Below are 72,089 nucleotides of genomic sequence, written 5' to 3'. Positions count from 1 at the left end.
CCTATAACAGTGCTAAGATCTCTGGTTGAATTTCTTTTTGATTTAAGATATTCATCACAAATTGAAACAACTTTTAATGCCTTTCTTTCTGTAATTGCAATTGTCATTTCTACTGAGTTCAGTAGGAAACCTAGATATTCTATTTCTTGGTGGCTGAAAAACAGATTTTTCAGGGTTAATGACAAATCCGCAATTAACAATCATGTCCGCTGTAGCAATTGCATTTTCTTGACATGCTTGAACATTGTCCCCTTGCAAATAAATGTCATCAATGTAAATTACAGATTGATGACCATTTTGTCTAAGCCTTGAAAAAACTGGTTTCAGCACCTTTGTAAATACTGTATACATGGTAATTTTCGCCCCGTGTTATTTTCGCACTTACTTTGGCACTTGCAAACAATTTTGCCCAGTTTTAAATTCGCCCTTTGATAGTTCTGTTTAAGAAGTTATGCTGTGTAATTTGAATTCGCCCCGTTTTAAATTCGCCCAAGCAAGAAGAGAGCGAAAGGGGCGAAAATAAAACGGGGGCGAAAATTTCCCTGTATACAGTAACCGAGGGCTCATACATAAGCCCATTGGACATGCTCTATACATGTAAAGCTTAGAATTCCAATAAAATTTAAGATATTTCTGATAAACATCTGCAACAGGTATGCAGTAATATGCATCTTTTAGATCAATGGAAGCCATATAACAATTTGGTGTAATCATCCTCAAAACTGACACCAGTGAATCCATTTTAAAATGACGATACTGAATAAATTTATTCAAATGTTTCAAGTTGCATATCAACCTGAATTTTCCTTCTTTTTTGGGTCTTAAAAATATAGGAGACACAAACTGGTCTTTTTCCGTTTCACTTTCTACGATTACTTTTTTATCAAGTAATTTTTGTATTTCTTCATCAATTGCTTTTCTCTCTATCATATTAAATTTGCATTGGTGCATTGCATTAATGTTTTGAACTGGTTTACTAATAAATTCAAGTTCAATACCCTTCACAATGCCCAATATTTCTGGATCTGAAGTTAATTCAGTCCATTGATCTATAAAATGCATGATTCTGCCACCTTCAAATTGTAATATGTCTCTTTTAGCATTCAAAATCGTTTTTTCTATAAAACTTGCATATTCGTCAGATGTAGTAGATTGAAGTTTTACCTCAGTCAGGGTCTCTGTTACTGATCTTTCTTGAATCTCTTCTGCTGACTTTGATTCTCCTTTTTCCAAGAAAAATCGCTCTTGTGTCTCTGACTGAACCCGAATCTTTTCCCGTTTTTTGAAAAATCCCTTCCAACATTGCCTACTTGACGAGCCTCCTTCAGAGACTTAGGAAGGTCATCTCCAAAAAGCAAAGATGTAACCGGGACATTGCTGTCTCATAATGCAGCATAATCACTTTTAAGCACTGGTCTTAATAAATCTCTCCGCTGCATGGACATTGTGGTGTTTGCATGGCCCAATAAATATATTGCATCAAGACAGTTTCTTATTTCTGCGTCATGCTTCTGGCCATCTAAATTCAACAACCTGTTTGCTACACCAACTATTGCACAAGTTGACTTTGTGATCAAACTCTGAACATTCATCAATCTTAGGTCACGCTTCTTTGTAAAAGCTTGTTTGTGCATTTGACGCCAAATTTCTTTGTTGACTTTAGGCACAATAACTTTTTCACAATTCTTTGGCCTCTTTTGTGACTCTTTCTTTTTCTTTACAGCATCAATAGAATGCTGTTTAGAAAATGCTTTATTAGTTATGTTGGCCAATTTTTCAGAAATTGCTGAACCAACATCATCATCATCCTCTAAAAGAGCATCCATCTCTTCTAAGACTGAACCAGTCTGTTGATCATCTTTGGCTCCGGAATTTCCGGATTCCAAGACTCTTTATATCATCAGTATCATCATACTCTGAGTCATCTGTCTCCCCCTCCTCCATTAAATCAGCAGAACGCTTGTTGGAAGTGGAGGGCTGGTCAGTAACCATAGGTTTGGGGCCTGCTGCAGCTAATGCAGAAAAAGCATCCCCCATTTTATTGATGCCAGTAGCAACTGTGTCCATAGTACTTTGAATTTTATTCAAAGCATTAAAAATTTGCTTTGAATCTGATGTTAGTTCATCATCAAATGACCCCAGTAGGGTATCCCCTTCATGACCAGTAGCCATGATGAGTAATAAAACAATTAAATCAAAAAATAACAAAAATCCTTTGTTCACTAATAAACCGCGGGAAAACCACTGCTGCTTAAAATAAACACGTCTGCACTGAAGCCCAGATAAAAGCGCACTGAGGCCAGATAGGCTAGCGCTATCTCATGTGGTTCTGTAATGAACTGGACAGTGATGAAGTAGAATTACCCATTTTGGAAGTGGCACCTTTCGTTATCATTAATATGTACAAAGATCATTGGCACAGGAGCTGTGGAAAAGATCTTCAAAGAATTCATGTATTTTCACTATATAATAAATAGAGTCCCGCCCTAACCACAGACCCATGGGCATGAAATTCACAATTTTGAAAGGGGCAGTATAATTCAACATAACTATTTACATAATTTACTTGTGAAATACCCAGGAGAAAAGGAAAAGATTTTCAAAGAATTAATGTATTTTTACTACAAAATTAACAGAGCCCCACACCTGAGAACCACTGACCCTGCGGCCATGAAATTTTGGAAGTGGCAGCCTCATTCAACATAAAGATGTACTTGGTTAGTTTATTTAATGCCTGCAATGTAGGAGCGGCCGATTTATTTGTGGTTTTGTTAGAAAAAGCACATGTGGAAAGTGAGTCTTTTTTTTTTTATTAGTCCAGTAAAATAATTCTTTAATCATCGGGAATTAAATATTTTAAGAACTTGCTTTACATTAAGTATTAAATGAAGAAGCTGTAATTATGTTTCAATTTCATTACCATTTCTCGTGTTTTTCAGGAAATTGTTTTTGCAGCAGCATTTGTTCATGGTTCATTATGTCTGAGCATAAAGGTTGCTAAATTAAGATTTAATCTTTGTGTTCTTCGGTCAAGTTGCCGACCCATGACCTCTTGCTCTTCTGCTTCAAGTTAAACATACGGAGAGCTACGATGTGGTTGCATCAAGAAGAGGGACACTGATAGGCCTCCGGAGAAGAGTAACGCAGTATTTTGCTTCATTGTGGCCCCTGACAACATATGCTTATCATTCAGGAACAAGCCTAACACGTTTGTTGTCAATCATGCTATCAGACCAAGTTTACACTAGCAATTAAAATGTTTTGGTTGTTCTTTTGAGATTTAAATTTTGATTAATCTTCGTAATGATCAACTTCATTATCCTTACATTTTAAACTCATCTGAGCTGACAGCTGAAGTAAGCTTTTGTGATCAAGCAATGTCCATCCTTCCTTCCGATTCTCTGTCTGTCCGTCCGTTTGTAAACTTTTCACACTTTCAACGTCTCAAAAATGGGCCAATTTTAACAGAGCTTGGTACAAAGCATCCATGGGTGAAGGAGGGTGTAATTGTTTTAAAGAAGGGCCAATCCTCTTTCCAAGGGGAGATAATGAAGAAAAGACGATTATATGGAGGGGTCATTAAAAATATTCTTCTCAATTTAAAAGCATCCTGGGATAGTGTTGATTCTCATATCATGTCCCACGGGAGTTGGGCGGGGTCAGAATAAAGAATCTTAGATTTTTTCATCGAAATATACAGAAAAAACAAACCATCTTCCTCTCTACAACCTCTTGGCCATAAAAGCTGAAACTTGTGGAAGCTTCCTTGGGTAGAATAGATTCCAAATTATTCCAATCATGTCTAGCGATAGGTAGGGCGATGCCATAATACATGTAGGAATCCAAGTTTAATTATATCAAAATAGATGGGAAGACCTTAAAAACATTTTTCTGGTGTAAGGGCGAGTCTTTCATGATAACCTAGTGAAAATATATGCACTATTAGAAAATCTTCTCTGCTCATGGGTATTTTGCTGAAGATTTAAGTACATATATCTTGTAAGCTCCTCGGGAATGGCCAAGCGAGGACGGGGACGCTACAAAATAAATACTGGTAGTACTCCTATACAAAAATCTTTGCTCCTCTGATTGTAAGGAAACACCTTGGTCTCAACAGTATTTATTAATCATAAAGCAGTTGTAATTTCAATAGGTACAATAATAGATTTTGGTGGCGTCTACCGTACAAGCTTCTTATTCTATTACTAAATTGGGTGTATAATTGCTAAACTAGGACGATCCCCACAGTAAATTACAATATAATAGATGTCCATTGTGTTGAGATATAGTTGTCAATTATTTTCTCACCTGGAATCACAATGGTAAGGCTATATAAAGCTATGGTGGAAAAAATTGACGGATCTTGGATTTATCTCTCTTTAAATTCCCGCGCCTGACAACTCGGCTAATTATCTGCTAACAAACTGCGGTCGGTCCCTTTATATAACCTTCGTGAAAGGGTCACATGACAAGATTCAACCAATAAAAATGCTGTGCGGCGACGTTCCACCAATCACAACGATGTACGACGTCGTACAAAATGAAAATCGTCGTACTGCCAAACAAAGTTGTACAACATGGATTATAAACAAACCCAGGAACTAACATGCGAAAAGACAAAATAACCAATAAATATGGATCACAAAAGATGTGTCTAAAATAAGTAAGTAAAAAAAATATATGTAAAACTTGAAAAATTACATTAGTAAACTTGCTGAGTATGCAGACGATATCGCGGACGGATAAAAATATAGTGCAAGTTGTAGACATATACACAGGAAATCGGGGAAAATAATGGCTGAAATGAATAGCAGAACCAACAATAATAACTGACATAAAAAAACCGAGTAATTATGCTTGTGATATAGCATAAGTAACAAGTTAGATAAAATACGAAACTAATGTATACATGTATAAAGATGGCAAAATGTAAACAAGTGGCATGGCAGCGGATGACTTAAAGTATTACAGCTAATCCACACATGTAGAACTGCTAAAATAACGACAGGTAACTCAAGAAATTTATGCAGATCTAAGATGAAGGGCAATTACTTCATGGTATGTAAAAATAAATATAAATTCTTACATTCCGCGGGCATATATTGTTAGGCTTCATCCATTTTTTCTACTCACTTATACAATATGGTGTCATAGTAAGCCACATGACGGGAACTTTAGAGAAAACTATTTCTTAAAATCAATATAATTATTTCAAGATTGATTTGAGTTTATTAAAGGAATGAAAGCATGCAAACGATTACTATTAAAATAATTACATGTACGACATTTTTTAAGGGTGGGGGTGGGTTAAAAATAGCTATGTATTTATCACTAGCGTAAAATACCAAACCCATGAAGTCATAACTGTTGATCAATATTTGCAGAGTGAAAATGAAGACAGGAATCCATGTTAACAAGGCAGATGAAATCAGAGTTTAAAAACATTTAACATAAATATCATGTTTGATTCGATCATGTGGAATTAACGCTTATGAATAAGATACGCTTCTTGATATTTACAACTTCTTCATAAAATGATGACAGAGCTTTTACTTCCCAATCAGCTTTTCCCTCTGCTGTTTGTTTCAAAAAAGATGCAAAAGTACAACACTAAGCCGCATATTATGAAACATGTTTTTCTTTCTATCAAAAGCTCTTATTCCATACTTTTTGGAAAGTACTGCTAGAATCGCAAGTTAACATGAAGTGATGATTTCTTTTTTTACGATTTCATGTTCAGATTGTTAAGATTTTTGCAAGGTTACACTGTAAGTGTGGGATAAATATTTCTGCCATAGGAGCGTGCAATTCTAGCTGCACTTAAATCCGTGTGTTTCATCTCTCAAAATTTAACTTTTAACATGACATATTGGTTACATCATTTCACTGACTTCTGCATATTGATGAAGATGTTCGTAATTATTCGGGCTTTCAAGAATTCCGAGTTCAGTATATCCCGTATCGTTCCTACGAAGATGTTCGTAACTGTTTGGTCTTTCGATAGCTCCTAGTTCTGTATAAGCCGATTGAACCCTGTCAAAGAAAATATGAGTTCGCAATTTGTTACTTAAAAAAATCACTTAAGTATCGGAGCCCATTGTGAAAGAGAGAAAATAAATCTACGTACGAATCTGCTCCTCTTGACGCATCTGAAAAATAAATATTAGCCATTTAAAGCCATATATGGCGTATGTTCAATGAATATTATTAGACTAAAATTATAAGAACTTATTATTTGTATCATTACTTTATATAAAAATAGAACTTTTCCGTAAATTACAAAATCTAAGTCAATTGCGTTTTAAAGATATCACAATTTAATTTGGATTCTCGGAATTTTCTCCGACTCGGAAGAAAATACAAAAGATTTAAATAACACATTACAGAGAATATAAAATTGTATTATTAGATGAAACGAAGTGTTCTCCGTGTTCAGAATTGTATGAAAAGCTTTAACTTAAATGTATTAAATATATTTCTTTACTTAATTTTGTATTTTTCAAAAATATATTCTTTTGATCAGTTACGCCATATATGGCTTTAAACTTTAGTTAATTTTAATTGATTAAAAGAAGAAGAAAAAAAGACATTTTTGAAGATGTTCCGAAAAAAAAACTGCAAACAAATCATGATTTCTTAAATGATGTTCTACGTTCCATTCGAATTTTTTTTCTAATGACCAAACACAAACTAATCAACCCACACTAAAACTTCAGTCACTGAAAACAGAATAAATACTTGCAAAATATCTTGTTGATATTTTCTTACGAAAAAATTATATCATTCATATGTATATTTATATATTGTAAATGTATTACATTTGGCTGTGTATTTTTTTAGCGCCTTTTGCGTTAAGCAGCCTCCGCTAAATAAAGTACATCTCTAAATGCCTTGTGTATAAATATTTATGTAACGCACATTGAAAAAGCGCTAAATGAAATCAACGCCAACTTGTTGAAAATTCAATTTCCGCCAAATATCGTACACGCCAAATATAATACATTTACAGTACATGCCATGAATCATCCGCGGGTATGTAAACTTTTATTCAAATCATGATCCCTCGAGGGAAGCGTCGGGTCACATTGGACGAAAAAAGTCTCACGAAGGGATATATACTGAAAGGAAAAAGAAACGCAGGGTAAACTTTTGAGGTGAATTAAAATTATTTTTCTTTCAATTTTTTTCAATATTCCTATCTAAATTTTAAAATCATCTTTCGAAAAGATATTTCAAAAATTTCATTTGATTTTGTCTAATAATTCTTGAGCTATTGAAGCTCATATGACGATACCCCCCAAAAGTGACTCTCGAAAACACTCTTTATCTTCAATGTCTCCCCTGCACGTCTGTCATGAGCGTAATTTCTCCTTTGCATGGAATTCATCAGTCTGAGTGATTATCTTTAAAACCCTGGCTATATAGGACATCGGTAACCACGCCAAAAGCTTAGTCATGCAACGCGCGCATGCGCGAGTGAGTGGAACAAACAGTAAGTTGACTTGTTCAAAAAAACAAATTGCATAATTGTTTTCTTTTATTTTTTGTGTGAATGTAATGACTAGAATAATCTACTGTATAAAAGTCGGTTTTTGTGGTAGTAGGATTGCGATTTAAGAGGTGGCAGGACGAATAACCCACTCGTAACATGGCTCTGTTTCGCGTTAACGTCATCGTTACGGTTGATTGAAAACCATTCCAGGCCCTCTCGGACAACGGGTAACAAGTTTTATGGGGGAAAATTTACAAGAAACTGCTTTGTTACCCATTATTGCCTTTTTCAATAATTGGGAAAATCGAAAATCACACCCCACTGAACTTCCGTAAATTCTACCAAGATTGCAAGGAATTCATATCGTCTCTAAATATTGAAAAACAATGTGTATACCTCAGGTGCATCAAATGGTGCGACAAGATTTGTTGACAAACTCGTCGTTATCAAATGGCACGTGTTTTGGGCTTTTTATCGTTTTCCCTTCATGACGTCATACCTTTTACGGTTGAGTAATTCTGAACACTGATTTTGGTGCATTGTAACTAAATTTCTCATCTGACCAATTTTCGTAATTTTCGGTCACGCGGTCAAAAAGTTTTCGAATATTATGCTACCCTGCGTTTCTTTTTCCTTTCAGTATATAAGAAAAATCTTTATAGAGGTTTTCTCAAGAATATGATTGGTGAAATCTACATGAAAGGTGTACATTAAAATTTGTTAAAGTTATGACCCCTTGGAGTAAGATTGGAATTAAATGAAGCTTAATCTTATAGAGAAAAGCCACAGAAAGCGAAAGAAATACACAGTATGTAAGCTTCCCTCGTAGGGCTAGATTTAAGTTTTATTAAAATCACTGCCCATTTCATATTATCTTAAATATATAAGATTAGATCTTTCCGAGTAAAAAGGTGTAAGTGAAATAGGAAAGCAAACTGCAAAAACTGAGAATTGGAACTCTTTTATTAAGAATTCTTGAACTGAAGCTGTTCATTGTTGTTGTTCTTATCTCCATTTAAATTCAGTGAAAATTTCTTTAAAGAAAAATATGGAAATAACGAACAGTATTCAATCTCAACGTCCATTAAACAATATACAAAATAAGAGCAGAGCAAACACGGACCTCCGAAACATCAGAGGTGGGATCCGGTGCCATGGAGGAGTAAAATAATTATTTGCAACAGTTAAAAGTTTATTTCGTATTTTTCCCTATTTCCCATATCTCCTGTCTAACAATATGGCAGAATTGTAAGTATAGGAACAATTTCGTATGTTAGTTTATGATAGGCCCATTTATCCGACAGTCTCGCATCTATAGCAGGAAAAAGATTTTGGTTGTTCACAACCCAATGGTTGTCGAGTACTTAATCTGCGGAGATCCTACAGCAATTATGAGAGTGTATTCTTGAGTGAAAAAATCTCCCTGAGTTTTAATAATTTTAATTTACCCCTTCCATTCACATCAGAAGGCAGTCTCTGTCTGAAAAGAAATTTATGATGTCAAAGTAAAGTTTTTGAACAAAATGTTATAAAAAGCAAATGTCTAAGAGTGTTATTCATTTACTTGAATAAGAAAACATACCTTCCATTCACAATGTTTTCACACACTACAATATGAAAGAAAAAAAAATTAGTTGTTTTGAAGGGCAACATTCAGAATGTGCCTTATAGTAATGTCTATCACATATGGAATTTCATTCTGATAGGCCTAATCAGTTTTAAACTTGGCAATAAAATAGCAATATCATAATTAGTAATAAAGGTTTGTAGTGTCTTGAACAAAACAGCTTTGGAACAGGGCAAAGACAAACATCGAAATACATAAATCGTGAGATCAGTCGCTAGAGATGAACAAGTAGACCTCGCAGTACAGTTAAGGCAACATTTTCTATAAAAAGTCACCGAAAACGATACAATTAATATTTAACTATTTTATTTTTCAGCAAGACACTCTAGTAAAAAAAGCTTTATGTTATCTTGAAGAGTATGTCCATCGCTATTCACCTAGGAATTTTTGTGATCATGTGACCCTCTAAAGTCACGTGGGCTCCGATTTTAGGTCAACAAATGAAATGTTAAATTTAACCTAAAAGTTCAAGGGCAAGGCAAGCAAACAAATAAGTGCACAGTGGTTTAAATTGTCCCTATGTATCTATACTTTCGCAAAAGTGATGCTTATTCAGTTGGTTTTCCGATACATTTAAGTTATTCACCTGAAACAGTCAGTAGTATATGAAAAATAGGGTATTTTACTAATATCATCAGAAATTATAAATTACCTAAAGGATAACATTGAAATGAGCATCACTTTTTGAAAACTATACAGTAAAATGAATAATTTAAAATAAAAGCCTACCTATTAGATTTTCGCCTTGCCCTTGAACTTTTTGATTAAAAATTGACATCTTGGTACAGTCAGTCTAAATATAGTTTTCAAACGCATCGTTAACCCAGCATGGGAGATAACTCTTTAATACTTGATAAAGTTTGTTTACCTCGTAGATTTTAAATAACTAGGCCTATTCTTGCAGAATGCACTGGGATCTTTTTACTTAATCGAACAGTATGCATAAAACACTGGGTATATTACTTTCTATTGTACGACTTCGTTTTCTATACAATGTGTGAATTATGTATGTTATAAGACGTCTTTCAGACCTTCCGCATTTCCTCGAATCTGTGTAAACACACATGCAGCTAAATGTAGGTGTAAAGTTTGCCGCAGCATGTAATCTAAAACGCCGATTGTTAATAAAAATAGAAATATTCAATTATTATAGTCAATTGATAGCTTCCAGCAATAATTAATTCGATAATCATACCCCCTCTGTCACTAATGTACATACACTTGTATATTTTTTTTCGCATGCAAGATTATATCATGGCTTTCTTTAAAACCTTCAACTCCTATGGGATTTAAGTCATGCGTTTTAAGAACTAAGACTTAATGGAAAACATACAAATTCCTGTATTTGTTAAAGGGACTACCATTTTATTCCAAAAGAGGGGGGGGGTAGATCTAAAAATGTTGAAAATAAATATGTCCCAGACAGGATAAAAAAAATTAATCTCCCCACGACCAGTGTCCCCCCTCCTATAATTTTTTTAGCTTGTCATACATTTTTCAGTAGGGGGGAAAATAAATAATCTGTCATTCATCTTATTGGAAATAAATATTAGTAGACCTGTCCTTCATTGACATGAAAAGAAATAAAAAAAATATTGACTTGGGAAAACTTGCCACCCCCCCCCCCTTCCCTTCAGAATAAAATGGTGGTCCCCTTTCTTGTTTTGAATCAATAAGGGGGGCCTTTAATCTCCTTTTTAGTTACTATTATTAAGAAAAACAAATTGACACAATGTACATGCTGGAAAAAAATCTTTATGGACATTGACACCACACAAATATATGCAACAGTACATGTATATGAAAAAGTCAAATAATTTTTTATGAAGGAATTTTATTTCATAAACAGCTTTTCAAATTAAGATAAACTGTACAAGGAATACTGGGCAGCTGCAAATTTTTCCATCACTTCATGTTCTTGTGGATAAAATCAATTCTGAGAAAATCAGGACATATATGTAGTAACATACCATTATTGAGAGTAAATTGGTGTTTAAAATTGAATTAAATTCAGATCAATGCATGGAAACATGCATTGTAGGCATAATTAAATGTTTGCACTTCTACTGTTATATATTATTGTTTGCCAGGAATATTGCATGGTAATTTGGTTTATAGCTAATATGGAGCATACCATTTTCCTTACATCATGGATTAACTTGCTGCCTGATCATGAATGATTCCATTGGTCTAATATTCTTTAGGAACATCTGCAACACATTATATATGCTATTGCTATGAGATTACAAAATAAAATACATTGTAAAATAAAATCACTTTACATTTGACAAAACAATTCATGATATATTGTATACTGTAGTGAATGTATTAAATTCATATTAAAGTTTAATGGAAACAAAGTTGTATTACAAAACTCTTCTGGGAAATTAAAACCTCTGACATTTATAAGAACAAATGATTAGAGTATGAATAAACATTCTTTCATCTTTACCAAAATGAAAAATAAATATAGGCCTAATCATGCACACAAGCATGGTTAAGAAAAATGTGAAATGCTTCATAAGTGTACATACCCTGTGGAGAAATGGATGCATTTTGTGTTTATTTTTACTTCAAACCTGGCTCTCTTGACTGCTACAATAATAAAAGTATTATATGTCATATGATTAAAAAATGATTATGTATAATTTACAGAAATTGACTTAAAAATTGACATGAAATCAAACCAAAAAAATTATTCCCCATTAATTTAGAAATTCTAAAAATTTAAAACCATAGATCTAAAGTGGAGGTTCTTTGTTTTCATCATAATGATACAACTAATATTTTTTTTGTACATTATGTAGCATGTTTGTATGCCAAAAAGACAACAACATTACATGTTCAGTAAATCATTGTCAACACATTGACTGCAGCAATGAAATTTCAAATTTAATTTAGTCTAAGTTTGTATTACTGTTGAACCCCCTTATTACACATGTTGTCTCAAAGAAAATAAGCTAATAGACTCTATATTTACTATTTAGTACAATTACATTTTCAAATTTCTAGTAAAACAAAGTGATCAACTTTATGTGGGCTGTTGGGAGAGAGGGGGGACACACACACTGCACTGCATTAGTTTTTCACTGACTGTGATAATACATCTAAATAAACACCTACACACTCGCGATCGTTTATTCATCGATTTTAACAGAAGCATATCTACATAATGTACATACATGTGCATACATACCTGGGCTGAATGCACTGCAGCTGGTGCAGATCGTCTCACTCTTATTTTCTGTAAAAATGTCCTCATATTCTCGTAACAGGGATAAACAATGCCTTGTCTCTTATCGTATCCCTAATTCTTTAAAGAATGTCTGATTATTGCATCTAAATCCACTGCATATCTCAGCTGGTGTCGCCACGTTTTAGATGTAAACAACATTCCGTGTCATCAAGTGCAAGCGCTTGACTGAAGCCGAATGCAGCCAAACGGCACTTAAGAAAGAGAATTATTTTAAAAACATGCCATTCTATATAGGAGAAAATCACTAATAATTATTTATTTAGACATGGAAATATTGCGGTTTGTTACAAATTCTTGCAAATATCGGTAAATAGTTATTTTGAGCTCTATTTCCTTATAAGGATCAACCAGGGCGGAGCAACTGTCATGACGTCAAACCTCATTATGACCTCATTACCATATTTTTTTTTCATGGGTTGCCTTAACCGTACTGCGCTGTCAAACGTACCCACCGAATACTCCTTGTTCTGAACTGTCAAACAGCGTAAGTTGTAGACATTAGTGTTTAAATGGTTGTACAGTGAAAACTGTCTAATCCGACACCTGAATAATCAGACACACTGTGAATTCCAACGTCAAATTTCTTTCCCATTTTAGTATTTTCCTTGTGTTTAACACTGTGTAATCCGACACCCTGTCTATTCCGACATAAAATTCCTCTCCCAGTGTATGTCAGATTAGACAAGTTTCACTGTATAACATTAGTATTTAAATGATGGAATAACAATGAGTCTAAAAACTCGGTTAGCATTCGACTTACCGATAAATTGAAACTCCTGACAAAGTCAGTGTATCAATCACAAAATTATGATTTTAAGGACAGATGATACAAACAATTTTTTTCTTTTAAAAATATTTAATATCATGTCACAAGTTTAGAAAAGTGGATGGTTCTTAGAATTTTTCCTCCTAAGAACTGGAAAATGAAATAAACTTGGAAAATATTAGTAATATTTCATTAAAAAAAAACAAATATAGACAAATCACATTCAGGGCTCGACATTAACTTTTTAGGTCACCTGAGTCACTCAGGTGACCTATTGCTATCTGTTTTTGTCCGTCGTCGTCCGTCGTTCGTCGTCAATCGGTCGTAAACTTTTGAACATTTTCAGCTTCTACTCTGCAACCACTGAACCAATTTCAAACAAATTTGGCACAAAGCATCTATGGGTGAAGGGAAACAAAAATTGTGAATTTCATGATCCCTACCCCCCTGGGGCCCGGGGGGTGGGGCCAAAACCACTAAAATTAATGCAATCTTCAAAAATCTTCTTCTTTACTCCTGGACGTCAAGCAGTCAAACTGTTTGCATGATTGTAATCAGCATTGAGTCCTTTATCAAAATTGTGAATTTTATGGCCCTGGGGTCAGGGGTTCTTGTACTAGGGCGGGGCTAAATAAGTATATAGTGAAAATGCATTATTTCTTTGAAAATCTTCTTCTCTGCTCCTTGGTATTAAATAAACTAACTAAGTACATAGTTATGATGAGCAAGAGTGCCTCTACCAAAATTGTGAATTTTATGGCCCCAGGGTCAGGGGTTCTGGTGTGAGGGCGGGGCTCTATTGATTATGTAGTGAAAATACATGAATTCTTTGAAAATCTTCTTCTCTGCTCCTAAGTTTTATATAAACTACATGTAACTAAGTACATAGTTATGATGAGCAAGAGTGCCTCTACCAAAATTGTGAATTTTATGGCCCAAGGGTCAGGGGTTCTGGTGTCAGGGTGGTGCTTTGTTGATTATATTGAGGAATTACATGAATTCTTTGAAAATCTTCTTCTTTACTCCTGGGTATTAAATAAACTAACTAAGTACATAGTTATGATAAGCAAAAGTGCCTCTGTCAAAATTGTGAATTTTATGGCCCCAGGGTCAGGGGTTCTGGTGTTAGGGTGGGGCTCTATTGATTGTACATGTATAGTGAAAAAACATTAAATCTTTGAATATTTTCTTCTTTTCTCTTAGGTTTTAAGCAGATTAATTACCTATTATTATAGTTATGAGCAATCCCTAATCTTCAAAAATTGTAAATTTCAAGGCCCCAGGGTCAGTTGTACCATAGTGGGGGGGGGGGGGGCTGTACTTATGTACTGAAAATGAATGAATTGTTTGAAATGTGCTCCTTGGTATTAATCAAATATTTTTGAAAATCAAGTATGCCTTTCCAAAAATAGTGCAATGTGTGGATCTAGGCCTAAGAGTCAAGGGTCCATGTGTGGTAGCAGCACTACTGATTGTTGCTGAATATTACTGATTAGTTGAAATGCATTTTTTGTTCCCTTCCCCTACCCTGCCTATGGGTATAAAGTAACCAAACTAAGGAACTGCTAAGTGTATAGTTATGATGACCAAATTATAAATGCTATAGCATCTGGCTTAAAACATGGATCAAATTCAGTCACTGGGAAGTTGTTGAATAATGCTCAGGTGACCTATAAGGCCCAGGGGCCTCTTGTTTCCCTACTTGTCCATTCGGACAAGTGATCAAGATATTTACTTGTCCGAACTTCAACTTTACTTGTCCGAAAAAAATTTCATTGAATATCTTATTCTGTAAACTAAAAAACTATTACATAAATGAAAAAAAATTAAACGTGCTTGATTTATTAGTCTTGTTATTGATAAAAACGACTAAACACATATAAAACAAAAATTTATCTACACACCCTGACATGACAACAACATAAATGTTTGCAAGTGAATCTGTAATTCAATCAGATTTATTCCAAATCGGCAAACATCGGAAGAACCAGGCCATGCAATGGCATGGATGCAATTAGTGAATATCGATCCCGATCAAGTGTAAACTTCAACATACATAGCGATTGATATCGGGATCGAAATTCGGGTTTATGTACTGCTTCCGTTTGTATTCGATAAACTTATCAATTAAATCAATAGTTGTTTTTTTTATTAATATTCAAAGACTTCTTTACATGAAAAATCACTTGTCCAATCGGACAAGTGCCCAGCAATATTCACTTGTCCGTAATTGTTTTTCATTGGTACCGAACATGCGTTAATTTCGAGCCCTGACATTCAGTAAAAGTTTACAGGTGAAAACAAAATTCAGAATACGTTGCCTTTGTGCTAAAAGTATAATATAAACTTGAGAAAAATATACCAAGCCAGGTGAATTTTGTGAGGAAAAACAAAATGACAAAAAATTAGCAATATCAAATAGGCTGATTTTTACCATTTAGCTTTTCCTTATAAAATTCACCTGGCTTGGTGTATTTTTTTTTAGTTTATATTACAGTTTTAGCACGATGGTAACATATTCTGAAATTAGTTAACACCTGTAAACTTTACTGAATGTGATTTGTCTATATTTGTTTTATGAAATATTACTAATATTTTCCAAGTTTATTTCATTTTCCAGTTCTAAGGAGAAAAAAATTCTAAGAACCATCCACTTTTCTAAACTTTTGACATGAAATTAAATCTTTTTCAAAGAAAAAATTGTTTGTATCATCTGTCCTTAAAGGTAATAAGGTGCAAAGGTAGATACATGTACATGTAGTATGTGTTGACCATAAGCGTTTTCGTGAATCTAAGGCGAATGAAAATGTACTACAACAAGAGGCCCAAGGGCCTTGAATCGCTCTTCTGATAAATTGTACAACCTATCACTTGTATTTGAAGCCTCTAACCCTAAGTATCCTATTAAAAACCCAAGTTGCATCACCTGACAAAGTTTTATGATTCTTAGCCAATTAGAACTCCTTTTTCGTCTACATTCTTGGAAATCACAAAATGCATCAAGTGACAAAGTTTGATAATTCTAAGCCAATAAATACCTGAGATATTCAAAACTAGGTCACTGTGACTTACTCTTTGGTCAACATTCTCAGAAAACCCAAGATGCATCAACTGACAAAGTTTGATGATTCTTAAGTAATAAGTACCAAAGATACTTAAATTTAGCCATAAAATGTCGAAAAAAAGTAGGTCATTGTGACCTACATTTTGGTTGACATTTTTTAGATGCATCTGCTGAACAAGTTGGATAATTCTAAGCCAATAAATACCAGAGATATTCAAAAGTAGGTCACCATGACCTACTTTTAGGTCGACATTCTCCGAAAATCCATGATGCATCAACTGACAAAGTATGATGATTCTAAATTGATAAGTACTAGAGATACATAAATATAGCGATAAAATGTCAAAAAGTATGTCACTGTGACCTAATTTTTGGTCGTCACTATCCGAAAACCTAAGATGCATCAACTCACAAAGTTTGATGATTCTAAGCCAATAAATACCTAAGATACTTAAATATAGCCATAAAATTTCGAAAGTAGGTCACTGTGACCTACATTTTGGTCGACATTTTTCAGATTCCCAAGATGCATCTCCTGACCAAGTTTGATGATCATAGGTTTAAAGGTAATCAAAATATACTTTTTAAACAATTTGAAAACAAATGCCTGCAAAATTCTAAAAGTAGGTCACAGTGACCTACTCTTTCTTAAATATGTTTTAAGGTCCCATGATGCCGCAACTTACAAGATTTGATGATTCTAACCCTTTCAGGGCCTGAAATAATGGGATTAAATGTTTTGAAAAGGATGTCATAAAGTTCAAAAAGTAGGTCATGGTGACCTACTTTTAAGTTAACGTTGTTCAAGGACCCAAGATGCATCAACTGACTAGTTTGATGATCATAGGCCTTAAAGTATCCAAAATATGCCTTTAAATCAATTTGAAAACAAATGCCCGCAAAATTTAAAAAGTAGGTCACCGTGACCTACTTTTGAGTTAACATGATGTGAAGTCCTAAGATGCATCAACTCACAAGATTTGATGATCCTAGTCCTTATAGTAAGCAAAATATGAACATTTTTATTGATTGTAAATTTAGGTCAACTTTAAAGTGACCTTGAGACCACGCCCTTTGCCCCAGGGTCATGCTTTGAACAATTCCTTTTGCCCCAGGGTCATGCTTTGAACAATTTTTAATCTTCAACATATCCTGATCCTTGTATGTAAGTTTGGTGAAAATCTGCCCGGTGGTTCTGGAGAAGAAGATTTTTTAGCAACCAGTGCTTTTTGTTTTGTTTTCCTGATTATCTCCCCTTGATTCAGGGTCCCAACCCTTATTTTAGTATAAATGGTAGCCCTTTGGCCAAGGATACCCTGTAACAAATTTGACACTGATTGGCCAAGGGGTTCTTGAGTTATGGCCCATATTCTAAAAAAAACGCACACCGCACGACGCACACCGCACAAATGGCCATAGCATTAGCTCTTTGAGCCTTTGGCTCAGAAAAGCTAAAAATCGTGTCTACAGCACATTTTCTCGCAACTCTTGGGTTCAATTCTCGTCTGTCATGCTTCAAACCTACGACTTTAACACAGTTAATACATAGTTAGTGACTGTTTCTATCCCATCGCGCGGCAACGGTACTATGATACGGAAGGAGCAGACACGATAAAGAATTCATTAGGTAAAAATAGCCCTCTGTATGAAAATATGTCTAAATTTGATGCCCTTCACCCATTTCAGTAGGAAATTACATCTTGAACAACACCCTGCAAGTTGGCCTATGTTCCTAATACTTCAGTAACTATTTTTCAAATTTTTAAAATGAAGAAGCCTTATTTTTTAAGAAAATGAAAGCAATTTCTATTAAATAGAGATTGTAAAATGATATGAAAATTCATTCTACACCGATTTGTAATAATTCGACCGAAACTTACTTTGTCTTTTCTTTCGTATTAGGAAAATTATGACACATCCGACGAGAATGACGACAGTACAAACTACAACACTTATAATTATTGTGTTGTCTTTTTCAGTAACACTAGCCTGCGATTGCAGCTGACCTGTAAGGGAAATGGAGGATGAATTAATGAATACATATTTGTCATAATTTTTATAATTCATAAAATTTACACAATAAAATTATTCAGTATATTTGTTATTGTAAGAACATGTTACATGTATAAGTAAGAATTTTGATTTTAAATAAAAATTTTTGTAAATTATTTTGCATGTATATATATATTTTAATATTTTTAAACTCGGCTGGCTAAAATTACTGCATACAGGGAAATTTTAACCCCCGTTTTCTTTCGTCTTACCATTATTTTGGAAAACGGGGAGAAATCAAATAATAGGGTATTTTTTCTCGAAAAAAAAACTAGAACAGAGAATTTAAAAAGAGGCAAAATTTCCTGCAAGTGGGAAAGGGCCAAAATAAAACGGGAAGAAAATTACGCCCTATACGGTATTCATTTCTGTCCGTCGTCATTCTATTTTCATTTAATTACATATTTAAGTAAATCATCTTTATTGTTGGATTAATTTACAGATGACAAGAAAAAGGCCTGTGGGACTCTCAATTTTATAGGAGACACATTTAATACCGTCACCGCACATTGATCCACTCCATCCCTCCTTACATCCACTGACACACACACCAGTGACCGGATGACAGGTCCCGTTACCTCCACAATATGCCCTACAGCTACTCTGGCAGTTTATTCCAAATGATCCCACTGGACACTCTGTTTATGATATAAAGGGAATTAAATATCAAAACACATTGGGTTTTTTTTTTGTTTGTTTGATTGTTCGACGGTTATTTTATGTTGTCAGCTTCTTCTTTAAAGATGAACACGACTCGTAAAAAAACATACGCCATTTTCGATATCATTATCTACGATACATCAACGCGGTATTTGTTACACCTGACTGCTTTATTGTCACGGGTTTCGATGTGATATGACAACCCGTGTTCATGCTGCACCCCTACTTATGTGTTCGGAACCTTTTATTTTTCGTTGTTCTGCAAATTATAAAACCCGGTGAGTTCAGAGTAGCTCTGACAGTGGCTCTGGCGAGAGTTAGCGAGACTTCAGCGAGATAGGGTAAATTATTCACGGAAATGTGGCTAGGAAGTGACTAGCACGTGGAGGCATGGTAAATAGAAAAGTTATGTTGCGTTTCAGTTATCACTACCCTAGAATCAACTATGTCTGTAGAAATATACTTCAATCAATCGATCTCTCCTACATTCACTCAAACTTAAATGGGTATTCTCTATATTATAACTTTCTGCAGCCATGAATTAAAATTTCTTTTTGGACAAATATATTTGCATGGGAACCGGGACTATATTTTTTGGCGTCAGATTAGCAAATGAGGCATCAGCATGGTTTTAACTGACCAATCAGCTGAAAGAGTATTGCGTTATGGGCTACTACGAATACTACAGGAATTTTACGCTTGGAAAAAAAGGAAAATCTTATGTTTAATAAAAAGCATTTTTAAAAATATTATTTTTATGCTCAAAATGACAAACAATTAATTTGAAAAATAAACGGTGGGAGTCTAGGTTTCTGAAAGTCAAAAGCGATTTGCCTCTGTATTAATATATATTCCTTTGTTGTACTATCGGTGAATACAATTGCCAGGTTGAATCCCTGACCGAACACGTGATCACGAACGTAAACAGATTTTTGTTTGTTTGAAAGCATAAGAGATACTGATAGTTTTCCTTACCCTTGAAGCGCTGGTGTTCTGAACTTGACACTTTATAACTACGTACATGTATACATTTTATTAAACATTTTTTTCCGTTCACAACAAATTAAAAACGCCTTTTCTTAGTTTCTTATCTTTGTATTTTGTTCGTAAGAACATTTTTTTTATTTTGCAGTCCACTGACATGATCATAGATTGACCTGATCTTCGTGTCCGAAGTAAAATGTGAACATGTATTTGGTGTTACTGTACACGTTGCTCTTCATTCAACGATTGGTCAGTTGCACGTGGTAAGATCCTCTGTGCGCATTTATAACAATAGCCATACAAGAAACATATTGACGCAAGCGTCAAAAATCGGCCGCAAACCAGTTTATATAACTGTTGAAATTATTTTAAAAACTGAAATTTGCTGTTTTTTTTTTTATTTCTTATATTTATCTGTTAAAATATCCTCGTGACAGGAAAAAAAATGCATAATGCATGTACAATATTACATGTATAGGCAATATAAACTGTGCATAGTCCTCTGCGTCTCTGCACTCAGTTTGGTACAACTTAACGAACTCGGGTGAGTTTGCTGTTTAAGTAGTTTTTACACAAAACGTACAAAACTAAATTTAAACTTAGCTATAGTTTTACCTTAATAAAAACGCAACAAATATATAATATGTGGGGCTCCTCGCTCTCTCTTAGAAGATGTTAACCCCCCCCCCCCCAACTCCTTCTAGATCCACCACTACATTTCTTCTCTATCAATCTCTTTGTTTTGGTGTTGAGATGTGGCGGGAAAATGTTTTGCATATTGTAAAATGCGCTCTATCCTAGTCTCCTGGACTAACATGTCATAATATTCTTTGCTTTTAAGAAATCAATATTTCATCATATTTTTGAAAAACATCCGTAGGAAATGTTTAAATATACACTTCATTAAAAAAATATAGCAGATCCTGTTTTAAAAAGAGAAAGTAAAATTGTTGATTAACAACGCGGTCTTTGTTTTAGACTATGCCTAACACTCGTACTAATTTTCTCCGCACTTCAGTTATATCAGAGTTTGTCAATCAGGATTGGATGAAATATTTACCCCATTATTTATAAAATTTTAATTTTACGATTATTTTGCTTTTTTCTAAACATTTAGACAATCTTTGTTTGCTTTATTGATTCGCCAGTGATATGAATGTTGAATATCTTTATTTAAATTGTTAACTCCCCAGAAACGCACAGCGACTTAAAACTTTCATATCATAAAACCGACCGCCTCCTGGCGGCCGGTAATAAGGCAAACAAAGGTTTGTCAGTGAAGATGATAATACACATCTTTTACCAGCGAATCAGTCACTAGCGAGCTCTAATTTTCGCCAAAAAGTATAAGATATTTTGTTATTTTAACACCCCCTCCTTTAGCCACCCTTTTTCTGTTGAAAATCATGAAAGTCTTTCAGAAATGTCTGGAAACATTTATTACAGGACATGTTTTCAAAAGAAAAAGGCTATACAAAATCATGTTTACTGCCAATTTTATTTATAAAACCGGTTCTACCCTATAAGCTTTGAATAGATCAACCTAAACCACGTGTCTTGAATTTAAATCACAATAACATTAGAAGGGCTGTGCTGGTTATCTTGCATTACTTTTGTTTACATTTTATTGCAGTTACGTTTGTATACTGCACTGACTTGTACAACTGTACATGCAATTTTAAGTTTCTTTGGCATCTTACTTTCCTGCATTAGACGAAGTATTACGAAATTATCCCCTCGCGCAACTTGTTGCAGAGGGGATATAGCATCGCGAATGTGCGTATGTATGTGTTCGTTACCGTGTGGGCATGATTGACAGAGAACCTTTGCATTAACCATTCTCAGCGTATACATTCTTGTGTGGCAGTATGAAAGGACGAAGCCTATTAATTTTCAAAATCATTGATGAAATATTTCTTCAGATATTGCGTTTTTTCTGCCTTGAAACCCTGACATTTTATTTACCAGTTGACTATAATCATTTGTGGGCAAGATTGACAGAGAACTTTTGCATTAACCACTCTTAGCGTTTACATACTTGTGTGGCAGTATAAAAGGAAGAAGCCTATTCATTTTCAAGTTTATTGATGAAATATATCTTCAGATATCGCATTTTTACCGTTTCAATGACATTTTATGTACGAGTTGAGAATAATCGTTTTCGCTAGGGAACCAGTTTTAAAGCCGTGTCGAGTCTGTGGGAACCAGATTAGAAGAATTTGATGAACGCGGTTTCATTACCAAATATTCCAACAGGTGTCTGGGAATTTAGGGTGCACGTTATTCCTGAAAGCTGTAAATAAAATCCACATATGGGCGTCGGAAGCAAATTGAAAGTTGGGCGTGGGGGTGGGGGCTAAACCAACAAAAAAGGTAAACCCCAATTTTCAATGTACATTTGTATAGAAATTGTCTATATTTGCAAAAAAGTGGAAAGCTAAGCAACCTCATGCACCCCACCCTATCCCCGGTTCCGACACCTATGCCACAAGTTCAATTAAACTCTCGATGCACACTGTTATTTTTCATTACGAAAAAAAATGCATACTGCCTGTAACTGTGAGATATACTTATTAGGTAGGTAAATAATAAATATTACTGAAACTAGTACATGTAGCATACAAAATTTGTTTCTGCTAGGTATAAGGGAAACTGCCCAATTAGGTATGCATTTTATGCACCCCTCCTTCCCCCCTTACATGCTAGGCAATTTGATATTGTTAGAAATAGACACCCCCACCCCCTATAATTTTCTGAAAAAAAAAAAATAAATAGTGCTGAAAAATAATTTAATACATTATATTAAAATTTAAAACCCAAAAGTTGGTATCCATGTCACCCCCCCCCCCCCCCCAACCAAGACGCCATGCACTATACATTTTGTGAAGAAAAATGGATCAACAACAACACTCCACTAATTTTTTTGTCAAAAAGGGAGTTGATCCTTATGTTGCGGGTTTGATAAACACTGTGGGACGAGGAGACTGGTCCTTCAAATGAGACCGTGTAAACCAAGGGCCCATGTCCCAGTAAATGCTGGTACAAAAAGATCCCTCAGTACTTAATAGCCGTCAGTGCCTATTATAGGAAAAATGTGTAGCTCTCAAACGGCAAGCCTTCATATGAGCAAAATAGTCCTAAGAGGGACATTAAACAAGATACGTTGTACTATGAATCTTTAACATGTTTAACGTCCATCTTGAGAATTTATATCTCATGAGATATTGCCATTACCAGTGATATTCCTGCCGCGCGGGGATGCTCCGCTTAGCGGTGCCCTTGTTTTTCTTGCTACCGAGTGCTATATAGCATACGTCAGTCTACACTTATGTAACCAATTTGAAAGATTGATTATTGTTTTTTAACGCCGAGTCGGCAATATTTCAGCCATATTTCGGCGGAGAAATTTAAATATTGTATGAACGGTTTTCTCTGGCGGCCCCCAATAAGCCTACTCTTTTTGTAACTTCAGAGAAACGATCTTTTACGTGCCACGGGGGTTGTTATCCTTGACTCCGGGCACCATTTAACATCCCATCCTACGGAATTTGAATTTAACAAGCATTCTGAGAGTATTGCATAAGCAATACATGTCCCCTACCGGGTTCCCCTTATTCTTCAGGATGTCATTTTTTAATGTGCAAAAGTCATGTCCAAGGTTAAACTGAAAGATTTTGAAGTTGTAAATGCCTTAAATCTAATAAAATAATAAACATTAAGACGACAATTCAACTCATTTATCCATCGTCTTTTCCGCGCTTCATATTTTTGTCGACAATCGGAAGTTAGCGCAGTTCGAACCCGATCTTAATTAAGCGATTATGTAAAATATTCAAAATGCCATAATTCTGTCAGAAATCAATGAAGCGAAACGAAATTCAAACTTGATCTGTAACTCATTAAGATACACTCACTTACCAAAATTCAGCTCAATATCTGCAAGCGTTTAGAAAAAAAGTGCGGAAAACCAAGTGGGAATGAAAAATATTCAAAATGCCATAATTCTGTCAAAAATCAATGAAGCGAAACGAAATTCAAACTTGATCTGTAACTCATTAAGATACACTCACGTACCAAAATTCAGCTCAATATCTGCAAGCGTTTAGATTGATTGATTGATTGTATATTGTTTAACGTCCCTCTTGAGAATTTTTCACTCATATGGAGACGTCACCGATGCCGGTGAAGGGCTTCAAATTTAGACCTATACTCGGCACTCAGGGCCATTGAGCAGTGAGGGTTCTTTATCGTGCCAACGCCTACCGTGACACGGGACCTACGTTTTTAAGGTCATATCCGAAAGACCCGTGACTTTCACTTCTAGTGCCGAGCGCTTGGCGAAGGAACAGTCACTACCTTTTTTTACGTCTTAGGTATGACGCGGCGCCGCGATCGAGAATCGAACCCGGGCCTCCCGATCACGAAGCGAACGCTCTACCACTAGGCTACCGTGACCGGTGCAAGCGTTTAGAAAAAAAAGTGCGGAAAACCAAGTGGGACAGACTGACGGGGACAGACAGACAGACGGACGGACGGACGGACGCAGAGGAAACCTATAGTCCCCTCCGGTTTTACCGGTAGGGGACTAAAAATAAAAACATTTAAATTCAAATATACAAACTTTTAAGGTAATAATCAATTTGAAGGAGGTAGCATTAATCAACTTAACAATTTCACAATTTTGGTAAAAGGCTCAATGCTGATTACAATAATGAAAACAGGTTGCCTACTTGATGTCCAGAAGTAAAGAAGATTTTTAAAGATTGCATTAATTTTAGTGGTTTTGGCCCAACCCCTCAGGCCCAAGGAGGACAGGGGCCATGAAATTCACAAGTCTTGTTCCCCTTCACCCAGATATGCTTTTTGTCAAATTTGGTTGAAATTAATTGAGCAGTTGCAGAGAAGAACCTGTAAAATGTTCAAATTTTAATACACGACGGACGAAAGTGGATAGCAATAGATCACCTGAGTTTACTCAGGTGACCTAACAATTAACGACTGATCAATGTTGAGTGAAGAAAGAAATCCTTGTGAAATTATTGGCTTAATATTAGCTGGAGAAGCCTGCTAAGTCTATTTTGTTATAAAATAATAATAATAATAATATAGTCCCAAAATTTTATCACCATGTGCATTATTCTCATTAAGACTTCGTTGAAAAGCGATTATCAAATAATTCAAACTTTCCTTATTTCACAATATAATTTACTATTCTGATTTCAACCCATGGGAATACATGTACGTGTTTAAATTTAATTCGGTAAAATGAACTCAGGTTATTTTCGAGCTCCCTCAACTCCCCAGGTAAAAGGTGACAGTAAATTAGACAACTGTGAGGTTCTCGCGTTTAAAAAAAAAACAGTAATCAGGACATTACAACTTAGCCAATTCTTATATCAAACAGAGAAAAATGTAAATTTCCATGAAGTATAATAATGGCTCCGTTACACTGCATATCTTTGCCCCCGCAGTCAAATTTTAAAAATTTCTTAAAATGTCCTAAATTGAATAAACAATACGAAAAATATTTATCAATTAAACATAGTGTAATTCAAAGTAGGTTATTGACAATTTTGTTTTATGACGTCACAATGTAGACGGATTTCGCATTATTTTTCAGAAAAAGGACAAAATTCAAATAATTATAGAGGACAGGTCTGCTCAGGAACAATATTTGCATAATTATTTGACATTATCATTCTACACATAATATCAAAAAATCGGTCCTAAGCAGACCTGTTCTCGGTGATTTTTTCTCAAAATATCGACGAAATATTTAGTTTTTTCTGTGGAAATTTTAAATTGACGTCAATTCAAACATACGAGGCCATTACCAATGAACATATTCAGTGCTATGAAGTCAAGTATGTAACCCCCCACCCTCTTTTAGAACATAATAAAAAATTATTCCATCTAAGTTTGATTTCGGGTGCAAATGTTGGTTATTACCGAATCAAGTCCTTTTAATCTTCCTTACCATTGCACTTTCCACTACACTCATTTCTGCAGTATGTGCCATAGAAACCAGACTTGCAACCATATAAGCATCTTCCAGTTGACTGTTCACAACTTATTTCACCTATAGTCTCGCAACCACTACATGAATCGTTGCAAAAGGGGCCAAAGAATTTAGCATTACATATTCCAGCGCATTTTCCAGTGTCTCTGGTACATGACAGACCCTTACAATTAACAGAGCAACTCATATGACACATGGCACCATAATGTCCATCTTTACATCCCTCTACACAGTAACCGGTATTGGTTTCACAAACTCGGGAATTATCCATAGGCCGTTTGCAGTTTGGATTACACTGAGTAAGGCACCCCTGACTGTAATAGTTACTTTTGCAAGATAAACAGATACCGGCAGAGCTGCACTCATAACAGCCGACTGGGCATAGTGTCTTGCAAAGATCATCATAATACCCAGGGCTGCATCCGTAGCTGCAAACGGCGCTTTGTCGGTTACAAGCTTTACTTTTGCAGTTCACTGGACAAGCGATCTCGCATCGACTACTGTACCAACCATCAACGCAATTTCCATTGCATGCTCCGCTAAACTGGTCGCATGCATTACCAATACAGTGACTTGTTGTATTGCAAACCTTAGTGCAGGAAGCTCCGAAAAACCCTGCCGTACATTCTTGGCACGTTCCATCATCCTTCTTGCATCTATTTAATTTACAGTTTTCATTGCAATCATTCTGGCAAGCATTACCCCATTTTCCTGTCGAGCAAGCCTTACACCCCGTCGTTCGGTCACAGTTTGTGCAGTTTCCACAAGTCTCACTGCACATTTTGCCATAGAATCCGGGTCTGCATTCCAGACAAGTCCCGTTTCTGTCGCAAACACCCCCTTGACAGTTCGCGTGGCACTGCTGATCACATAGATTTCCATAAAAGCCATCAGGGCAAGCGAAGCAAATACCATTTTCAGCATTGCATAAGCTCCTCATGCAAGCACTATTACATGCATTTGAACCTAAAATATTTTTAAATAAAAACATAGAGTATGTAAAGTACTGACTATATGTAGTGTATGATATTGTGTTTTGTATTTCAATTTTGTCATTGTCAAGATTTATTCATTTTTGAAGCATTTAAAATCCAATGAACGAAATTAGCCGCAGAACCATAAAAGTTAACCATGGATACCTTTAAGCTATCAAACGTTTCAATGATAAAATACCTGACCCTCCCCACATTTTGAAAGTAAGAGGGAGAGGATACATGTATCCAAAAATAAACCGGACCATGTTTTACAAAAATGTAATAAATATGTACAATACACTTACATCTAGGTCCATACCAGCGTGCTTTGCATCCCTGTGAACAAGCTCCTGTTGTTTTACTGCACTCTGAATTCAGACAATTGGTACTGCAATCAGATTGACAATCGGTCCCAAAGAAACCTATTTGGCAGCCATCTAGACAATTTGATGCTGTATTTTCACAATTATTGTTTTTGCATTTGTTGTTGCAAACCTCTGTGCACCTATTGCCATAAAACCCTGTCTTGCATTTGTTCAAACACATACCATCTACCTGTGCGCAGTTAGACTGATTGTTGTAAGGGGCACATCCTGAACATATAGAATCGCATTTCGGTCCGTAATATCCTGGTTTGCATTCAAGGCAGTTACCTGTGTCCTGCGAGCAAATAAGGTTTTTACATTTATCTCCACACTTGATGTTGCATCTCTCGCTGTACCAACCTGATGCACAGGCAGTGCAAGTCCCATTCGTACGATTGCAGATTGCTGTATTGCAATTAGAACTGCAAAAGAAGGAACACTTTCCCCCATAATGACCTGCAATGCAACTTTCACAGTCCCCTGTTTCCCGATCGCAAATTCCATTTGCACAATTTGAATGACATGCCTGATCACATTTATCTCCAAACCATCCAGCATTGCAATTGCCAGAGCATTTTCCTGAGGTCCTATCACAACTGATTCCATTGCAGTTGCTGCTACAAGATCGTTCACAATTCATTCCATAGAATCCGGCTTTACAAGAACCTAAGCAAGACCCAGTGGATTTGTCACAGCCAGCACTATCACAATGGGAACAGGTCAAGTTGCAGTAAGAACCATAATATCCCGCCCCACAGACTTCCTGACAGGCGCCTGTTTGTCGGTCGCAATATCCACTGGGGCATCCTACGTTACTGCAGTTAAAGTTACCTGTGATAAAAACAAAGTGGTGATATACGTTATTAGCTTCATATTTGAATTTAAAAAAAAAAAAAAATTAGAAAATTTTCTCTTCTACGGTGATTATTAGTTAGATTTTGTTATTATTGAAACTTTGAGAAATCAAATAAAATTATACATACACAAAGATCCATATGAACCTGGTCGACATCCGACAATACATTCCCCGGTCGCCCGTACACAAATGTCGTTAATGCAATTTGGGTTACATTTGGATGTGCAGTCGGAACCAAACAGCCCCTCAACACATCCAACAGTACAATTTCTTTCGGTTCTAGAACATGCGTGGGACTGGCAATCTAAAGAGCACATTTGAGAACATTGATCGTTGAAAAATCCAAGTTTGCATCCATTTAAACAAGGACCTGTTGTTCGATGACACATTGTTCCCACACCTCCATCTAAGCAATTAGGACAGGTATTAGTACAGAAAAGACCGTAATAACCATTCTTACAACCATCGTCACATTGTCCGTTTGCTCTATTGCAGCTTCCACTTAAACATTGGCCTTGACAATTTTGGGAGCAATCGTTTCCGAAATATCCTAATTTACAATTAAGTAGACAATAACCTATGTCCTTTGAACATGTTTGATCCGGTCCACTACTAACATTACAATTACTATTACAACTGAACTGACATGTAGTTCCGTATAATCCTTTGTCACAAACATCGCAACTGCCACTCTGAAAATCGCAAGACAAACAGTTTTGGACACACTGTTGGGAGCAAGTTCATCCGAAGTAACCACTGTCGCATCCATTTGAACAGGTACCTGAAGCCTTATCACATCTGTTGCCAGCACAAGTGGCACTGCATTGCTTTTCACATCGATCTCCGAAATAACCATCAGAGCACTGCGTTAAGCAATATCCCGTATTTATATCGCATGCTGAACTTTGACATCCCGAACCTCTGTTGCAGGCTTGATCACATTTTGCTCCCCACCAACCATCTCTACATTGATAACGACATGCTCCAGAGTCCTTGTCGCACATCAGTTGCCCACTCGAAGACAACTTACAATTAGAACTGCATGTAAACTGACAGATGGTTCCATATTTATTCGAAGTGCAGTTGGCGCAGTAGCCTGTATCACGAAAACATTCATTACATCCAACGCAAGCCCTGCTGCAGCTTGTGCCGTAAAAACCTTGTTTACAACCAGACTTGCATACACCGGTCTTTTGATCACATGCATTTTCAGTACATCCGGCATTGCAAAGAGTCTCGCATTTTTCTCCAAAGTAACCATCTTTGCATTCAGAACAAATGCCTGACGACCGAGCACATCGACCACCCTTACAGTTTGAGCTACATGGAAGAGAACAATCCCCGCCATAGTACCCCGGCAAACATTGAGACAGGCAGGTTCCGTCGTTTTGGTGACATCCGTTTGCGTCACAAGTTGGACAAGTGTTATTGCAGAAGGTTCCATAAAAGCCAGCTTTGCAACCACTGCCACAAACTCCATTACCTCTAGCACAAACTCCACCTATGCAACCAATGCTACAGTCTAAGTGACAGAAGTTTCCATAGTACCTATTCTGACAATCTCCGACGCAATAAGCTGTTGTTTTATTACAACTTCCTGCACATGAAGCGCTACACTGAAATGAACAGTGGTCTCCAAAATACCCTTGTATACAGGAACCAATGCATTTTCCGTCGTTTTTATTACACAATCCAGTTCCACAAGTAGTATTGCAGGTTTTATCACAATAATCACCATAACGGCCATCAATGCAGGCATTACACACACCAGTTTCTCGATCGCAACCGCCTCGACAGTAAACATTGCAAATTGAATTACAAGTTGGTCCAAAGTACCGTTCAGAACAAGGGTTCGTGCAATATCCGTCATTTCTTCTGCATACATTCTGCTGACAATTACCATTGCATGCTAATGTGCATGTTGGACCATAGTAACCCTGAATACAAGCATCACAATTTCCGGAGATTTTATTACAGGTACCGTTTAAACAATTTCCATTGCAAGATGACTTACAATACTGACCATGGAACAAATTGTCCTTACATAATCCAATGCACGTTCCGTCAGATAAGGCACATCCGTTGCTATCACAGTTGACACAGCTTTGTAAGCAGTAATCTCCGTAGTATCCAGTAGGGCAATTTAAACAAAGTCCTGTCGATTTCTGGCAAGCGCCTTGACAGGTGCTTTGGCATTGCGACGTACAATGGGAGCCATAAAAACCTACATTACAGTTGGCTAAGCAAGCACCTGTTCTGTCGTTACAACCAGTGTCATCACATGTACTACACGTCTGGTTACAGTATGTACTATAATACCCTGTGTCACATCCAATAGTACAAGCCCCTGTGGTTTTATCGCATGTGTCACTTTTACAAAAAGAGCTACACTGAGTTTCACAAAAGTTTCCGTAATGACCAGTTTTACATTCCCCAAAACAAAATCCCGAAATCTGATCGCATGACGATGAGCACTGACGGCTACATAAAATATCACATTTTTTTCGGTAATAACCTGTGCGACAACCACCAATGCAGTCTCCATTTTCCTTAAGACAAGTTCCAGAACCACAATTCGTGCTGCAGTTTAGCTGACAATATTGACCATGTTTCCCAGCGTTGCAACTACCAACACATGCACCGCTATATCTATCACAGGTATTATCTGCACATGCTGAATCGCATAGTTCATTGCAATAGTTGCCTTTGTATCCGTTTGGACAATCATATGTACAATAACCAGTAGTTTGGTTACATTTGTTACTGGTGCAAAATGAATTACATGTTGATGCACAGGTTTGACCATAATAACCATCTCTGCAAGCAGAGCATTGACCATCAAGCTTTTTACATGATGCGGTAGCGCAGTTTTGGCTACAAAGTTTGTCGCACTTTTCTCTAAAATACCCTACCTGGCACTCTCCAAAACATTTACCTTCGGCTTGATTGCATCCTTGACTGTCACATTTGCTGCACGTTGAATTGCAGAAGGCCCCGTAATAACCGATGTTACATTCTGAGCAGGTACCATTAAAACGTTCACAAGTTCCGCCTTTGCACTGTGGGCTGCATACTCCTGAGCATGTTGGGTTATAATAGCCTGGTTTACAAGATCCCAAACAAACACCAGTAGATCTGTGACAACCAGAGGAATCGCAGTTAGGATTACATATGCCTTCACAGGTGTTGCCAAAATACCCTAATGTACAGCCATTAGTGCAATAGCTCGAATCTTTGGCACATAAACGGTTATTACAAGTCTGACTACACGTACGGTTACAGGACGGCCCATAGTATCCTACTTTACAAGAAGCGATACAAGAGCCATTCGATCTGTGGCAACCAGCAGCGTCGCAATTGGGACAAGTTAAATCACAAAAGTTGCCAAAATAGCCCACATCACAACCCGTTTCACAATGACCTGAAGATCGAATACATTTGTTATCGTCTCCATAGCAAGTTTCCTGGCAGAGCATAGAGCAGTAATCACCAAAACGTCCATGTGGACAAGGATTGTCACACATGCCAATAACCTGGTTGCAAGAGCCATTACAGTACTCAACACACTTAAAATCACATTTATATCCATAATACCCAACATTGCAAGAGCCGATACAGGAACCAATAGAACGATCACAAGTACCCGACGAGCACTGATTACTACAATTCTGATTGCAAGTTAAACCGTAAAATCCGTCGTCACAAGCATGACAATACCCTGTATCTCTCTCGCAAGTGTTTTGAAAACATGTCGAACTGCACCTTCCTGTGCAGGTTTGGCCCCAAGAACCTATTGAACAATTCTGAGAACAGTAACCAGTATCTTGTTCACATAAATTTGACGGACAATTTCCATTACAAGGCATTGTACAATTAAACCCGTGAAACCCTACTTTGCATTTTAAACATTTCCCTGACGTTCGGTCACATGACTGACTTTCACAATTTGCGCTACATTGAAGATCACATTTAGCCCCGTGATATCCAGGGAAACATGACCCAATGCACACACCAGTTTCAAACGAACAACCCTGTGAATCGCAATTTGGACATGCACTTTGACATTTTGGACCATAATATCGACCGTTAGTACAACTATAACAATCACCAGAGGCTTTGGAACAAACAGAGCTATTACAGTTAGAACTACAAAACTGAGAACAGTTTGCGCCGAAATAACCAACCTTGCAGTTTCCTATACAATCTCCATTGCTTTTCTGACATGCTTCATTAAGACAACCAAAGGAACAACGATTTGTGCACATACTACCAAAATATCCAGTATCGCATTGACTGGTACAGATTCCACTTGACTTTTCACAGCCAGTTGAATCACAAGTCGCACAAGATTGGTTACAATATAATCCGTACAATCCAGAGATGCAGTCGGACGTGCATACTCCTGAAGTTCGATCGCAAGTGTTAGACGAACACCCAGCGGTACAAAACTTTTCACAAAAATCTCCGAATCTGCCGTCTTGGCAATTACCTGAACAAAGACCCGAGTCTTTATTGCAGTTTCCACTGCAGGAAGTGGCACAACTTCTATAGCAGTAATCACCAAAAAATCCATCTTTGCAATCACCAACACACAATCCATCGGATCTAGAGCAATATCCAGTCTTACAGTTTGGATTACATGGATTCGTGCAAATGTCTCCATAAAGTCCAGGCTTGCATCCAGTTAAACATACTCCAGTGTCTTGATTGCACTTTCCGTCACATCCGGTACTGCAATTCTTATTGCAGAAAGGTCCGTAAAATCCAGTAGGACAGTCGTACGTGCAGTGGCCATCATTCCTTTCACAGGTCTCCAGATAACAAGCAGAGTTACATCTTTTGTCACATTTTTCTCCAAACCATCCAGCATCGCACCAACCGGTACAATTTCCTGACTGCCTTTCACACTGACAAGATCCGCAAGGAGACTCACAGCGATCATCATAAAATCCATTAGCACATCCGGTTGTACAGGTGCCGTTTGTATAGTAACAGCTTTGTTGTACACAAGAAAGTTTGCAGGTATTTTCACAACGTGTTCCCCAGTAACCATGACGACATCCTCCAAAGCAGCTACCGGTGGTTCCGTCACATGAATTTACACAATTGACGCTACACAGGTAACAATTACCCCCAGCACTGTAAAAATTACTATCACACCGATCACATTTTTCTCCAATCCAACCAGTATTACAACCGCTGGCACAAATTCCGGTTGATCCATCACATGTTGATCCTGACGTCACTGCTCTACATCCCTGGCTACAGGGTTGACAAGTCGTTGACAAGGGGAAGTAACCACTACTGCACCGTGAGCATGACGTCACACCAGATTCTTGTCTGCATGTTTGACAATTCGTTATACTACACTGGCCTGTAGAAAAAAAATACGTCTTGTCAAAGCCTGTAAGTAGAGTTAGATTTAATGCCTATAAAAGGTAGTAAAAAAAATACGTCTTGTCAAAGCCTGTAAGTAGAGTTAGATTTAATGCCTATAAAAGGTTAAAAATTATAAAATGCTTAATGAGAAAGAGGTCTATGAGCGATTCCTCACTAGAAATACCCTTGCTCTGATGTGAATATACACTATATTCAGTTTAGAGCAGATGCAAGGATTAACAGGAAATTTTCGTTAGATTCATATGAAAATAAAATCCTATTTGCATACTTTCACGTTTGTGTTAAAATTTACTCAGTAGTTGCTGAGACAACTGCAGAGAAAATTTGTTTTGTAAAACTTGTTTAGTACGAACACCGAAATTGCGAAAATAACGAAGTCATCTTGTTCGTTATCTTGGATTCCCAGCTGCATAGATTTCGTGAATTTCTTATATTGTTACATCGAATTACGGATATAACGAAGTAATTTAATAGGTCCCAGCGACTTCGTTTTAACCGAGTTTTACATGTTTGGTACGGAAAGATGCATAGATACACAGGAAATTGACACCGTATTTAAACAAAAAAAATCCAACCATATGACCTCCTTAGCAAGGAATTAGCTTAAATTCCAAGCATTCCAAGATTAGTTGCACCGAAAACTGACGAAAAATTATTATGCATGTTACAGAAAGACGCACGTATTTACAGGAATTTGATATCGGATTTGAACAAAAATGAAATCCAACATATGACATGGCTTAAAAATCCACTTTGATTTCAAGCATCTGCGATGAGTTGTTGGTGAGGAAACTGTGACGATAATTTGTTTCAAACAGACAGACACACAAGGGTTCGACACCATTTTGTCATTCCTTCGGAAAGGAGGTGGGGGTATAATATAATTTGCAAATACTTAGATACATGCTTTAAATCTTACTAGAAGAACTCAAGTTACATCAGTAAACTAAGCTGATCATCAGTATATATATATATATATATATATATATATATATATATATATATATATATATATATATATATATATATATATATATATGATCCGTATATATATAAAAATTATTAAACTACATGTAACAATAATATTATGCATTAAATCTGAGTTACCGTATACCCCAGTGGATATCACAAGCAAGAAATTAGCTGCAATGACCTTCACTATTCGAACTTTTTTCATGTTGCTCTATTCCAGTCTTGTACAGTAATGTCATTGATGCTCTGATGAAGACAAAAACGATACAAGTTTTAACTCGGAAAATAAAAGCAAACATTGATATCGAGTCACATTAGAATGTTACATCCATGGAATAGTAGAAATATCAATTGGGGAAAAATGTATAGGGGAAAATAACTCGTAGTGTTAATATTCGCTACTTTCACGATTTTTTTTTTTTTGAAAAGGTGATTTGAAGATTCAGTGAATAAATAATCAATATATCCATGTTTTATTTGGAAAATTGAGAATACACTATAAAAGGTTTATATACCTTTAACGTGCATTACATAGTCATTTTAGTAATTACGAGTAGTTTTTGTCATTCAATTACTTTAATTATTACGCTTCACTTTTATTCCAATCAGCAAATGATAACCTGTATTTGTTAAAAAGCTGTTTTAATAACTAACATTATATGTTTCATCCATCAAAACACATGGGCGTGGGTTTTGATAACTATGTGTATTTGTTACCTGCATTATCAGGCGTATTAGTTTTATTGACAATGTTGGTTTCATAAATTCATTCAGTTCGAACTTAATAAAGATGTGGAAGGATATTATTTCGTCGACCTACATTAACACTTTTTCACTGTCCAGTGGTTTTTCTCCGCGTTGAATTGAAAATCTTGGGGTGTACATGCACTCATCGTAATAACATATTACGAAAGTCATTTGACGTTTTTAGTCAAGGACTTTTGATAACTGCACTTTTTTAATTATTTAACTAATCGTCAATTATTTATAAAATCTAGCTAATAAAAGATGTTGCACCTTTGTTCGTGATATAATCTTAATGTTCCACATGCCACAATTATTTGCATGTCCAAATATACTAGACATTTTCTTTTCTTGAGTTTACATTAGAATTAATTTTTCAAATATGATTTCTTTTACATTTTATAAAGAAAAAAGTGTTAATCATATTTTGTTTTCAGAAATGATGTAAGGCACACCAACACTTATGCGAGTGTCAGTACAGCGAGATCTTGGTGGCATAAACTCTACATTCAAATAGTGTTATAATGGCTAGTTAGGTTACACATTAAGTCTCCACAATCTTGTAAGGTAATTTTATAAATAATTACAAAAACACAACAATCTTGTTGAATTTAAAACTACCTGAACATTCGTAAGAAGACAATAATCCCAAACTTTCTTCCTCTCGAAGTATATATAGTTCGAACTATGTAGTAAACTTGTATGCTTTATGAATTTAGTTGATTGTTTTGAAGAAGACAGGCATGCAAAATAGGTTTTTTTTCAAAACACGGAGATTTAAACTTTAGTTTTTCTGTCGATATAATTAAAAGGCTATGAGTTTCGGCGGACATTTTGTTAATAAGTAGACAAGCTTAAATTATAGAGTAAATCCTTAACTCACACATACATTCTCTCTCTAAAAAATTCTCTGCATTTACATTCAAAACATTTAGAAAATTCACTATTCCTTGATATTGAAGGTTTTTGAGAAAAAATCGTTTGAATACAAAAAAACGAATACTATTGAAAGAACATTAAATTTTGACTTGGAACTTGTGGCCGCAGGTTTCTAAGCATTCACTTACTTACACAGGACCAATGTTTTAAAGATTCCTTGGTTTGTTTCTTACTCTGGCCCTTTCTTTACATGTGCCTATTTGAATTTCTCAAGAAAATCAAACCCGGAACAACGATCTCGAAAAATTAAAAATTCACCTGGCTATAATGTTTATCAATCTTATAATATAGTTTTATTAGTTCTTTATATTATTTATACATGTAATTAAGTACACAGCAAAGCTGTAAAATTTACATATGTTAAACCTGTAATTTTTTTTTAAATCAAGTTTAGTCTTATTAAAATTCAAATGCTTCCTGAACATTTGATGAGCAGATTATATATTGGAAATAAACAAAACAGCCATATTAAATATCTTAATGAATATTTAAGCAAAACGATTTAAACTCTATATTGTCTTTAGGGATCAGTGATCTTGTGTTAGGTTTGGTATCATGTGCCTTCTTGGGCTGAAAAATTTAAATAAACAGACAAGTAATTATTAAGGCTTGCCTACAAGCGCATATTTAAATAAGTGGCAACTTGCAAGAAGTTGAAAAATTAGGACATCAAGTGCACTAAATCTTTAAAAAAATCTTGGTATTGATTTTTCTCCAGTAGTAAAATTACGAAGCAAAACACATTTAGTACTGAACACTATTAAAAATGACACACGATTTATTGTTTGAAATATTTTATATTTCAATTTACACATGTTAGGAAATATGCGGATATAACGTGTAGTATTTGAGTTCAAAAGTCTATTTAATATTACAAGATAGGAGCACAGCAAACACTCAAAAAGTATTCTTAATATTAGATTTTCTTTTTTTATATTTTAAAAGTTTTTCACAATCGCTTTTAGAACCCAGAAAGTGAACCCGGGGTTCGCTCTGGTTTTTGATTGTGTCCGGCCGTAACTGTATCTCTGTGCAGCTTCATTTATATTATGGACATAAAAGTTTCATGCTTCAGAAAAGTTTTGTCCTATTGGTTAAGACTAAGTCTCGCATTGCTTACTTAAGTCTCGATCCATGGACTCTCACTCACCGCATGACCACTCTTAACTCCGAGGATCTTGCCTTCCGTCCTCCGCTTGTTCCTTGGGCGTTGAAGGCACCTGATTTCAATGAAAGGTGTTGACATTGTTACTAAAACTGAAAACTAAAGTATTTTCAAAATGCTCCTCCTTCAACAGTTTTGGTGCGATTTCAAAATTATACTTTGGAACACAAGTAGACTAAGCTACGATACACATTTCTATACATCGGTTTTTATTTCGATGAACTGAGTTGTTATTTGTGACTAAAAATAGACATTTTTTTGAAATAAATTTTTTTCAAAAGGCCACTCCTCCTACAGTTTCGGTCTGATTTCAATACAACATAACACACAGGCAGACTTATACCGGTACGTGTTCTTCAGGCCATAGGGAGTTATGTAAAATTTTATTGCAAAAATTTAAAGGCTTCTCGGATAACGCTTGGAAGTGAAAGTAATAGACAGACAGAAATACAGTCGAACGGAAGGACGGACAGAAGGGCGGTGGTAGAACAAGGAAGTTATTAGTGCAAATCTACAATACAGAATAGATTGTGGCTTCGGGTTTTAATTATTTTACATGTTTTGTTATACAGTTATACATTCAATACGAGGGGTTATCAAAAAGTTCGTAGATTGGCGCTGTAAAATCAATACTGTTCAAGGAACTTCAATGAAATTTCGAGTGAAACTTATACATTTTTCCTACATAATATTAAGATTTTATATTTTAATTACTTTTTTAAGGATGTACAACACACCTACCCAAAAAAATTCCTGTCGTTTAATTTTCGTTATTTTTGTATATTTAGTACATGACTATATCTACTGCATGTATGCATATTTTGGACAAAATCGTTCGAGTGGTTTTTGGACAGGAACTTCCGAAAGTTACCCCCCTTTAGTTGTTTACAAGGAGAGAAAATTTTTAATCAATGAACTACTTAAACCTTGATTTTCAAAAAAGCAAGGTTAGATACATATCAAATTTCATTGGCTTATTCCTTTAACAATTTAACACAAAAACATAGTCATCTTTTTGATAAACATATCATAAAAACAATTTTTAAAGACCTCAAACTGAAAAACTATGAATTTTCTAAGCCTTGAAAATAGCGTATTTTTCAAATTCAAAATTTTTTTGTGAAGAAACCTGTCGTTTAATTTTGGTAAAAAACTTTCTTTAGGTAGCTGGTAGTAAAAATAATCTTCATAATTTTTTATATAATTTTTGTACGACCAGTTTTGATTTAATAGCGGAAAATTACCCCCTCCCCTTTCTCAATAAATCACGTTCCCGCTCGTCTTTCAGATGGGGGTCGATCACTTTGTTATATGAATCTACAAATACACATTAAAAAAATTAAATTGGAATATTGCTTTTGCTTCAAAAATATATTAACTTACAAATTTAAAAGTTCTCATATGTAAAGCGTATTTAAATGTAGATTTTTAGGCAATTTTTGAATACCCCTCTCACCCCCACCCCTTCCTTTTTTGCGTCGCAGACCATTAGCGTTTGACGAAACGTCGTTTACAGTGCAAATATACTGGTATTTCGTCAGGAATCCCGGAGGTATGCATTAGTTTTTGAATTCATGAATGCAGAATAAATATTAACTACTCTTTTCATATGTATCAGGAAAAAAATACTGAAAGATTTTAGTGTTTAGTCCATATACGTATGCGTTATGCATTCCATATCACATGAAACCTGGATGCGAATTCAAGTTTTGTTGAACTTGAATATGTTGATTTTTAATTTTATTTCTTTAATTTTATTCATTATAAAAATGGTGTATGTTCAACTCTCCTGTGATATAAATGGAATAATTGTAGTTTCTTTCATGTCATAATTTCAAACGAGACAGTATGTGGCCGTGGGGATACATCGACATTTGCATTAGATGTACATACATACACCCCTCATGATATTGTACGCATTTCTTTCAATGTCGTCGCTTCTAACGTTAAAATGAAAATTCCGTATTCGTCCACATTAACTTCAAAATATCAAACATTCAACTCTTCATTTATTTCAATTTATATCGAATCCCACATTGATATTTTTTTTTTTAATCTTATAAGCTAGCCTACGTTTTGTTTTGATCCGAGGAAATGCGAACCGACATTGTTGACAGAAAGTCAAAGTTACGATTTGCTGCAATAAGATATTCATAAATGCAGATAATTTCAGTACAAGTGAACAATTCTTTTCAATTCTATACTTACATTGTGTATATGAGGTCTATAGTATTCAATTCTCGGATTTATCAGGTCTTGCTGTAAATGTATCTGATTCTGTGGAAAACCGTGAATAAAGGGAGGAAAATAAACATCTCCTACATTTTCAGAGTTGTTCCTCTTTGATCAGTAAGGGTCTGAGAACAACATCGATTTTACATTGTAAAAAGTTTATTGTTTATTTATTGTTGTTTTTATTGAATTAAAGAAGAAAAACAATATCTATATCGTGTGTGCACAAATTGTAATGAAGACCATTAATCGGAATGTTATATAGCCAACTGTACATAATGAGAATTTCGGCAATGTAAAATAAAATTTTCAGAATAAAAAAAAACGCTGCGCTTTGATCAAAAATACAATTTATTGTACATATGAAATGAAATGAAATAAACATTAAGGGATGGTATTTTATGTCTTGCTTTTTACGGAGTTTAATCGGGTTAATTAAAAAAAAATACTTATTGATTGAGTATGGTACGCACAATCACAGCCAAGCCCCATATCCCAATTTTCTTTCATGATTGATATACATCGGGATCGTTTTACTCGTCGTTTTGACGCTTTATTTTTGACGTTAAACTTGACGTCACGTCAAACGTTCAATTGAAATCGCAAGAGTTATCCCCCCCAGTGTGTTGTACGTCTTTAAATTAACATGCTTTAACGTATGCGATGGTTTGTCTAGTCGGCGCAACCTGCAAACATGACAATTTCAGATCTTAATAAACTTTAAATTGAAAAAAAATGTTTTTTTCTTATCCAATTTTACCGTAATTTTTACAATTTGACGTCATACAACTGTGATAGGTGATTTATTTCTTATATTAATTTATATATTTTAGTATTAAATAATTAAGTTGAATTATCATATTTCTTTTCAGCATTTCATATATTGAATAAATGCACATGGAATTCACACCAATATGTGTACATTCAGTTATTTATAGATGTGTGACACCACAGTGGTCATTTAAACCCTTTCCTTTTCTATTTATATCTTGTGCTATGTCAGAGACAACTAAAATTACATAGGTTGGTCAGTTTACCTATCTTTAGATTTTAAGCTTATTAATAACTTGAAGATCTTGATTTGAGCAGACAAATTGCCTTGTTTATATTTGTTTCCCAAATTTCATGATGTTGACATATTTATGACCAAGAAGAAGAATGTTTCCAGTTTTAGAAACAGCAGGTTTATATATTTTTAAAATAGAAACATCTAGTCAATACCACTTTTATACTTGTGATCTAGTTTGAGTCAATCAGATATTTGGAACAATATAGAACAATAATAATCTAATATATTTACATTTGCAAATGTTTGCATTTATGTCTCTCACTATTTCCTAGATACAAACAGCTCACCGCAGCTTTGTTTTGCTTAGAATTCTATTTCAATTACGACAGGACAAATATCTGTGAGAATGAAAATGTCATTTATTCAATAGTAAATGACGAAAAATTAAGTTTTACAAACAAGGGGGGAAATCAGCAAAAAACAAAACAAACATTTTGCACGCACATATAAATATATACATTTTACAAGATATGAACACATACGTTCTGATTTCCCCAATAGAAAATAGGTCACAAAGAAAACTTAAGTTCTGACTAGATACAACATAAACTTTATAAAAAATTACATACCGCTTACAAAAAGCAAAAGATGGCGACAAATACGGCCGATCTTAAAAAATTGTGACATCAAGAACAAAAACTTGTAAAACAGCAATTTTAAATAAAATATGGTTTTTACATCATAGGCAGACTTCGCTATACAAGTACACTGTATATACTTCTAACATATGAAAAACTTCATGTCGACGCAAAAATTCATACATGTACTAGCTAGTACTAGTATATGCTTTTTAGTAAGATAGCAGTAAAACACTGACCTATTATCAAGTATTACATTGGGTAGTAACTACGGACAAGGATATCAAACAGAAAGCAGGGATTCGAATATAACGCTTCAAAGCATTAGAGTTCCAACGACCCAGTTGCTGTATATAATTCTCGGAGTACCCTTTTTGAGCAGCATAAGTTACAGCTCCAATTCGGAAACTATGACCTTTGTATAATGCTGGATTCAGACCTGTAAATTTTACTGAGGCTGCAAGTTGCTTGGAAACATAATTATATGAAAGTGGTGTGCCATCTTTAAATTGAAAAAGTGGGCCTGAGCGATGTGAATATCGAGACTGATAAACATATAATGCATTGACAGGACCTATTTCTGACTTGGCAGAACTCTCTAAGCAAATTATTATAGGCTCATTCATCTTTTGAGTTTTAAAGTGACGCAAAACTAACTGAACACTGCAGGGCTTTTGATCTTTGAATTGAAATGTTATATCTTGCACCTGAATGACCTTGTTGTGGGCAGCACCCTGCTTCACAGTAACCTCACCCATCCTAAGGAATGCATGAAAACAGAGTAAGAAAAGGGCTTTTAACATGATATGATGGTCCAAAACAGGGACAGTACTTGGCAGAGCCTTAATAATTTGTTCTAAAATATCTATAGTAATTGGAAGGCGTGAATCTGCAGTGTGAGACAATTTGTGACTACCTCTTAATATTGTTTTGACAATAAACATTTGTGTAGGGTCAGGTAAACCAAGTAGCTTGTAAACATAGCTTAGTGCTGATATATGAGAAGATATTGTACTTGCACTAAAATGGGAGCCATGGAGATGAGCAATGAAGTTGCAAATATCTGCCACCTGTAATGGTAATGATGTATTAACTTGAAATGATTGAAGGAGCTGCCATGATCTTCTGTATGCTGCTTGTGTGGAAGATGATAATGATGCGGAGAGTAGAGATTGTGCCTCACTGGTCAAATGTGCAGCAGACAGCCTGGTATGGGTGTTTGATCTTCCACCAGATGTGGTGCCAACTGCCGGGCTGCCTGAAATTGGAACCGGGATAACTTGTCTGCAATGACATTCAACTTGCCCTTGATATGTTTTGCTTTGAAATGTATGTTGTTATAAAGACAAGCAAGAACAAGTCTTCTTACAAGTCTCATAATAGTTTTATCTTTACTTGACTGTTTATTTATGACTTGAACAATAGCCATGTTATCTGTTAGAAAGAGTATTCGTTTGTTCTGCAGTTGACTGCCCCATATTTCTAAAGCCAGTACAATGGGGAATAATTCTTTGATAGCAATTTGAAAGGGATATAATTCATCTGACCATTGTTGAGCAAAAAAATGTTCTCCTAGTACAGCCGCAAAACCAATAGACCCTGATGCATCTGTGTATAAACTGATAAATTCAGAAGAATCCCAATTTTCGGCAAGAAAAACTGATTTTCCATTGAAGTGCGATACGAACTGCAACCACATGTTTAAGTCAGCCCTTGTTTCTTTTGTGAAACGTACCCAGTAGTAAGGTTTTGAGATGCCACAAGTAAGGTCAATAAGTCTACGCAAGAAAGCCCTCCCCGGTACAACTGAACACGCAAAATTTAACAAACCTGTTTAGGATTGTAATTCTCGTAATTGTACTTTTTTTTCTTTTTAGCTAAGTTTATCACGTATCTTTGCAACTTTCTCATGTGGTAATCTGCATTCCATGGAAATGGAATCAACCTCAATACCATATATGGTCAACCGAGTTGTAGGTGCCATGGTCTTTTCCATGTTAATGGGTATATTGATTTTCTTACATAAGAAGAGGTAACGGGCTGGATCTTCACTACACTTTGAAGCAATAGATGCAATAAAGAAGAAATCATCAAGAATATGAGATATTCCAGAAGCATGGTATTTATTATACATTATCCATACCAAGGCCTGACTAAGTTCCTCAAATATTTTGCAAGAACTACTTGCTCCCATTGGGAGACAACGATCATAATAGAATTTCGTATTCCAAGTGAACTCAAGTAAATGATAATCTAGGGGATGTATGGGAACAATGCGGAAAGCATCCTTAATGTCAGACTTTGCCATCAAGGCACCCTCACCAAAAATATGTACCAATGAAATAATCCTATCTATTGTATCATACTGAATTCTCCCTAGGAATAATTGAGTTCACAGAGTACCCCTCAGGAAAGGACAAATCGTGGATAATTCTGAATTTTCCTGGATCTGACTTTGGGACAAGACCAAGTGGTGATGAAATAAAATCTGGGAATGGTGGGCCATCAAATGGCCCCGCTATTCTTTGAGATTGTAGACCCTTTAAAATATGTTCATCAATGATTGTAGGATGCGCATGTGTAGATTTATGATTTTGCAGGGATGAGTTTGAGGGGGAACCAACACAACCTAATCTAAACCCAGAAGTAAATCCTTCTACTAGATACTGAGATTTTCCCTTGTCATAGCCCTGTAATTCATTTTGAAGGGGTAGTGGACTAGTGGTCTTACTGGGGTTGGGAGAGTTGTGGGATTGACTAGATTTTGTCCTATCTTTAACATAGCATTTTGTTCGGGGATGCTTGTATGAACATTCTTGACAAACATGGGCATATCTACATGTAGATGCATTACGTTGCTCTCCTCTGTTGTATGCGAAACACACACGTTGGGTACGAAAAGGATTCTTTTTTCCATGGAACTGATTGGTGTGTTTGTGTTGGAATTTAGACTCCATAGCTGCTGCTTTTAACCTGAGCTCATTAATGGGTTGTTCCCAGGGAAGATGAGAGGACTCCCTCAACCTTCGAAAGGTTTCGTCATAGCTTCTCCAACCTTCATCCTCATGCATTCTGCTCATCTCTCTAATAGTATGGCAATACTTAAAAAGGTGGCATGCATCATTAGGATTCTTTTGTAAGTAAATGCATGCAACGGTGAAAAATGCATCCGTCCATTGGTTAATGGTTAGGGAAAATTTTTGTTTTTGAGTGTGTTCCACATCAATTTTGCCAGCTTTAATTGTTATGGAAAGAGGGTCTTCAGGTTGGTTAGGGAGCAATGTTTTAAAATCAATAAATTCATTAGACCAAATTTTACTCTTCATTTTTGATGATATGGTTGCCCCTAATGGTATACTATCTTGTATTGTAATGGGGGTAATAGTGTGTGCTGACTCACCTCGCATAAAAATAGCGTCTAAAATTGTGTTAACATTGTCCGAGTTTTCAGGTGTTGATTTGGTAGCGTCAGCGAGTTGAGCATTGGAAGTAGGTATGCTGGCCTGGACCGCACCTGAGGAACCACTTTCTTTAGCTGCATTGGTTGGAGTCTGAGATCCTTCCGGATTTTGCGTGGCAGTTTGATTGACATTGTTTGTTGTGGTGGAGTTCACTGCGTCTTGAGTGACAGCCGAGACTGTAGACTGGGATGCTCTCACTTTGTCCTGTTCCCTCACGATATGTCTTGCCAGTTCCTCATAGTTGATTGCCGAGGACAAGGCATTAAAGGTCATCGGTGGGTCCGCGTCCCTTTCGTGAGACTCTGACGGAGTGCTTCTTACTGTAACAGCTGTTTTCTTTTTTACTTTTAGATCTTGTGGCGTCCGTTGTCGCCTTGCGCTTTACACCTGGATTGCCTCTTGGCATCTTTGCTAAAGCAGAAGAACACTTGTTATAGTTTACTTGTATAGAAAAATACATTTACTGAAGAGTCATTTAGGTTGTGCAGTTCTTAAATAAAATGTAGGTTTAGTGAACCAAAGTAATATGAACCTATGTTATTCAACCAGCTATATATCAGAAACTGCAACTGACCCTTGAAGAAAGACTTTCAAGTAAAACTTTAACCATTATTGAAATGATAGATTATAACTAACCTATAACTGAAATACCATATACATTTGCCCATATACATATCATTTCAGCCACACTGAAAGACTTGAATTGTACCACAAATCATAACTTTAAAAAACATAATAATCTGAAACCTTTAAGTTAAATTAGTGTTTTGAATATAATACTGACCAATTATTGAATGAAACAAACTGCAGAAATATTATACTGAATATTTCCAAAGAAAACAGTTGGAACATTATACTGAATGTTCCTGAAACGTTATACTGAATGTTTCTAAAGAAAAACTTTGAAACATTGTACTGAATGCGTTCAAAGAAAAACTGTTGGAACATTATACTGAATCATGCTGAATGTTCCTGAAACATTATACTGAATGTTACAAAAGAAAACTGTTGGAACATTATACTGAATGTTCCCGAAACATTATACTGAATGTTTCAAAAGAAAAACTGTTGGAACATTATACTGAATGTTTCAAAAGAAAAACTGTTGGAACATTATACTGAATGTTCCTGAAACATTATACAGAATGTTTTCAAAGAAAAAATTTTTGAAGCATTATACTGAATGCTTCCAAAGGAAAAACTGTCGAAACATTATATACTTAATATTCCCAAAGAAAACCTGGTAAAACAATAAACAGAATGTATTTTGAAGCAAACTTTTGAAACATTATACTCAATGTTCTATCAATATATAAGATTCCCAAGTAAAATGTTGAAACATTTTACTAAATGTTTCCCAAGAACAATCTGCTTAAACATTTGAACTGAAATTTTACTACATGTAGCAACCAACATGTCATACTGATTTTATAATCTATAATAAACGGAAATAGTTATGTCTATTACAGAGACTGAAACAACTATTCTCTACATTTATGACATGTACATTGAATTTAACCATGAAATTGTGTCAAACGATAGGAAAATAATGAGATAACAAACAGGATGTCTACGATGAACACTTTGTCTTACTAAATGATGCCCAGTATACTAAATATCATTACTGAATGCTTATATCGAACATAAGAAAGATTGCCAAACTTTAAACAATGTTAAACTTTTGTGTTTTTTTTTTAATTAGAATAAATATTGAGTGTAGACTATCTGCGGTCAATCATCATTAATGATTTAGAAATGTATGATCAAATATCCAGACAATGGTACTTAATTCAGTACTGAATCATTAGCTATACTGGCCTAATTTCCTTTGAAGTGATGATGATGGCATTGCGTATACTGCGCAGAAACTTCCTCATTGGCTGATCATTGGACGGTGTGCACTGCAGATGTACTCCATCTGGTCCCAGATATGAGAGGCTATTCCAGAACCCCCGGTGAGGCCAGTAGACAATTCCTTTCAACCCAGTTGTCATCTCCCGTAGCGCCCAATTTACCTCGTACACCGTGTCATTGAAATTGATACATGCTGCATAGGGAAGGCGACGCAGTAATTGGCCGATAATTACTTTTTGAATACCAACCCCTTCATGTAAATAATTTGCAAGCGAAAAAATGTCTCGTGCAATTTTTGAGGCTTTACTTTCAGCAACAATGTCATTTTCACCGATCTGTAGAAAACAAATATCCAGGACATTTTCAAAATGCACAATGTTAGCATCGCTTCGAAGAAGCCGTAAACACAGATCCCCTTTTCCTCGAATTGTCACAAAGAACTTATCAGTGTCCAACCGCAGATTAGGAATGTTCTGTTGAGCTGCATAAACTTTCAAGCGCCGTATGTAAGAATGGCCAACTATTGCAACAGAAATTGTTTGATCCGCCGAAATGACCGACTATCCCTGGAATCCCGCTCATAAACAATCTCTTTTTCCAATGATGCAACCAATGAGTAGTCCGTAATATCATACACAATGGATAATGTTCGTAACAGAAACAAAACTTACAATTTTCAGAGTCCAATAATGGATACAAATGCAAGATCAATTAAAATCCAAAGGGGCTCCAAAGGACTAAAAACGTGTGTCCTCGAATCAATGTTTGGCAATAATAACAAAACCACGTGACTCTTTATTTAATTCTCATTGGATAATGCGCCATCTACTTGGCTCATATTTCCTCGGGCTCAACACAGGGTTAAATCAACGGGGGTTCCAAAAGGGGGCAACTATTTTACAAGAAAAGCACGCCATAAATGCTATTATCTACATAATAGGTGTTTAATATAACACTATTTGAGAAAGGCGTTTGTATTTCTTTGTAAAACACCTTCGTCATGTGACCATAAATTGCATTGGTAGTCCAATGCGGTCTACATAATTTCATAGTGACGTCATAAGTAATTAACGTATTCAACACATTCAATTTAATACCGTTGCGATTTGAAATATAAATCCTTTAATTATTTCTCGCATTGTTGAAGCAGTAGATCGAGTTTGGCGAGACTGGAAAGAGAAAGAATATGGTAGCAGGGAATTTATTATACGGAGTTTCAGACGAAAATACTAGTGAATGACCGACTTCGAAAATTAAAGATGGCGTTCTCGATGTGTACCTTGATTGTTATTCGGTATATGGATATATTTTTTATTAAAAGAAAAAATATGAAGTAACGTCAAGTGCATGTTGTTAAAACGGTAAAAATCACGGTCCAGTGTAAGATTCCTAGGAGGATAAATTTTAGCTTTCCCTTTACTTAAAATATACAACTCATATGCATTTTAATTAGCTCATTTGCATAGAAACTGCCTTATTTAATCTTAACTCACTTGCGCGTTCATCGCGTGAGGAAAATCTTAAATGCAGATACACAGTTGAGTGAAGATCTTTCTATTTCATATGGATCCATATACAACATTGTATTTGAAGTATTTGAAAATGTCCGGGGTGTGTGCAAGATGGGTGCCAAGACTTTTACAAAACTTTTTAAAAAAGTCAAAAGAGTTAAAGAATATAAAAGTTTCTGCGCAAATCTCGAAATGATCAACAAAACTTTTCGGACCAAACCATAACAGTAGACGACTAAACTTGGATATCCAATTTTGAGTGGATTGGGTCTAATTCAACGGGAAATCAGTCAATGGAAAATATTACCAAAAAAAAAACATCAAACGGTAGATATAATTTTTATTGCATAAAAAGTAAAAAATGTTGTAGGCCTTACTTTCATAAAATCCACACATACGAGCCCAATAAAAGTTACACAATAAATTGAAATATTGGTTATGCAGTTATAAAAAAGAACTAATATTTGATCATTAACTGTTATATATTTTTTTCGCAAACAACAACGCGCAACTACGCTGTTAATTTTACATATCTAGGTCTTATCAAAGGATTAAGTTAATGCCCTCAGGAAAAATGGCCTGATTTTTACATAAATCGTGAAAACATCATTCTATTTCATAATAATGCTCCATCTCACTCATCAGTAGAGACTGTATTCACAATCAATTTATAGCTGGGAGCCGAAACACTGTCCCAACCACCGTACTCACCGGATCTGGCACCTTCCGACTTTGCGCTCTCTCCTAGTCTGAAAAGCAGACCTGTTTACCCTTATCGTCGCCTCTCAGTATTTTTTATCAGATTTGTCCGTGAGATTTAATGTTCGCCAGGAAGATTTCGCTTTCCATTGATTTTACGTATATAAACAGAGAACAACTGTGTTTTTTTCCTAAAACATGGTTAAATAACGTGTTCTTTTCATTTCGTACCACACAATTTTGGCAACTCGAAATCGCCTATCGGCTTTAAATCTTTTTCTTTTATAGTGATTCAATTGCATGAGACTGAGACAGATCATAGTGAAGATTGATGATTAAGGCCTCTCTCAGCAGTAAATCAGACACTTGGAACCTATCAACAGGGCTGATCAGTTCATATTTCAATCCGTTGTACATCGTCATGAAACGTGTATCGTTGCAGGCGGAGAGTACTTTGAAAAGTTATGACATGGTGGCGTTGCACGACGAAAAAATACTGAACCGGCAACGGCGCAGAGTTACCACACCTTCCACAATTAATTAAACGATAAAATTGTGTTTTGCAAAGAACAGAGTTGAAATTTTCAAAATAATTTCCTTTTGTATATTAAAGTCAACAATAAATATCAATAACCCAGCTAACATAGAATTTATTTTATAGCGCCAGTCCACGAACTTTTTTATAACTCCTCGGAAATGATTATCATACATTTAGGCTCCATTGACAATAAAGCAGCTACAAAAACTGGAATTTTTCCAATTTCAAGGTTTATAAATCTGACAAAAACTGCTCAATCGTGCCAAAAATAGAACCATGCAGACCTAAATATTTTAATGACTAGTAATATAATTGTATTTTAAATTCTATATCAACTTCTGCAAAAAAGGACTGATATTGTTGATTGACCGACCATATACATTTGTTACTATATGCCCCCGTTTCATAAATAGGATAATTCTCAAAATAAACATTTAAACAGAAAATATAATGTACATTAGGGCTGTATCAATATATCGATATATCGAAACGTATCGATATTCAAGAAAAATATCGTATAGAAAGATTACTTCCAATACGTATCGGACAAGCAGTTTTTCTTCTTATTCTGCTAAACAGATGTGAATTTTGATCAGCAAAGGTTATATTTCACTTTTTTGAATTAAAACTGATCAATAATTATAGATTCATAAAAGAAATAACACAGTTTTTATAATTATTATAAAATACATAATTTTATTTTTACTTGTTGATTTTACATTCATTAAACGTTTTGATTGGAAGTGATTATTTACTGACTATGGGATAAGAACTTTGAAATGGGTAATAAAACACTAATCTTTTTTATGAAATTAAATGATTAATAAGCCTTATTTGATGAACTTGTTGTCGAGTCCAATATATCGCATGTCGCTTTAAAAAATATTGTATTATATCGTATCGAAATTTTTTGCTCAATACACAACCCTAATGTACATTGAATTTGATTGTATATTGTTTAATGTCCCTCTGAACATTTTTTTTTTCATTCATATGGAGATGCCACCACTTGCGGTCAAAGAGAATGTGACCAACATCTTAAGGATTCTGTGTGCAATGACATAGAAAACAAGCATAGCTACATGTCAAAATGGTTTTTATAACGAAATACCCGCAGACAGTGGTATTACTGTATTATTCGTACTTTTCGTCAGCATTTACATATCGATGAAGAGCTTCATATGTATTTGGTGATTCTAAAGTTCCCAGTTCTGTGTAGGCAAAATCAACGTGAGGAATCTTAGAATTGACATTTGGCCGAAGAACGTCGTATGTGTTTGGTTTGTCAAGAGTACCCAGTTCTGTGTAAGTCGAATCAATCCTATGACAGAAAGGAAAGTTTCAGAAAATATAAACACTTTTTTAGCATTTTACTTTGCTGTTAAAATGTCCTTTTGTTATAAATCGTAACGATTTATTATTATCATTTACGTAAATAAGAATGAAATGGGCATATTTAATTCTTTGAGAAGGAAGATTTATGTAAAATGGAATGTATAGTATTATCTACAAATTCCAATATTGTACAAGACGATAATAGCATCATTGTACAAGATGATAATATAATTTTCCCGATCGAGAATAGTTCTTCAGTAGAAAATATTAACATTTTTAAGAAAATTTTCTTATTGAATTTGTTTAAAGTAGATTAAATTATTGCATGAAAAATTGACATCAAAATTACAGTTCATATTCCTTTAAAGATTTCCCCAAGGTAGGAAAGATGAAACAAACTTTTGTAAAAAAAAAAAAAAAAAAAATGAAAATAACAACTTAAGGTAGGACCAAATAGATAGGTCAAAATTTTCCTCAAATTCAATTTTGCTGAAACTTCGATATTTCGTTCTTGGATACAAAATCTCTCTTTTTATATAATATGAAAGAAATTCAACCGCACATTTTTCGCCCACATAGTCTGAAATGTATTAGAAAATAACAACTTAAGTCATGTTTTGATGATGACATTGAATAGGTTTCACTGCATGGTTTTTCTTTTATTCAAATTTTCACTAAAATGGGATTTGAAGTGAAAATTTTTGTATAGCTTAAAGATGATTGTTTCAGAGATGTGGAATTTTGAACATCTTAGAAGTTTAGTACTATTACTTAATATTCTAGAAATTTATTTTTTTGCTTGATTTTCAATGAAATTAGGCCAAATTATTTGTTTGTATCATCTGTCCTTAAATAATACATTTCCTTCAAAATCAATAAACTTTTACATACGTTTCTCCTCCAGTGTTTGTACCTGAAACGTAGTTTGTAAAGGTGAAAATTAAAGCCTTATCTCGTACAAGTTGTGAGAAAACAGTTTCATTTTTGAAAAACAGGTCAAACGTTTAGGTCAAGGTCATGTTCCCAAAACTCGTAGTATTTTTAGAAAGGTCTAGTGACAGATATTTTACATTTGAAAGGTGAAAGCCCTAATTTAACCCCATCTAAAAGTTTTGAACAAGGTCAGTTTGTTAGTAATAAAAAGTCAAACTTCGAGCTAAAAGTCACTGGGTCAAAAATCGTTGTGCATTAAGAAAGGTCTCGACACAATATATTTAGTAAAAGCCCTCTCAATTCTCATTTTAAAGTTTAGGCCAATTGAATTTGGCGTTAATTGTAACTTTTGAAAATTAGATCAAACTTTTCTATTTGTTTGACTGAGAGAAGGACAGACGAATGAAATTTAATGTTCCCTCGCTTTCCTGAAAGCGAGGCACGATAATGAACTATTTACAATATTACAGCAATGCTTTCGTAGAAAAAACACCTACCTAAAACATTGAGATTTATGGTTTGTCTGTAAATAAATTATAATATATAAATTGTATATCAATGTAATTACAATATTAAAATAAACGAAAGTTATAACAAGAATTACTCGAGAAGTTGATCTTAACAATACATGTTAACATACCCTTCTTTCACACTGTGCTCAGCAGCTACAATAGAAAAATTGTACACATGTAGGAGTTAAAATGTAGCTATACACAAGTTTAGTACGGGTAGATGCATAGAAAGGAAGTTGACATAAGATTATAAAAAATTATCCCACCAAATGACCTGCCTCAACAAAGTACAGGTGTATATGCTAAAATACATATCAATCATGTGTAATTGGAAAGAAAACTGCGACAAAAATTATTGGTTTGTTTGCTACGGACAACGCACAGATAATCAGGAAGCTGCTCACGAAAATTTCATTCTCGCACAAGTTTTTGATAGTATTGATTTTATACATCAACAGCCAGAATTCATGCATTTTTTTCTCACTTTAAATTCAAAAAACAAATTGCCTAAAAATAAGATGTCAATTTTTTTTTTAAAATATTACACTCCTTTTATTCACAAACTTTGTTCAGCGTCCAGATTATCTTTGTCTGTATTGCAGAGGTTCAACTGTATTAAAAATAATCTTCGCAGAAAGAAAATTCTGTTTTCCGTAGAAATAAAAGGGATTGAAAGTCATTATTGCTAATTAAGGTAGAAGATTCAATATTTCTCTGTCTTCTACAGATGACGTATCTCGACACGTCTTGCGTATTATAAGGAACATAACAAGACTTCCCAGGAAAAGAAGAAGAGCAGAAACTACAACACTAGTTATTATGTTCCCCAAACGAAGTTGGGGAACATATTGTTTTTACTCTGTTTCTTATTATTATTATTCTTATTAAGGTCTTCAGTTTCCAACGGAAGACCTTATTGTTTTCGTTCGGTTTCTTTTTCTCTATTATTATTATTATTATTATTATTCTTCCAACCGATTTTGTGCACGCGATTTCTCAGAAACGGCTCGGCCCATTAACATGAAATTTTCATATGTAATAGCTAATCAATCGATCTTGATAGGTTTTTAAGCGTTTTAATGACGTCACTTCCGGTCGTGAGATATGGGGAATTTTCTGATTTCTGATTTTAAAATGCAATTTTGTCTTGATTTAGTAGTGAAAACTGCTAAAGATATGAATTGAAGATTAATTGGAGATAATAGTTCTTTTATAGTCTTTTATCTTTAACTCTCTAATGATCAATATTCTGTTATACATTACTGAAGCAAAAGTATTTATCTTAACGATTTGCAAAAATATATGATACAATTTTGATCATATGTTACGTAATTAGGGGTCACGAAGGGGCCAGAATATCAAATCTTTGATGCTTTATATGTCAAAAAGGGGAAATATTTTGATAAGCAATATTGAAGAAAAGATGGTCAGAATAATGTTCTAAACAATATGCATACTTTGAATTTTTGTAAAACGGCCCCATTAAGGACTCGTAAGAGTGGCCCCTAAATATTTCAATTTAGCATATCTCCATAACGAGTAGAAGTCTCTGAATAAGTGTTGATCAAAAAATCTTCAAAATCATAAGACCTTTTATTTGATATCAAGAAAAAGGGGCTGACCCCTCAAATTAGGGGATCAAATTGGCCAAAAGTCTTTTATCTATAACTCTCTAATGATCAATATTCTGTTATACATTACTGAAGCAAAAGTATTTATCTTAACAATTTGCAACAATATATGATACAATTTTGATCATATGTTACGTAATTAGGGGTCAGAAGGGGCCAGAATATCAAATCTTTGATGCTTTATATCTCGAAAATGGGGAATATTTTGATAAGAAGTATTGAACAAAAGACGGCCAGAATAATGTTCTTAACAATATGCATACTTTGAATTTTTGTAAAACGGCCCCATTAAGGACTTGTAGGAGTGGCCCCTAAATATTTCCGTATAGCATATCTCCACAACGAATAGAAATCTCTGAATAAGTGTTGAACAAAAAATCTTTAAGATAACAAGTCCTTTCATTTGATATCAAGAAAAAAGGGCTGACCCCTCAAAATAGGTGCTCCGAGGGGCCAAAAGTCTTTTATCTATAACTCTTTAATGATCAATATTTTGTTATACATTACTGGGGCAAAATTATTCATCATAACGATTTGCATCAATATATGATAACATTTTGATTATATGTTACGTAATTAGGGGTTGCAAGGGACAAAATGCTGTATTTTTTATGCTTTACGTTTCAAAAAGGGGGAGTATTTTTATAATTCTTATTGAACAAAAGATGTTCAGAATACCCTCATAAAAATGAGAAATTTTAAATTTAATGAAGGAAAACTAAAAGTCATTCTCTTTTAACGATTATCTCAATCAAAATCACATCTCATCTTATCTAGAAATTCAACGGAAGACCTACTCGTTGCTCGCAACGAGATCTCATCTAGTTATTATTATTATTTTTCTTCCTGGGAAAATCTTTTCCGCGAGTGATCTTGTAAACTACACATCCGACTTAGGTGAAACCTTTTTAGGGTAAGTAGGCATGTTATGTAGATTCGCGGAATCAAGGTCATTTTGCGCGCACGTGCTTGCAAGAGCGCGCACGTGCAAATCTTAAAATGACCAATATATAATGGATATAACCGTAACTTTTCTATTTTGTGACGAAATGTTTCGAAACTTATAATGTAAGGATATATTAGTAGTGTGCACAAGATGACATGGTCAAAATAGCAAGGTCACACGCGCATGCACGTGCACTTCGCTTTGATTGGCTGAAACTAAAGTCTCAATATCTTTTTTGTTTTTTGATAAAATCATTTGAAATTTTGAACATAGTCATACATTAGGGAGATCTACAGCCTGTAATATAAGATTTATCATGAAAGCATGTGCATGCACATATGCTTGCAAGAGCTCGCACGTGCAACACGAGAAATGTCCAATATGATTGATACAGACGTAACTATTTAAATTATTGATGAAATGCTTTGAAATTCATATTATAAGTATATATTAGAAGGATAGACAAAATGACATGGTCAAAAAAGTAAGATCTCACGCGCATGCACATGCACTTCGCTCTGATTGGCTGAAACTAAAGTCTCAATATCTCTCTTGTTTCTTGTCACAATCCTTTGAAATTTTGAACATAGACCTATATTATGAAGATCTACAGCGTGATATATAAGAATTTTCATGAAAGCATGCACATGCCTGCGTGCTGCAGTCTGATTGGCTGAAACTTTAAATGGCTATATCTCCTTTGTTTTTCGACAAAATGCTTTGAAATTTAAAAGATAGTCATGCATTAGGATATACTACAATATGATGTAGAAAAAAATCATGAAATCACGCGCATGCACGTGTGCTGCAATCTGATTGGCTTAAACTTGAAATGGCTATAACTCCCTTGTTTTTCAACCAAACAGGATGGGATTTAGAATATAGATAGATATAAGGGACTCCTACAAGAAGGTATGGTCATCATGCACGTGCACGCACGTGCGTGCATTTGGAATGAGTGAAATGAAAAATACGTTTGAAAGAGTGATTTTTCATACTTTTTGGACTGAATGCTTTAATATATTGTATATTAAGATATGTAGATAGTGTAGACAAGATGATATGATCATAACGCACATGCATTCACATGCGCACGGGTGCAATGCTAAAATTTGAAATAATTGGTATCCTGCTGAGAAAATGTTGTTAAAGTAAAAAATGCACAGAGTTTGTCTTATTTAATGAAGCTTACAGGGAATATGGCACCAAAAAGGAGTTGGGGAGCGTTTGGGGAACATCTGTAACGGTTCCCGTTACAATTAGCACTAGTTATGATTGCTATGTCACTTGCTGATAGCTGTGTGTATGGTTCCATTTTTTCTGGAAAAAAAATCAAAGTTTATCATTGACTTTTTAATGAACATGCAGTCACAATTTAATCTAATCAATGGCTATCACAATTTAAGTGACCTCAGCTATCTTTCAGGTATATCATTTTCACTTTGAAGTCTGATTATCAATACAATTAAGAGTTCGAATTCTATTTAACACTGTGTAGTAATAACATGTACACTTATAATAGCTGGAATTGAACCCCCTCCCTCTTCAATTGATTCTTGTAACGTTTTCTCTCTTATATTTTTATACATTGATACATGAATTCCTTTCAGCTGTCACTGTATGGAATCATTAAGGAACCTTTACATTACATAGTAATTAACTGGGTCTCTACAGTCTAGACGCAGCACTGCTGTTCTGTCTGACCAATCATTCAATCAAATGAATATTTTAATCGTGTTTTTCTTTATCTGAAAATTGAACATTTACCTTTGGCTCTAAAACAGATATTTCATATAAACTTTACTTAACTGCCTTTAAAAATAAAATGCATTATTCTTTTTTTAGGTTTGAGAATATCAAACTGTACTCATAATGTAAGCTTACCTTACTTTGTAGAAGGCATTACACATAAAGGCATTCTGTACTAGCAAACCCGGATGTAAATAAATGTTATATATCAAGTCAGGCATGTGTTCTAGAGTTTCCTCTTTATTTAAAAGTCTTTATGTATTTTTTTTCCAAAAACGTCTGGTTTTAAATGCAAACCAAGCCTATCAACACGTGTATTTAAAATCTATTTTAAACATATCTCCTTCATCATGTCTGTAATATGAATATGAATTATTAATAAGGGGGAGGAATGATTGTTTAATGTATCCTACCTTTACAAAATTATGTAACAAGCAGAACATACCAGATTTAGATTGGAGGACGTCAAATTTACAAAATATTTCTTTATACCATGGTTTGTGGTTCACGATCCTGGGTTTGACCTCACGAGACGAAGTAATAACAGAAATTCTTAACCAGTTGAAAAGTGGATTTAATCAATGTAGTTTCACTCTTATTTTTGGAAATTAATACCTATGTTCAGGCCTTCTTGGATTTGTTTTGACAGTAAACAAATTCAGATAAATTTTTATTGTGATATAATTTCTTTATTGAGTTGTGAAATTTTGTCAATTTGAATTGAAACTCTGTTTTGCTAATTTTTTGCATTGCATGGATTATTGAAAAGATATTGCAAGCCATGGTATAACTGCAATGATTTGATTATACCATAGTGTATGGAGATTTATACACGAATGCCAATGGAAGTTATATCATAGGTTAATAGTTGAAGAACGAAAAACAAATTGTAGACCGTGGATACAGAAATGTTCATTATGCTTGAGAATTGCTCACTCGAGCTCGTTTGAGACACTACTACTTATCAGTGGATATATGTAGAAAAGAATTACCAAGGAACGATTGAGGAATATGATAAAAGAAATCAATAGATCTATGTCTAGATTGGTATTTTAACCTTTTCAGTTGTACATGATTAGTGTCTGAAACGGGTACTCGGTTAAAATATACTTTGCATGCTAAATACGTAGAAGAGATAAGTAAAATTAATGCTGAAGCTAAAGACAAAGCTGCAAAGATATGCTGCCGTCCTTATCAAGACCATTCTGCGTCATTATGCCCCATCCACGCATAATGTTAACTGTCACTGTCTCCGAATTCAAAAACCGACACACTTCAAGGGCTCAACAGTACCTACGTCTACGACGATTATTTTTCTACCACGCCGCGCCATGCCCAAGCCGATGGCCTGCATGAGAGGACCAGTGTTTGTGAAAAATAGTTCAAGACAATGACTATGACTAGTTAAAAATATATCGATAATAAGTTTTAAGTCATTAAAATGACGACGCCGTCTTATACAAGTTACGGACAGATACGGACGTAAACCAAAAATAATGCAGAGAAAGACGAAAATCCAATTAATTTTCTCAACGTTTTCTCTCGCTTCAAATTTACCTGCCATGTTTACATTCGGAACTCTCTAGATTGTTGATAGTAAATGCACTGAGTAAGAGTTACATGTATAAACTGTGTTTCTTTTGCTACATTACGAATACACGGAAGGAATTCTATCCTTAGACCGGGTCCGTAGTACAACATCATTTTAACGATAGAAGGTTCTATCTACATTACGTCATAATGGGAGTCGTGCAAAAAGATGACAAAAACATTCTCCAGTGGTATAGCTGCCGAGTCACAGTGTAGTTAAATGGCAAAGGCATCTTTTTCGTATTTCTATATAACTTTGCTTGTGCACAGCTGCTGCTGTCAACTACGTGATGTTTTAAGGGGATACCCTGCATACTAATCAATAAATTTCATTGTTGCAGAAAATTGCCACACAATCCATAAATGTACAACCAATAATCCTCATCGGTAATATTACCATACCATTCAAGGTTGAAAAGTTAACGTCAACTTTCTTCCTTCTACTGATGTTTTAATCAAAATTCTCTCGAAATCTGCGGCAGCTTTACAAAACAGATAGGTTCCTGACAGATTTTAAGACTACACAACAGCCATTGTATATTATGACGGCCATTTTTATCTATTTGACTTACACGCAAGGGATGCTTCAGTGGCAATTTACTTCCAAAATTCTATTTAGAAAATTTGGCAGCTGCTTGTCTGGACATAAAACGATGTCTGACCATTGTAGATCATCTGCAAAGGACAACCTTCACCTCTTAATTGTCATCGCTATTGCTCACTACTGAAGAACAAAAAGCCAAAGATTCCAGCTCCCAAAACACTTCTGGAAACAAAAAAATGTTTTATATATATGAAGGTTTGGGGTCTACTTACTGGCTAGCAAACCAGTAAAGCGTTTTATGAGCCCGAAACGAATGATCCGAGGGCAGGCGTATATTGTTTCTGTACTGTCTGTCTGTTAACCTTCGCCATAACTTTTGATCCATGAATGGAAGAGACTTCATATATGAATACTCCACTAATTAAGTTCTTTCAAATTTCACCAAGGTTAATGACCTTGTGACCTTGACTGTTACTCACACGCTAATTATAGCATTTTTTAGTCGGCAAACTTTTACCTTCGCCATAACTTTTAGTGCATACTGCACTATTTAAGCCCTTTCACATGACCTCAAGGTCAGTGACCTTGACTGTGTCCTATATGCTAAAAATAGTTTTTTTTTTAACTTTCAGCATAATTTTTGAACCGTGATAGATAAATACTTTATATTTGGTGTGCACTCTACACTAATCAAGTTCTTTAGAATGACACCAAGATCAATGACCTTGTGACCTTGACTTGTATGCTAGAAATAAGATTTTTAACTTTGTTGCTGCCAGGTGCGAAATGTTACACAAACACATGTTATTTTTGACAACTTCATCCATTGAGCTTTTACAATACCCGCAGCGCTATTCTTGATAATTCTATCGTGTCCTATCATGCGTGTATCCCATCAGGTTTTCCGTTTATCCTATCGTGTTTTGCTTTTTAGCTCACCTGAGCCGAACGCTCAAGTGAGCTTTTCTGATCAAAATTTGTCCGTTGTCTGTTGTCGTTGTCGTTAACTTTTCACATTTCCATCTTCTTCTCAAGAACCACTGGGCCAATGTCAACCAAACTTGGCACAAAGTATCCTTGGGTGAAGGGGATTCATGTTTGTTCAAAAGAAGGGCCATGCCCTTTTCCAAGGGGAGATAATCATGAATTAGAGAAAAATTATTGGCATTTTTTAAAAATCTTCTTCTCAAGAACCACTGGGCCAGGAAAGATGAAACTTATGTGGAATCATCCTCAGGTAGTGTAGATTCAAGTTTGTTTAAGTTATGACCCCTGGGGGTAGGGCGGGGCCAAAATGGCCGATCAAAGTTTTACATAGGAATATATAGGAAAAATCTTTAAAAACTTCTTCTCAAGAAGCACTGGGCCATGAAAGATGAAACTCATGTGGAATCATCCTCAGGTAGTGTAGATTAAAGTTTTTTCAAGTCATGACCCCCGGGGGTAGGGCAGGGCCAAAATGGCCGATCAAAGTTTTACATAGGAATATATAGGAAAAATCTTTAAAAATCTTCTTCTCAAGAACCACTGGGACAGGAAAGATGAAACTCATGTAGAATCATCTTCAGGTAGTGTAGATTCAAGTTTAGAACCACTGGGACAGGAAAGATGAAATGCATGTGGAATCATCCTCAGGTAGTGTAGATTCAAGTGTGTTCAAGTCATGACCCCCGGGGGTAGGGCGGGGCCAAAATGGCCGATCAAAGTTTTACATAGGAATATATAGGAAAAATCTTAAAAAGTCTTCTTCTCAAGAACCATTGAAACAGGAAAGATGAAACTCATGTGGAATCATCCTCAGGTAATGTAGATTTAAGTTTGTTCAAGTCATGGACCCCGGGGGGGTAGGGCGGGGCCAAAATGGTCGATCAAAGTTTTACATAGGAATATATAGGAAAAATCTTAAAAAATCTTCTTCTCAAGAACCATTGAAACAGGAAAGATGAAACTCATGTGAAATTATCTTCAGGTAGTGTAGATTCAAGTTTGTTCAAGTCATGACCACGGGGTAAGGGTGTGGCCAAAATGGCCGACCAAAGTTTTACATAGAAATATATAGGGAAACCTTTTCAAATCTTCTTTTCAAGTACTCCAAAGCCAGGATTAGTTATATTTGTATGGAATCATCCTCAAGTAATGTAGATTCTAGTTCGTTCAAATTATGATCCCCTTGGGGGTTAAAATTCAAGCCCCCCCCCCCCCCAACTAAGTGAACTTTCAGGTCTGATCTGATATGTGTTTTTTCCTAGCTGATGTGCTCAGGTGAGCGCTGTGGCCCCTGGGCCTCTTGTTTCAATAATTATCGTGTTTTGCCTTTTTCAATAATGCTATCGTCACCTGCATTTATCAGGTTTTGCGTTTATCTGGTTTTCCAGTTATCAGGTTTTCCGGTTATCAGGTTTTGCGTTTATCGGGTTTTCCGTGCATCGTTTTCTCCGTTTTTCAGATTTTCTTTTCTTTTTGTTAAAAAAATCAAATTGCGGAATTCAGAACAATGGCACAGAAATCGAAAGAAGGTAGAATATCAACTGGAGTAAAACTAGAGATCATTCGATACTCTGCAATTGATGTGCCTATCCAGAACATTAGAGAAAGACTACTTGTTCACCACAACTGCATTATTACATGTAGTTGTCAGATATATGCTTTCTTAGAATGCCGGAAATGTGGCCGAGGGTTTGTAAGGAAAATAATGACTGCTCATCCGTGAAATTGAAACCTCTCGACAACTGGATTTCTAAACACAATGAAATTACAACCCAAACTCTGAGAAGAAAACCGTTTGAAGTATTAGGCGTGAAAGGCGTGCAGCCTTATAAGAAAAAGACAACAGGAGCTTGGATGGAACACAGTAGTGTCCATGACGTGTCAGCTGATCAGCAATAAGAACAAGATGGCAAGTTTTGTATTTATAAACGCTCTCCTGTAATTATAATGTGATTTTGGCAACATTTTGTAATAAATCATCTTTAGCATGAAATTGTTTTTTACTAAAGAACTGTAAATATAGATCTTAACAGACTTGTTACTATTATATAAATGCACATATTTTTGTAATATAAAAATTGAGTGTTTAGAATACATTCGTTTCTTGTGCATCTGTATATATATATTGGATCAGATAATATTAATTAATGTTTTGCTCGAGAATACCCTCTAAGAGTGTAAATCAAAATGAATCTGTGACGTTTTCTCAGTCTATAGAGTAGTGTGGATCTTTATCATGCCAACGCCCGGTCATAAAGACTAGGAGTTAAAGAATTTCCAAATGCCAAGTGCGTGCGAAAGAACAGTTGCTTCTTATTTGTCGCCGACTTGCGGTCGAGATTCAAACTCGCGATCTTCCGATCAAGCGAACAATATACGAACTGAGTTGCCGTGACGATAGTTTATTTAAAACACGAGTTTTCTTATTGTAATGCATTCCCCGTTTGTTCTCATATAATTGTGCATGATCCAATTAAACATTAATTTAATTAAAATTTAAATTTAATTTTATCATAAAACGTAAGAATGAATGCCAAGAAAAATGCCTTTACATATCCAAATCAAAGACTTGCTTCGGGTAGACTACTGAAATTGTACATCTCTCAAGAAATAGTGTAAGAATGTCAAATGAAAATACACCCATTTGTACTTGAATAAATGTTGGGTCTTCCCGTATAATGACACAAAATCTACCCACTTTGTGGTTTCGGTGACGGTCCTTTTGAATGACAATGCATCCATTTACTCCAGAGTTAGTAATGGAACTTTCAAACCATGTCATCTAGACAGAAATTACTGCTATTACCTGTATCTTTTGAATGTTGTTTACAATTGATCGAATGTTGATATATATAGTGAGGTTTATTTTTATTGAAACATGATCTGTTGGTTGTTCTTGAGGGGTTGTATTGAGTCTTGGGTTTTGTTCAAAAGCACTGATGGTGAGCAAAATGTAAATTATCCTACGAGCGGGATATTTATTTTTTGCTGAGTATGTGAGTGGACAGATTTTATTTTCGTCTCTCAGCCAGTTGTACATGTATATCATATTAGATGAAATATATGTTTTGTTTCTGTGAGCCAAAAGTTAAAACACACTGAAGTAAAGGTCGAAACTTGCTTCCCTTTACCAGTGTATAGTAACGCCTCTATACGAATGAAAAATTCTCGAATAGGACATAAATCAACTCTCGAATATAACGTTAAACAACATAAAATCAATAAATCTTACCACAAACTGAGGCAGACTATTCACAATAGGGTTTAAGGTGAAGGAGAGCTGGTCAGAAAACCTAAAATTGGGAAGACTTCATACCAACAGTAACACAAGGTACACCTTCCATTCTGAAATCTTGACCTGGAGGACTTCTTTCTTTTTATGTTGTTTTACATCTTATTTTCCTTTAAAATATATCAGTGATGGGCTTAATATTTAAATCGTCACCCGCAAGGCGCAGTGGTTTGAGCGTCTGTTCTAGAGTAGCGAAGTAAGGAGTTGATCTTTACCTTGCAGGATCTTATCCCACTGTGGGACGTGCAGACCGGTCCTGCGGATGAGACCGTATAAACCGAGGACGCAGTAGAGACTCCTAAGCACGAAAAAAATCCATCCCTGCTCAACTAAGTGCCGAGTAAAATACAAAATTTGCAAGCTCTCTACCGGCCAGTGATGGCGTCTCCATATTAAAATTTCTTGAAAGGGACTTCAAACAATATATAATCAGTCAATCAATCATATTTAGATCTTCATATACTCAGAACAATCAGTCGTGAAGGTAATTTTTCTGTCAATGCCTATCATAACACGTTACCTTGATTTTTTATACACGAAGATAAAAACAAAATATATTACACAAAGTTATACTTGGTTACATGTATCATTATCAAGAAACAAATCTTAAATCGATATTTTCATTCTATTTTTTACTCTACAAATCATACAATATTAAAGCTCCAAATCGTAAAAGCAACCATCTCCTGGGTTCTGGGCTCTGTTGCCGTCATCAATTCAAAGTTCAACTTATCAAGAAGAATGCCGTTTGCCTTCATTTTTGTTAGATTGAAAAAGCACAATGCATTTTTACCATTAACACTACTTGTAGAATTATAATATCCCTTTGATATACTTTCATCCTCTTTAACATCTAACCCTTGTGCAGCCCATTTCAAGATTGCTTTGAAGTCGGAATTAACGCCGCTGGACTTTCCGAAACAGGAGGCTCTGGAATTATACCCTATGATATTTCCAGTAGAAGTACTAGAAATACCATAAGAGCAATCTGTGCCACTGAAATATGTCTGTCTGATTCTTGTCGTCACTGTATTTATGCCTAGGATGAACGTAGTCGATAGAGAGTGCGAAGAGAGAACGATAACTGGATTATTCCGAATCTGACTTTCTGATGTAGAAACTTTCAGTCGTGCCTTTAAGATTGCGTTGCCTTTGTCACCATACACTGAAAATCCAAGTAAAGTTATATCTAAAGCGATTGATACTTTTTACGTTAACATAGGATTGATTTAATTCATATCGAAAATTTGCTAGAGTGATATCAATTTATCTTCTCCCTTTAAATTTCCATTCAGCAATACCTACACCCCACGAGTTAAGAGTTTTGGACTTTGATTTTTTAATTCTATTGGTCAGAGACCAGAAGAGCTTATGCGATCGTATTGCGTCCGTCTGTCCGATTTCAATATAACTTGGCACACAAGTAAACTACACTTAGATACACAATTCTGTATATCGTTTTTTGTTTTCGATGAACGGTGTTGCCGTGGCTACTAAAAATAGTTTTCAATATTACTTGGCACACAAGGAGACTACACTAAGATACATAATTCTGTGTATTGGTTCTTAATTTCTATGAATGGTGTTGCCATGGTTATTTACAAGAGGCAAAAGGGCCTTGAATCGCTCTTCTGATAAATTGTACAGTCTATCACTTCTATTTGAAGCCTTTAACCCTAAGTACCCTATGACCCAGCTTGCATCAACTGACACAGTTTGATTATTCTTAGCCAATTAAGACTGAAGATATTTTAATAAAGCTATACAAAAAAACATAAGTAGGTCATATTGACCCTGAAGTTTCTGAGGACTCAAGATGCATTAATAGACAAAGATTGAAGATTCTAAGCCAATAAGTACCTGAGATATTCAAAAGTAGGTCACTGTGACCGACTTTTTTGTATACATTCTCTGAAAGCCCAAGATGCATCAACTAACAAAAGTTTGATGATTCTAAACCAATAAATATCAGAGATACTTAAATAAAGCCATAACATGTCATAAATAGGTCACCTTGACCTACTTTTTGGACGTCATTCTCCGAAAACCCAAGATGCATCAACTGGACAAAGTTTGATGTTTCTAAGGCAATAAGTACTGGAGATACTGAAATAAAGCCATAAATTGTCAAAAGTAGGCTCCGAAAACCCAAAATGCATCAGCTCACAAAGTTTGATAATTATAAGCCAAATACTAGTTGCGCGTGGGGATAATAAGATTTCAAGTCTTCATTGTCACTAAATGTGTAAATGGCACAGTCAGGTGAGGATGCTGGTGATTTCATGATGTGATCAAGAACGTTGTTCTCCTCCATCCATGCTCTGGTGGACTTTGATGTGTGCTTACTGTCGTTTTCCTGTATAAAAATGGTTTTTGTTAAGTTCCAGATTCCCTGATTAAGCATTTTTCTTCATATCTATGTGCCTTAAATATCTTAAATGTCAAGCTACAAATATCAACACACAATATTTATTGCTGTTCTTTTCTGTATAATAAAGTACATGATATTTAGGCTTTATTTCAAAAGACAGATGTAATCAACTTGTTGTTTACCTGATATAACCGATAACCATCAGGAAACTTCTCCTCTGTAAAAGGCAGCAGATTGTCCTTAAGAATTTGTTGGTAGATCAGAGTCCATGATGCCATTGAAAATGCAAACGCTCGTTCTCCCTCTTTAAGAGATCCCCGCCCAAACATTAATCTGTTAAGAAACAAAATGTGTTAATATTTTGGGCATATATATATATATACCTTTTTTGCTCACACAAACACCATTTTCAAAACACAAGTATCAACATGTTCAATGTTGTTGAAAATAAATAAAAACTGAATTAAAATATTAGTTTAATTTAAAACTGAGTTTGGAAATATTGGCAGGAAGACTTCACTTCATCTTATTGAATATGATTTTTTTTTCTAAAATATTGTGTTCAACTTACCTTATAGGCATGTTTCGGTTTGGGCACACGGTCACATTTCTTTTGAATATCTGAAGACTTCTGGTGGAAAATCAGCCTGCCACTTGAGCACATCTCTACATAGCTTTCATCAACAAAGATAACAGTTCTGAAATCTTCCTTCCGCGATAAGGAATCCATACACCACTGCATCCGTACCTATAGAAATAAGTCAAATAAGCATGAAAAGCTTTTAATATTGTAATATAACTAAGCCTTCCACAAATAATAGAAACAATTTACATAAGCTTTAGTAATACTACTATACTTTCTATAACACTTTAGCAATAAACTTTGGGGGTGATAAAAACATTGTTTTTGTCTTTACTCTTCTGTAGAGCCATCAAAATTTAAACTATGAACTTAGTATTAAATGAAAACACAAAATCATACACTAACACAAATTTTAAAAACATTTTTTTTTACTAAAATAATTAAATTTAGGAGACAGTGATTTCCTTCTTATTCTTTTTGCTGATCAGCTGACAGTTTTTGTTGCTTGACTGCGCCTTCCATCCAAGGTTTAACCGTCTCCTCTTGCAAATCAAACTTGTAGACACGTTGACACCAAAAGTCTCAAACATACGGCTCTGTAATTCTACAGCCTTAAGTTCTTGATTAGTATACATCCACGAATCCAAAAACTTGAGATGCAGTGTCTTTCACTTCACTGAATGCTGTTTAACATCTCGACGTTTTCTCCTTAAGAGTCCAGCATAACTATGTCGCCTCAGAAAGTTATAAACAGCTGTCCGTGAAAATTTCACTCCGTCCTCTTTCCATATAATACGTATAACATTCTGCACTGAAGTTTGGTTCGCACGAAGGTCTCAAATCTTCAATTTCAATCGCACCGAAAGTCTCCCTCCTTGACTGCCTTCCGCCATCCTTAAAACTGTACATTCCGAAAAATTTTCACAAAACGAAAAAAATTAAACGATCACAAACGATCGCGCACGTTTGAAAACGCACACTAACGATTCTGATACACGCACGATCGCGCACGTTACACGAACGATCGCGCACCTTACACGAACGATTGTACACGATTGGTTTGTCAACAATAACGTTCCAGCCACTGTACCCATTATACTTAAATATAGCCATAAAATGTCAAAAGTAGGTCATCGTGACCTACATTTTGGTCAACATTGGCCATGATGCATCAACTGACTAAGTTTGATGATCGTAGGTCTTTAGTAATCAAAATATGCCTTGTAAACAATATGAAAACAAACGCCTGCAAAATTCAAAAAGTAGCTCACAGTGACCTACTTTTTCATAAATATGTTTTAAGGTCTCAAGATGCATCAACTTTCAAGATTTGATGATTTTAAACCCCTCAGTGTCTGAAATAATGGGATTAAATCTTTTAAAAAGGATAAGTCATCAAGTTCAAAAAGTAGGTCATGGTTAGCTACTTTTAAGTTGAAGTTTTTTAAAGACCCAAGATGCATCAACTAACAAGGTTTGACGATCGTAGGCCTTAAAGTGTCCAAAATATGCCATTTATTCAATTTGAAAATAAATGCCCGCAAAAATTTTAAAAGTAGGTCACAGTGACCTTCTTCTTAAATATGTTTTAAGGTCCTAAGATGCATCAACTTACAAGATTTGATGATTCTAAAGCTCTCTGTGTCTGAAATAATGGGATAAAATGTTTTAAAATGGATTAGTCATGAAGTTCAAAAAGAAGGTCGAGGTGGCCTACTTTTAAGTTGACGTTGTTCAAGGTCCCAAGATGCATCAGCTGACAAAGTTTAATGATCATAGGCCTTAAAGTGTCAAAAATATGCCTTTAATTCAATTTAAAAACAAATGCCCGCAAAATTTATAAAGTAGGTCACCGTGACCTTATTTTGATTTTACAGTATGTGAAGTCCTAAGATGCATCAACGTACAAGATTTGATGATCCTAGTCCTTATAGTAAGCAAAATATTAATAAAAACGTTTTATTAATTGTAAATTTAAGTCAACTTTGAAGTGACCTTGAGAACAAGCCCTTTGCCCCAGGGTAATTCCCCGTGCAATTTCTAATCTTCGACATATCCTGATCCTTGGATGTAAGTTTGGTGAAAATCTGCCTGGTGGTTCTGGAGAAGACGATTTTTTAACCAGTACATTTGGTTTTGTTTTCCTGATTATCTCCCCTTGTTTAAGGGTCTCAACCCTTATTTTATTATAAATGGTAGCCCTTGCGCCAAGGATACCCCGTGACAAATTTGAGACTGATTGGCCCAGGGGTTCTTGAGTGAGGGCCCATATTCTAAAAAGTTAACACACACCGCACAAATGGCCATAGCATTTGCTCTTAGAGCCTTTGGCTCGGAAGAGCTCAAAATAGAAATTTCTGTGAAATTCTCAGAAAATGCTACTCCTTCTACAGTTTTGATCCGATTTCAGTATAACTTGGAACACAAGTAGACTATACTATGATACATACTTCTGTGCATCGTTTTTTTATTTTGACAGCGGCAAGTATCATTTTTGGTCACCTGAGTAAACTCAGTTGACCTATTGCTATCTGTTTTCGTCCGTCGTCGTGCGTCGTCCGTCGTGCGTTAACATTTGAACATTTTCAGCTTCTTCTCTGCAACCACTGAACCAATTTCAACCAAATTTGGCACAAAGCATCTATGGGTGAAGGGGAACAAAAATTGTGAATTTCATGATCCCTGCCCCCCTGGGGCCTGAGGGGTGGGGCCAAAACCACTAAAATGAATGCAATCTTTAAAAATCTTCTTCTTTACTCATGGACATCAAGCAGTCAAACTGTTTGCATGATTGTAATCAGCAATGAGTCCTCTACCAAAATTGTGACATTCATGGCCCTGGGGTCAGGGGTTCTAGTGCTAGGACGGGGCGAAATAAGTAGGTAGTGAAAATGCATTATTTCTTTGAAAATCTTCTCTGTTCCTGGGTATTAAATAAACCAACTAAGTACATAGTTATGATGAGCAAGAGTGCCTCTGCCAAAATTGTGAATTTTATGGCCCCAGGGTCAGGGGTTCCGGTGTTAGGGCGGGGCTCTATTGATTATAAAGTGAAAATACATGAATTCTTTGAAAATCTTCTTCTCTGCTCCTGGGTATTAAATAAACTAACTAAGTACATAGTTATGATGAGCAAGAGTGCCTCTACCGAAATTGTGAATTTTATGGCCCCAGGGTCAGGGGTTCTTGTTTTACGGTGGGGCTCATATGATTATATAGTGAAATGCATGAATTCTTTGAACATCTTATCATTTGCTCCTGGTTAATATACTAATGATCTAATTATATATTTAAGGCCAGGATTTATTTTTTAGTTTTACAACCCCTCCACTCAAGGCTTTGAATTTTCAGACAAAAATAAAACAATTTTTTTCTTTCCGATGTCAAATTTGAGTCGGGATCGAGATTTCAAATTTACGAACTCGCACTTCCGGTTTTAAGATGAAACGGCGGGTAAATAAAGCTAGATATTAGAAGATAGCTTAGTTTAGTTTAAAATTCATCGATACGAGTGCCATTCAAAACGTTTCACCCGTTCAAAGGACAAATAAAATGCTGACGACTTTGTTGCACAATGACATGCTGGCGAGATAATTATGTATTCGTTTCAAAGGTATCTGTCTGTAAATTATTTTCCTCCCCAAGGTTTTAAACTGCCCGTGGTAGCTATTGCATATTGCCAGCGACATTGTTTAGGTCTCTGTTATAGCTTACAGTCTAAGCATCATTCTTTAGAAAAGGGTTGCTTATGCATCAGATGTAATGAATAAAACTATGGGAGAAGTTAAGTCCATTTAAGGAAGAAATAAACAATAACCTGAAGAAATAAAAAGAAATCAACTATTAAAAGGCAAGAATATACAAATATATACAGGCATGTAGTATCATTTGTATCAGCCAGAAAGATTATTTTACACTTAATTGAAAGAATATTCACCCTACTCCCCAATACTTCTGTCTGTTTTATGATAGGAATTATAATTTTAGGCATCAAGTAAATTTTAGAACAATGTCTACACATTCACCTAACACGTATTTAAAAAATGAAGATATATTGAAAGACTTTTAAAGAATTGATTTTTTAAAATATATTTTCACCAACATCACAAAATTTATATAACTGGCCCAAACTGGCAGATGATGAAATAAGCAATTAAATGTTTTACTTTCCTATTTGTAAGCATTATGTGTCCAGTGGTAAGGGGCCTATTAGAATAGCATAAAAAAAGAATGTACAAACGTTAATAATTGATTTATCAGATTTTTTTTAATTTCCTTCTCCTTCAGGACTTTTTTATTCTCATGTTTATAACTAAACCTAAACATAAAAAAAAATGCTGGCCTTATAATGAAGAAAGGGGCCTCTTTCAAAATAGGTAATTTCAGGGCCGCTGGGTCAGGGGTACCAGGGGGGTACTTTGACTAAAAATAAATTAATGCTTTGAAATCTGCCCTTTGATAAGCAATGGTGCCTCCTTCAAAATTTGTGAAATCATGGCTTTTGGATTAAAACACGAACCAAATACAATCGCTGAAAAGTTGTTACATAAAACTCAGGTGACCAATAAGGCCCGTGGGCCTCTTGTTCTATTTATTGCTGTTTTAAAGATTCAAGCTAACCAGGAGTTAATGTCGAGAAATGTTAGTTAACATTTTTCGTTTACTGTTGCTCTCATGGCCAGAGTCGTGCATCGTTTTTAGAGGACATTTAATTTTCATATAGATTCTCAGCAAAGAATAAAACATTATGCATACATCTCCACTAATTTGTATCTTAAACCTTGCAATTTGTATTCAAATAAGTATTCTCAGTTTGATATCAATAACACCGTAAACGCTTACAAAGTACTGACAAATAAATTTATGCAGTATATAAAATTGCACCATGAATCTGTTCGCGAATATCTTTTATTATGTCTACACTTCTTCACAAAGGGGCTTAGTTTCAAACTTAGTTTACTAACCTTTCTTCAACGTGCCATTGAAGTGCCGCACGGCATCATCAGGACCTTCAATTTTCACTGTGTACGTCACAGTGGAGGTACTCCTATCATATTCCCTCGTTATTAATAATGGCTGAAAATCCACCTTACCATAAGGCCTTACTTCCTTGCGTGTTACATCCTGAAATTAAATAGTTAAGAAATTCAATATATTTCTCAAGCATACTGCATCTATAAATATTACATCTTTAATACCATGCACAAGATCCAATTAAAGGAATTTCAATGCAAATCATTTGGTCTGATTTAACTAAAATAAAAGGATTTACCTTTCCTTCCGTTGTTAATTGTACTTTGCTTGTAAAAATACATACAAGAAAACATTTAAAAGTAATCTCCATGGAGATGAATGTTTCTTTTCCCTTTTGATTCACAAACTATTTTGGCAGTTTCAATAAATATTCAGTGAATCGATGATATTAATGACCTAAACTTTCCTAATAATTAGTAATGAACCATGTAATGAAAAGCCGGATTTTTGTCTTTATATTGACAAAATATTTGACCTTTTTATGAATAGGTAAAAGTCATTAACTTTGACCTTTCCATAATTGCATATCTGAATTAGTAACCTTCGATTTCTTTTAGCGGTAATTGAGAGTTTTGTTGCAATAAATGAGTTAAAGGGTCATTCTATTTGATAGCTGGTAACGTACTGCTACACAATTTATTTTAAACTTATCTCTAATGATATTACATATCAAATTTGAAATTCCTATACTGCCTTAGATTGAAGAACTTTTCTAGAGTCCAGTATTAAATAAGTGAGCCGTTACTGTAAGGTAGTCACCCCCACCCAAATTGTCCAATGATCTGTTGTAATTGTAACAGCTTTTGTTGAAGCCAGCTCTATTTGTAGCTTTTGTTACATAAACAAATACCATTGTTTCTTTGTTGGGTGAACTAAACTGTAATTCCCTACCGTTCGCAGAAGCTCAGTCGGTAGAGCGCACCCTCCGTGATCGGAAGGTCACCAGTAAGTTTGGATCTCGGGCGCGACTGACTTAAGTCGTGAAAATGTATAGCAAATGTCTTTCGCCTAAGCTCGGCACTTAAAATGAAAGTTACAGTTTCTTCGTTGGAGACTTAAAAAGCGAGGCCCCGTGACACAGCAGGTGATGGCATGATAGAGATCTCTCCTTGCTCAATGGCCCTTAATGTAACGCCCTACACCTGTATATGGTGACTTTTCTACATTACTGAAAATTCTCGAATGGGACGTAAGACAACAAACAATTAATACCGGCCTGGACAACAACTCTTGCTACATCTAAAACGCAAAACCGGAGAATCATATGCACTGTCCTTCGCCTTTTTTTTTTTATCACAGATGTCT

General features: G+C 35.2%; 2 protein-coding genes and 1 long non-coding RNA gene across 4 annotated transcripts; all 3 read right to left on the bottom strand.

The window, feature by feature from the left end:
• Positions 1 to 10,986: 10,986 nt before the first annotated feature.
• Positions 10,987 to 12,334, bottom strand: LOC134254094 (uncharacterized). 2 transcript variants are annotated; one of them, XR_009989251.1, is made up of 4 exons: positions 12,316 to 12,334; positions 11,654 to 11,714; positions 11,254 to 11,329; positions 10,987 to 11,055 (listed from the first exon to the last, which is right to left on the bottom strand). It is a non-coding gene; the product is annotated as an uncharacterized LOC134254094 (long non-coding RNA). The 2 variants fall into 2 exon arrangements; XR_009989250.1 differs by lacking the exon at positions 10,987 to 11,055 and having other exon boundaries at positions 11,117 to 11,329.
• A 6,343-nt stretch (positions 12,335 to 18,677) lies between these two features.
• On the bottom strand, positions 18,678 to 38,131 carry LOC134254093 (multiple epidermal growth factor-like domains protein 6; the record flags this gene model as incomplete). Its single annotated transcript, XM_062736649.1, is given in 5 exon segments — positions 18,678 to 18,895; positions 25,879 to 26,886; positions 27,200 to 28,090; positions 28,243 to 33,544; positions 38,090 to 38,131. Coding segments are annotated over 5 exon segments (7,461 nt in total), but the record flags the coding sequence as incomplete, so codon positions are not given.
• A 3,296-nt stretch (positions 38,132 to 41,427) lies between these two features.
• Positions 41,428 to 47,425, bottom strand: LOC134254095 (uncharacterized). The gene is made up of 3 exons (XM_062736650.1): positions 47,201 to 47,425; positions 44,615 to 45,086; positions 41,428 to 42,472 (listed from the first exon to the last, which is right to left on the bottom strand). Exons 2-3 carry the CDS (start codon positions 44,946 to 44,948, stop codon positions 41,460 to 41,462), a joined length of 1,347 nt encoding a protein of 448 aa, XP_062592634.1. The 5' UTR covers positions 44,949 to 45,086; positions 47,201 to 47,425; the 3' UTR covers positions 41,428 to 41,459.
• Positions 47,426 to 72,089: the final 24,664 nt, after the last annotated feature.

Source organism: Saccostrea cucullata, unplaced genomic scaffold, assembly GCF_032062105.1.
Source record: "Saccostrea cucullata isolate Sc308-1 unplaced genomic scaffold, CSIRO_AGI_Scuc_v1 ctg1400, whole genome shotgun sequence".
In the NCBI taxonomy this organism is placed as follows: domain Eukaryota; kingdom Metazoa; phylum Mollusca; class Bivalvia; order Ostreida; family Ostreidae; genus Saccostrea; species Saccostrea cuccullata.
Note: the sequence above shows the minus strand (reverse complement) of the source record. Positions and strands in the feature narration are given on the sequence as shown.

Excerpts from the sequence above, each read along its gene's own strand:
- LOC134254095 (XM_062736650.1), bottom strand. The coding sequence starts at position 44,948 with ATGACCTTTAATGCCTTGTCCTCGGCAATCAACTATGAGGAACTGGCA. Across the intron at positions 42,473-44,614 it reads AGACGCTATTTTTATGCGAG|GCAGCCCGGCAGTTGGCACC; the intron begins GTGAGTCAGCAC and ends TTCCAATTTCAG.